This window comes from Myotis daubentonii, chromosome X (genome assembly GCF_963259705.1).
Source record: "Myotis daubentonii chromosome X, mMyoDau2.1, whole genome shotgun sequence".
NCBI lineage: Eukaryota > Metazoa > Chordata > Mammalia > Chiroptera > Vespertilionidae > Myotis > Myotis daubentonii.
In genome coordinates, this window is record NC_081861.1 from 40,445,536 (window position 1) to 40,517,377 (window position 71,842).

A 71,842-nucleotide genomic window follows, 5' to 3' on the forward strand; every position below is an offset into this window, starting at 1 on the left:
CAGGGGCGGAGCCTGCAACCGCGGGGAGCTGGGGGTCCCCTGCCCAGGCCTGACACCTCTGCCGGAGGCCTCAGGCCTGGTCAAGGGGCCGATCCGGTGATTGGTGATCGGAGGGTGATGAGGGTCAACTCCTCTGGCCGAGGCATCAGGCCTGGGCGGGGGCCGAGCCGGGGATTGGGGGGATATGATGGTCCCCTTGCCCAGGCCTGAAGCCTGGGTCAGAGGCGTCAGGCTTGGGCGGGGGGTGGAGCAAGCGATCAGAGGGAGATGGGGGTCCCCTGCCCAGGCATGATTCCTGGGCCAGAGGCCTCAGGCCTGGGTGGGGGCCAGAGCCAGTGGTCGGGGGGAGATGGGGGTCCCCTGTCCAAGCCTGACACCTCTGGCGGAGGCGTCAGGCCTGGGCAAGGGGCCTATCAGGTGATCAGAGGGTGATGGGGGTCTACGCCTCTGGCTGAGGCATCAGGCCTGGGCAAGGGGCAGAGCCAGCAATCAGAGGGGTCTGGGGGTGCCCTGCCCAGGCCTGACGCCTGGGCCAGAGGCATCAGGCCTGGGCTGGGGGCAGAACCAGTGATGGGGGGAAACGAGGGTCCCCTGCCCAGGCCTGACACCTCTGTCAGAGGCGTCAGGCCTGGGCAAGGGGCCGATCCTGCGATTGGAGGGTGATGGGGGTCAACGCCTGAGGGCTCCCAGTATGTGAGAGGGGGCAGGCTGGGATGAGGGACACTCCCCCCCCACACACACACCCAGTGCATGAATTTCGTGCACTGGGCCCCTAGTATATATATATATATATATATATATATATATATATATATATATATATATATATATCCACTGAGCCAAACCAGGTAGGGAGAGTTCCTTTCTTTCTTTCCAACCTTCTCTCTGATTCAGTTTCTATGCTACATGTGATATTTTCTTGAGACTGTTTTAGAAAATCTGTAGGTTAAAGATAAATCCATTACACCAGTATCATGAATGAAATAAAAAAAATTGTCTTCCAATAAAATAATAACAGTCATAATAGCAAAATTGGGTTAAGCAGGTACCTAGCATTATTTTAAGCATTTTACATATATTAACCCCTCTAATCTTCATACTACTCCTTCCAGGTAGATACTGTTGTTATCCATGTGTGCCAGATGGGGAAACTGAGGCCCAAAGCAGTGAAAGCTGGATAGCTGCCAAGTGACAAAGTTTGGTATTTGAAAATGAGACCTCTAGCCTAAAAGATTCTCATGAGTGCAACATGAGTGGAAAGATGGGGAGCAGCGGGAAGATCAGGTGATGAGAAAGTCTCAGACTGGGTCCCACCTCTGCCCTGATGTACAGGGGGGGCTGCATATTCATTCATCTAAAGGAGTACATCGTTATGACACCTCCTAGGGCTGGGAAGGAGCCCATGCCAGGGATGGCTCTGAAGCTAAAGCATCAGTAGCTTCACAGTCCCTCTGCCTCTGTGAGATGTCTCTGCGCGTCACAGAGCAGGGCATTGGAAGCTCATATAGACAGAAGAGTTTTCCTTTTCACTGCCAAACACAAAGCCCTCGGAAGCTGATCTGTCAACAGCAATTTAGCACAAACTTTGCTGTATTGAAAACATTAGAGACGGTGAAACATGTCATGTGATTAGATTCTGCACACTCTTAAGTCTCCACAGTGCTAATTTCCTCCCTGCTTTACGAAAGTTGCCCAAGGAAAGGAAATCCCAGGTTGGATGCTCAGCTTCAAAGTAAGACCTCTCTTCTACTGTCTCCTTCCTTGATAGTATTGAAAAAGGCATGAATTAATAGGCTCCTCTAATTGAACTCAGTTTTGTCTCCGAAGAGAGTCCAGTGAAAACAACTGCCCAACCTGTTACTTGAACATTGTTTATATATGTTGCTAGGATACCAAAGGCTCTTTTAAGCCTTTGGTTAAGAAGAGCAACATGCATCTGAACTTGTTCACCTGCACATAAAGCAAATAATGGCTGAAATGATGGGAAAGCTCCTCCAAACATTTTGAGTGGAACAGAAGGCATTTTTTGTGTGTGTGTCCAGAAATTGCAATGCCCAATATTTGTTGTGCAAATAAATCTCCACCTGCATGCCAAAGTGCACATTACACGTAATAAGATAAATCTTTGACAAGAAAGATGTTAATTATTTTGAGGTAAATCAGATCACCTTTGACCCAAACTCCGAGCTGTAATTTTGTTGCTCAGCTTCATGGTTCCGAAATTAATGTAAATCTTTACATTCGCAATTTTACTTGCAATGCCAACCCACCCACACAGTCTGCAAATGACTGCTCTGAGTCAGAGACTATTCACTTACGACTCTGTTAGATATTTAAAAATGTTCTCTGGAAGGATTAAATCACCTAATCCTAGCCCTTTCACAGATTCTGTTTTCTGTAAAAATGATAGAGCTAGGGAGCATTAAGACTGGAAAGGACTTTAGAGGAGAAACTAAGGCTCTGATGCTAGAAGTGACGGGCTCCACTCAGTGACCAAAGCTACAACCAAAAAGGGAAGGAAAGTACTGGTTTAGGGTTTCAATAAAGGGTCACACTTAGAAATCCTTGCTCAGAGTCGGGAAGCTACCACTTCCCCACCCTCCTGCCTCCTACAGCATCTGTGAGCTCTGGTACCCCACGGCTGACGCTGGTTGAAAAGAATCATGCCATTTTGAATGCAAGCAGTGAGAATATGATTCAGATACAAACAAATCAGCTACAATTACAAGAATATACATTCATTTTTTGACAGATATATGAGAAACTGTTTATAATGGTTACTTTTGAGGAGGGGGACTAGGGCTGGGAAAGGCAGGACAGGGAGATATTTGCTTTTCATTTTATATCTTTTCTTCACTATTTGACTGATTGCCATGTACAGATATTAACTGTGTTAAAAACCTAAAAAACAAAATAAAAACACTATGCTCACAAACTTCACAGGAGAAATGCAATTTACCCCAATAACATTGATACTTGAAAAATCTATTATCCAGTACAGCAGTACTTTTAAAATTTTTTTCTACCAAAGTATCCATAATAACAGAGGAGGCTGAATGGGTCCTCCCAGGGGTCTGGGGGCAGTGCCAGAAATGGTCCTCTGTACATAAGAACTCTCTTTGCAGCTTCTGGTTTAAAAACGCATTCAAATGGTGCAATGGACTCTCTAACATATCCACATGTCTTTTAATATGAAAATAATGGCTTAAATGACTTACCATCCACACGACAACTGCCCCTGTGGGGAGACACCCCTGGCTTCCTTCTCCAGTGGTCCGGAGCACCGGCAGCACGCTGCCTCCAGTGACTGGAGGGGCCTCTGGAATGGGAAGCTCGGCTGTGCGCAAGCTGACCTGTATTCTGGCTCTCTCACCTGGAATCAGGCTTCCCGCATCCTGTTATGCATTGAATAGTAACAAAACAACAGCATAAATTAGGGTGTTGCTAAGATTGTGTACCATCAATGTTCACATGAGCATAATGGACGTAATGAATTCTATAGCACTATCCTGCACAGCTTGGAGAGATTAAAACCATTTTGTCTTTAAATTAAATTTCAAAAATCATTGAACAACAAGAATAGAAAGAACAGAAAAACAACAACCACCACCTCATTTATATCAGTCAACCAATTGTAGGAGGCACTACTTTTTGCTTTCTGATCGTTTATGCCTAGTCCTAGGTTTATTTTAATAGCTGCAGCTCGGTGAGTCTACATCTATTGTAATAACCATAAAGGGGGCTTGGGTTCTCTTGTATTGTGGTTTTCAGCCCTAACTGAAGAGCCTCTTAGCCCCTTTCAGGGTCAAAATCTACAACTGAAAAAGACCTAAGCCAAAGTTTATTTTATAGAAATTCTACACAATATAGTATGTCTGGGCTGTTGCAGGAAAAGTGGGCTTGAATTCATTCTTAAGTAGCGCTCTGCTGGGGCAAATCTTCATTCAACAAAATGGATGCCTAATTATGAAAAACTGCCATTGGTGTGCTTACTAGATGCCAGGTGCCATACTTACTTCTCTACATGCTTTATGTTCCTTAACCCTCATTCAAAACACCAAGAGGAAATATGGCTGGCACTATTATATCCCAATTTTACAGATGAGGAAACTCACACTTGGGGAGCAAGGTAAGCAGCAGAGCCAGGATTCAAATCCAAGTACTTCTTTTTTTTTAATCCTCACGAGAGGATATTCCTCCATTGAGTTTTTAGAGAGAGTTAAAGGGAGGGGGAAAGACACAGAGAGAGAAACATCAATGTGATGGAAACACATCGACCAGCCGCCTCCTGAATACCAGGACCAGGGCAGGGATTGAACCTGCAACCCAGGCACGTGCCCTTGACTGGAATCAAACCCAGGACCCTTCAGCTACGCTTTATCCACTGAGCCAAAACAGCTAGGGCACAGGTACTTCTTCTTCTTCTTTTTTTTTTTTTAATCTATTGATTTTTAGAGAGAGAGAGGAAAGTTGAGAAAGAAACATCAGTCTGTTGTTCCACTTATTTATGCATTCATTGGTTGCTTCTTGTATGTGCCCTGACAAGAGGTCAAACCTGCGCTGCAACTTTGGCATATCGGGACAATGCTCTAACCAATTGAACCACCCAGTCAGGGCCTCAAATCCAGGTACTTCTGATTCTGGAATCCCGAAATCTTAACTGCCTCTTAATAATTATCATAGTTACTATTTATAAAGTACTTATTATGTTCTATGGCAGATGCTCTGCATAAATTATTTAATTCTTGCAACAGCTCTTCAAGGCAGGCAATATTATCCTCAATTTATAAGTGAGGAAAACTGAGGCTTTGAGAAATTAGGTAACTTGCCCAACAGCACAATACCAGAACAAGTTTTGGATTTTTAAAACAACTTTAAGATCTTTTTCTTTTTAATCCTTCTCACCCAAGGATGGATGGAGATAAATATATATATATATATATTTGATTTCAGAAAGAAAGGGAGAGAGGGGGGGGCGGAGAGAGAGATATCAATGATGAGAATCATTGATCGGCTGCCTCCTGCACACCCCACACAGGGGATGGAGCCCGAAACCCAAGCATGTACCTTGACCGAGAATCGAACCGTGACCTCCCAATTCATAGGTTGATAATAACTGAGCCATGCTGGCCAGCTTAAACATTGTATATATTTAAAGTGTGCAACTTTGTTTTGACATATAGTGTGAGTTCTTAACTAAGTTACACTTTTCAAGTGACTGAAACATCTAGGGTCCTCCGGGCATTAATGCATGCCATGCAGATCCCGTGACCAGCACTGAAACTTGCCAGCATGTGTGATACTCCTCAGGAATCACCTATCACTTTCCACTATTAATGCTGTGGCTTGGTAACCATTGTGCCTTATTCAGAAATCTTGTTACTGGCTTCCTGAGGCTCAAGAATACAGAAATTGCAAACATTCTCATGTGGATCCTAAATAAGGGTTTATCCATAAGAAACTTAAATGTCCTTCATTGACTGGGCTTATTAATATTAGCACATTAAACAAAATGCAGATACATTCCCTCTCTGGAAAATGAGTTTTGAGGTCATGGCAGTTGTCTAGATCTCCCTGTAATCTCGAACAGCACTGCAATCTCAGCACCGCTTAACTGTGCCAGCTCTAATCCTTTGCTTTGAATGGGATTAAAATGGCTTGATCCAGGTGAAGATAGATGAGGGAAGGCAACTGGATGAAAATTGCTATTACTGTATATTTTACAACTCTTGGAGAAAGCTCATTCAGCTATGACCTTCCACAGGCCACGTACCAATGGTTTCTGGATACAGTGGGCCTGAATTTCATTTTGCTAATGTACTGGGAATGTTGACGAGTCACACAGCCAAGCTACTTTGGTAAGCGAAGGCTAAAGGTTGGTTTTAAAAAGAAAGCTCTTCATGTCTCAGGAGACACAGCAGTATTTATTAAACATGCAGCATTTACTCAAGTGTAGCACTCACTAAATTAAACAAGTCATTTTTACAGGTAAATAAACCACAAACAAAATTATACTTCAGATATTTTTTATTTCTTCAAATTTGTTGTTTATCAGGAGTGACTGAAATAAAAAATATAATTGAGTCCCATCATCATCATGGAAATGGCTTTAAGAGAAAACTGGTCAGATGAATATTATTGCTTCCCATTTTCAACCAGTAAATAGTTGCCACTGATAAAACAGACGACCAAGTCTGTCAAGAATGCTCAAGATATGTTACATAATACAACATGCCTGTTCACGAGGACTGGGGGAGGGAAGACTAGGAAATAATTTATGTGAACTTCTTGATTTCATCATACAAGACAAGCACAAAAGCACCCCCCATGCCTCTGAGAACATTGGACCATGCACCCTTGAAAAAAGCTTTGCCTCCTTCATCACGAGCAATCTTCCTCCAGCAGTCGAGTGTGCCTGTGTACATGATATCAGCTGCAAAGAAGAAAGACAGAGTTAGTGACAAAAGGCTGATGAAAAGTCCTAGGATTTACTGAACCAAACCAGAGCCCCATCTCTAAGAGCTAACAGTTTTTTAAATCCCAACATTAACAGGTTAGTTAATGAAATATTAACTGAAATGCTGAAATATTAATGCTATGACTAGAGAACAGTCATATGTAGACTATCCATTGGACTTAACCTCTAATACCATTTAAGCAGCCTCATTCATAGGCATCCAAAGGGCCTGGCTCAAAGGCAACTATGTGGTAGATACTACCAACCCCGTCCCCTGATCTGAACAGACTATCAACCCCATGCCCATGTCTTCATCTTTTGCTCAAGGAGAACTTACATCCTTTGCGCCCTGACTGCATCATCATGCGGCGACGAACAGTGTCAAATGGATAGGAAGTCAACCCAGCCACCGCTGTGACAGACTGTGCGATCATCCAGCTGATAAAGATGTGAGTATTCTTGGGATCTGGAAGCATTCCTGAGAATAAGAAAGAGGCACCTTTACTAGAAAGCAGTTTTACAGACTTGTTTTCCATATCCCCCTAACATCTCATCTGGTCACAAGGGTTGTACTGGATGACCTTAGCTACCTTCAGCAATTACAAGAAAAAAAATCTCTGACTCTTGGAAAATTAGGATAGTAACCTTCCACACTGTCTCATAAGAACACAACTTAAAAGCATATAAAAAACTTACCCTTTGCAGTGTCATAGACACCGAAGTAGGCAGCTCGGTAGATGATGATACCCTGTACCGACACATTAAAGCCTTGGTATAGGCCTCTAAGCCCATCAGATTTGTAGATCTTAACCAGGCAGTCACCGAGGCCTTTGAATTCCCTTTCAGCTCCAGCTTTGCCCACATCAGCTGCTAGACGGGTACGGGCAAAATCAAGAGGATACACAAAACACAAGGAGGTGGCCCCAGCAGCACCACCTGATGCCAGATTCCCTGCAAAGTATCGCCAAAACTGGGCTTTGTCCACACCACCCAGGAAGATCTGCTTGTATTTATCTTTGAAGGCAAAGTTGAGAGCCTGGGTAGGGAAGTATCTGATGACATTGGCCAGGTTACCACGCCAGAAGGACAGGACTCCCTGCTCCTTGGGGATACGAACCACGCAGTCTATAATGCCCTTGTATTGCTTATCTGCAGTGATTTGCTTGCTGGCATGCTGCACCTGAGAGACAAGGAGACCAACAGGGAGAGTTATAACCATGAAAGGAAAAGGGAAGAGAATATCTCATCTCAATCAAAGCGATTTAAGATTAGCTCCCCCCCCCCATCTAGTCTTCTGTATCACAGCTGTCACAGGTGGAAGAAGCGATCTGCATCATTAGAGACATTAAGCCTCCACCCCTTTGGGTGGGGAGCGGGCACGCTCACGCGGACCGGTGCCCTTTAGACCTAGGAGAAAGGTCAGGCCCAAGTTCAGAGGCATTAAGGTGAGTCCCAGGTGGGGTGCGGTCACCTTGGTGACCAGGGCCTACGCCTCAGTTCTCCAGAGCTGCTTCCCTCCCGCTCTGTTCAGACCCTACTTGTCTTCTAGAGGTGACCTGCGGGCCACCAGGCCACTTCGCCCGTCCGAGTGCGCCATCTAGAGCCGGAACGTGTGAGCGCGCGGCGCAGGCGGCCGCGGGGAAACGCCGGCGGCTGCGCGGAGGCGGACGCAGCAGGCACACGCGCTTCCCGGCACAGGCTTCCGGCCAGGTTGGAGCGCGGCCGCTCTATCGGCCGCGTGGCTTCCTCAAGGCTGTGATCTCCTTACCGCGACCTTGAGGTCTCCTGTAAGGCCAGGTGTTCGCCGGCTTTCAGGCTTTGCCCTTGACCCGAAGGCCCAGGGAGACAGCTAGGCACTGCCGGAACCGCACCCCCCCACCCCTGCCGGCCCGAGTTCGCGGCCTCTACGATGCCGAGGCCCGGGCCTTCGTCACCTCCCTCCACCCCCGACCCTTTCCTAAATCTGGAACTTAGGGTCACTAAAAAAAAAGCACCTCCCTCAAGCCTGCCTTTTGGTCCGCCTCTGCAGCCACCCTGGCCCCCAGGCTGCCACTTCCCGGGACCTATCTAAAGAGTTCATTCCCCTCCATTCCTTGGGCCCCACTTTCTGCGCGACCCTCTTCCCGTCCCCTCCCCTCCCCCACTTCCTGTTCGGGCTCTCTGATCCCACGAGGTACCTGCAGCAGCAGCTTGACCCGCTCGATGGGTGCTACGGCTGTCTTGGAGATGGCTGCGGCCACTCCACCTGCCAGGAAGTCCTTGGCAAAGGACACAGCGGCATCTGTCATGTTGAAAAGAAGAAGCGGGCGACTGCTGGGCTGGGACCGTAACCGGCTGAACTCCGGGGCTCTAGGGCGGAGCGAAGCAAATGGCTGGTATATATATGCGGAGCCGGCGCCCTGGAGGCCGGCCTTGGAGGCGTGGCTGGTAGGCTGGCGGCGCGCTGAGCCAGGGGACTGCTGAGTGGCTTGGCGCGGCGGAGGAGGAGCCACGGAATTGGGCCGGGCCGCCCTCCTCCCGGCTGGTCCACTAAAGCTGACCTAGCTTGAGGGAGGGGTGGCTCTAGGGAATACCCGGGATTCGGACCCTGGACCCTGGGAGGGGCTTGGGACCAGGAAGGGACGCTGACGTCACCAGGTTCTTGGACAAAAACCTCTGGAGCAGGGCCCGGACAAGGATGAGGCTCAGGATTTAAGGGAACCGCAAAACAAAACACAACAAAACAAAAAGCACACAACTCGGCAATCAAGATAATATTTAATGCAACATTTAAACTTTTTCATACAGGCAAACTGCGGCTTGCTGGCCGGTCGCCTGTTTTAGTAAATAAAGTTTAATTGGAACCCCCAGGCCTGAGATAAGGGTGAAACAAGTTAGGCAGGATCATACAAGTGTGGAGGCGTGGGTATCCTGTCTTTATTTAAAATTTGGATAATTTGTTCATTATGACTTTTTTTCATTACTTTTGAGTTCTTAAAATAGTGCATCAAAAATCATTTATTGCCGAAACCGGTTTGGCTCAGTGGATAGAGCGTCGGCCTGCGGACTGAAGGGTCCCAGGTTCGATTCCGGTCAAGGGCATGTGCCTGGGTTGCGGGCACATCCCCAGTGGGAGATGTGCAGGAGGCAGCTGATCGATGTTTCTCTCTCATCGATGTTTCTAACTTTCTATCTCTCTCCCTTCCTCTCTGTGAAAAATCAATAAAATATATTTTTTAAAAAATCATTTATTTTGCTTACTAAGTTATTTGGAGTCCCCTTAAATTTTGTGCCAAGGCAAGTACTCTAGGCCTGGCACTGTCCTGAAGTTATGTCTGTGAAGCCAGAGGAAATTGGGGGAACAGCACACATGCTGCCAACATGCTCCAGACCCAGGTTTGCAAATACAGCCTAACAAAGATCTTTCTGGGAACTTGCAGAGGAGAGTCCAAAGGACTCAGCAAGGGGTGGGGAAATTGTAGCCAGAAGCCAAATATAGAGGTTGTACAGGGAAGGTTAAGAGGCTGTATGAACTAGGTTGGCATTTGGCCTCCCCGACTGCAGGTAAAGTGCTCTTGGATTGAGTTGATACCTGAACTCCAAAAAAGAGGAATCAATAGAATTAGATAGCCATTGTTCAATGGAAAAGTGCTTACTGAGTCCCTTAATCCCTACACTGGGTAAGCATTTGCCACACAAATTCTTGTTAGTTTGAATGCATTCTCAGGTTCAGAACAGGAACCAATAGTATAATCACAAGTCCTATGTTCAAGTAATCACAAGAATGTTTATAAAAATAAGGATAACACCCGAGAACTGCAATTGCAGCTAAACCCTAGGGTCCCAGCATACTGAAGACAAAGGGGCATATTCCTCACTTTCTTCTTCTCCCCTCTCCCACCTTCTCCAGATCTGCCCATCAAAAGATCCTATTCGAGGGTTCCTCCGAGATTGTAAGATCCTTTAAGTATACTTTGTAATTTGTTAGCCCTCCCAAGAATCCCAGCAACACATCACGTGCTCAAAGAAGAGCAAGTTTGAATTCAGCTTTGTTGATCTTAGGGAGTATCTTTGACTTGTGTTCATGAGAGGTTGCTACTTTTCTAAATAGCTGATTGTAATTAGTAATGCAAATGGTACAAAGATAACCTTGTTGTACAGTTTCAGAGAATGACAGGATATGTTCCTTGAAAGTAACAATCACTCCTCTACTTCTACTAGGGAGAGAATTAACAGGTAAAGCAAATCTCTGCAGAGCATTTTACTTAGAGGGAGGTGGTTTTTAGAACACGTTTCAAAATAAAATTTAAAACCTTTCTAGTTTGAACCCTTGACATTTTGATTAATGCGTTTTATTCAAATGTTAATTACTCTTTGAAATGCAGGGCTATCACTTATCTACCCCCTTTCTATCTCTCCAGGCCACATCTGCTACTCCCTTGGAGCATGTATTCTATTCCAGATTCCTTTCACAGTTTCAAGCACTTCCGCATTTATTGCTCTGTCCCATTTCTTTCTCTCCACACAAAAAGAAGATCAAATAATTACATAGAATTTTCCCCTTCTCAGTCTTTGGGTAACGAAATGTAGTTTTACTGAAGATGAAATACAAGATGGGTCATTTAAAAGCAACTTCATGCCATAGCTTGGTATTTTTCCAAATCCACTGTGAGCTGGAGCTCTCCTAGTTTGCCTATGAGCAGGTACACTTAAAGGAGTCAAATGTTCTCAAAAGTGTCAAGGTCTTGGAAAACAGAAAAACTGAGTACTGTCACAGATTTAAAGAAACTAAGGAGAATGATAGTTTAATGCAATGTGTGATCCTTGATTGGATCCTGAAGCAGAAAATGGACACTGGTGGGACTATTGGTGAAATTTGAAGATCTGTGGATTCCTTCATAGTTTTCTACCAATACTATTATTTTGTTAATCCTCACTTGAGGATATTTTTCCACTGATTTTGAGAGAGAGAGAGAGAGAGAGAGAGAGAGAGAGAGAGAGAGAGAGGTGAGAGAGACACTTCGATTGGTTGCCTTCCACACGCCCTCACCGGAGTTGAACCCAAGAGAGACCCTTCAGTCTAAGGACCTGTGCTCTATCCACTGAGCCAAACCGGGGCTACCAATACTATTCTTAGTTACAGTGGTTATGTAAGATGCTAACATTTGGAGAAGCTGAGTAAAGGATATATGGAAATTCTTTATACTGTTTTTTGGGATAGGCTGGGGAGGGTTGGGGGAGCAGGAGGGAGGGGGGTAAGAGATCAACCGAAGGACTTGTATGCATGCATATAAGCATAACCAATGGACATAAGACACTGGGGGATAGGGGAGGCTAGGGGACTGTCAAGGGCGGGGGGGAAAAAAGGACACATATGTAATACCCTTTGTAATACTTTAAGCAATAAAAAAAAGAAGAAAATAGAAACCAGTAGCAAGAGCCCAGGAAAATAGAGATGAATGTTAATGATAATGATATATGGCTGGTAAATTAATTAAAAATGGATTCCTACAGTGAGGCATAGTGGGGGTTCTGTGTTTCTGGAAACTATGTAGACTACAAGCGTATTTAAGAAAGAAGAACTAAAGATAAGGCAGTGCCTAGTAATTCTCAAGAAAAAAAAGGAAGAGGGTCAGAAATGATACATAAGGTCTCCGTTATCTATGTACCAACACCAAGAATATGGGAATAAAGTGAATGTAAAATGTTAATACAGGCATAAAAACAATTTTATAGGTATTGTTCAAACTTGGTAAAATGGAACTTCCGACTGGCATCTGAAAAAGGATAAACCTGTTCAGGAAGACACCATATAAAAGGAGAGCAGAGCAGTATTTTATTAGAGGGAGAGCCAAAAGCGTTCAGTGAAAATGAAAGGGAGAAATGAAAGTGATTGTAGTTGTGCAAGTATACAAGAGACTGCCTAGATAGTTCTGAATAGTATTTCATAAAACCATCACATAATGAAGAAATGGTGATCAGAGACATAAGCCATCTGATATATTCTTGACTCTCTTGCTGATAATTATAGTTCTCAGAAGACTGAAGAAGCATAGAGAGGAAATTGCTGAACTGGGCTTAATCCTCACAAAAAAAGGAAGATCTGGTTAGCAAAGTAAAAATGACAAGAATCTTGGGGAAACTGACCGTGCCATCTGAACCTATTAGGCAAAAGAATGGTAGGCATGGTCAGGTGGGTTAACTGAAGTTTGTGTGCGTGTGTGTGTGTGAGAGAGAGAGAGAGAGAGAGAGAGAGAGATCAAAAGGATCAGAGAAAAGATAAATACGATAATATGATCTCCTGGCCAAATATCTAAAGAGAAAGATAGCTCAAGAGGGTGAGAGATTCCAAAGATTCAGACCTGTACAATTTAGAAAAAGTCCAAAGAGAAATTAAAAAGGGAGAAAGATCTAATAAACTAAAGTGTCCTTACAGATTATTCTCTGAGGAGCTCAGATTTTGAAAGTACATATATAGATGACAGAAGGAGGGCTAGGCTTTTAAGGATGAAAACCAAAATGTATTACAGACCTCTAGGAACTGAGTCAGAAGAGCCTAAGGTCAGAATAAATCCAGGCTTATAAAAGCATGAAGGGCCACGCAAAGAGTTCTAATGCTTTATTTAATGCAGGACATTTAAGGATGTAGCATTGTGAAAACTGAAGGTCTTAGTTGACTGTGAGGTGACAATGCAAAAAAAAATGCTAATGAGAATTGAGTTGGGCCAAGAGGATGGTGGTGAACTGATCAGGTCCCACTTGGGCCTCACTAGCTGGCCCATAGAACTTACTCCTGGATTCCATGTTTAAGAGGACATTAACGAACTGGAACATTCAAAGAAGGCAGTCAGGAAAGGGAAGTGCCTATAAATCACATCATATGAGAAATGGCTGCATGAATGAGAGATATTTAATGGGGAAAGAGCTTTGGATGAGGGAGGGACATCCTGTTTCATAATTGAAGGACTTTCAGGTAAAGGAGAATTAGACATTCTATATGGAATCAACAGCAGCTGGTAGAAGTTTCATGAAAGTAGACTTCAGCTGAAGAAGAAATAACTTTCCAAAATATCAGCTACTTAAAAGTGGGCGGCTTGCTTTATGATGTGGGGAACTTCTTGTCACTGGAAATGTTAAGAGTGGAATTGGCCACTTGTTAAGGACACTGCAGAGGAAATTGTTGTGTTGGCTGAAAAGAGAGTTCTACACCCTCCCAAAATTCAATGGCTATATGTTTTTGTATCCATAAGATTGAATTGGACTTGAGCATCTGAGTTTGGGAATCTGTGACAAAATAAGAGAAATAATTTAACCCAGTGTCAACAGGGTGGGTTCTGGAGTCAGACTGCATTCAAATACTGTCTCTGCCACTTGCTGTCAGGCCTTGGGTAAATTACTTAATCTCGCTAAACTTCAGTATCTTCAGGTGTAAAATGGGAATGAGAATAATACTGTAGGGACAATTCAATGAGGTAATATATGTATAAACAAAGTCTGGTACATAGTAAGCATTCAATATATGCTAAATTTCATTACTACCTAAGAAAACCAAGTCACTCCACCCCTGCTTAAGAAGGGTGATAAGCCAGTTCTCTACCCCTGGTGTGGGCCCTATCTGTAATCTGGTAACCATATCAGAGCCCATATAAGCAGGATTTGAGTCTCTAAGAAGTACCCAGATCAAGCATTCTCAGTTTTCAGACCTAGCTTGCATTTGCAATATGGAAGATCCTAGCATCACACTCGTGTTGACAGTGTAATTACTGAGGGGGAAATAATACTCATCATTTGTGGGCCAATCTTGCTATCTCCAGTCTCTCACTTCAGTTTCCAGAACAATCTTGCTCACATCCAGTTTTTATCACATCACTTATATTGCTCAAGAAACCAGTTACTCCTCTTTGCTTAGTAGGTCAAACCTAAGCTCACCTGCCTAGCATTTGAAGCCCTTTTCTCTCTCCCTCCCCCAAGGATTTAATTTCTCGCCCCTCTAGGCAGGCTTACAAATTTTAGCCCTGGGGTAACTGCTTAAAACAAAAACAGTATTATTGAGGTATCACACAATAAAACTGTACATATTTAAAGTGTACCATTGCTAAGTTTTTTACATATGTGTACACCTATGAAACCATCACAGTTAAGATAGTGAAAATATCCATCACCACCAACAACCTATATTTTCTTTCGCCCCTTTGTAATTCCTCCTTCTCTCCCCAAACAACCGCAGATCTGCTTTCTGTTACTATAAATGAGTTTATCTTTCCTAGAACTTCATATAAATGGAATCATAAAGTATGTGCCCTTTGAGGGGGTGTCTGTCTTCCTTCCATATACTAGTATGTAGAGTTTCACCCATGCTTTTTGTGTATCAGTAGTCAATTCCTTTCAATTGCTAAGTAGTTATATAGCACATATTGTTTCTCCAATCATCAGTTGATAGACATTTGGGTCATTTCCACTTTTTGCCTATTATGAATGATGCTGATATAAACAAATATTTTGTTTGGTTGGTTTTGTTAATCCTCACCTGGGAGTATTTTTTCCATTGATTTTTAGAGAGAATGGAAGGGAGAGAGGGAGAGGGAGAGGGAGAGGGAGAGGGAGAGGGAGAGGGAGAGGGAGAGGGAGAGGGAGAGGGAGAGGGAGAGGGAGAGGGAGAGGAAGGCTGGGGATTGAACCTGCAACCCAGGTACACGCCCTTGACTGGGAATGGGTCCTGTGACCCTTTGGTGCTTGGGGCTGATGCTCTAATCACTGAACATACTGGCAAGGGCACATGTACAAGTGGAATTTCTGGGCCATATGATAACTCCATGTTGAACCACTTGAGGAATTGCCAGACTGTAAAATGACTGTAGTATTTTACATCCCCAACAGCAGGATACAAGAGTTCCAGTTCCTCCACATCTTGCTTGAGGCCTTTCTTTAGCCACCATCTCCTCAATGTCATTTTTTGTTGCTTCCCTCTCCCCCAGGAGTTTCTTCCCATCTACTCCTCTGGCGGTCTCATTCAGTCTCTTGGCTTTAAATGCCATCTATCTGCTGATGACATCCAAATTTCTGTCTGCAGTCACCACTCTCCCCTGAATTCCAGACTTATCCAGTTTGCCCAGGACAGTTCTGGTTTATGCTTATTATTGTGACATTAGACATTATTATTAATAGTGTTCTCTTAATTTTCTATTGGTGCTAAAACAAATTACTGCAAACTCAGTTCCTTAAACAAGACAAATTTATTATCTTACAGTTAGGGAGATCAGAAGTCTGATGTGGGTCTCGCTGGGCTAAAATCAAGGCATCTAGCTGGAATGTGTCTCTTTTTGATGTCTGTCAGGGAAAGTCTGTTTCCTGGCTCATTCAGGTTATTGGCTGCATTCAGTTCCTTGTGGTTGTAAAACTGAAGTTCCCATCTCCTCGCTGGCAGTCAGCTGAGGGTTATTCTCAGCTTCTAGAGGCCACCCCCATTCCTTAGGTCCTGGGCTTCTTTGTCTACAAAGTCAGCAAAAGTGAGTCAAGTTCCTCACTTGCCCAGTTTCTACTGCTTCTTGTTCTGTCCCACTCTTCCACCTTCCTCTTCCAATTTTAAGAACTTGTGATTAGATTGGGCCCACCCAGATAAACCATGATACTCTCGCCATCTCAATATCCTTAACCTCAATCACATATACAAAGTCTCGTTTGCCATGTAAGGTAAATGTTCACAGGTTCTAGGGATTAGGGTGTGGACAACCTTGTGTGTGTGTGGGGGGGCGGTGTCATTATTCTGTCTACCACAACTGTATTGGACAATTACACAGTCTATGTTCCAGACAACTGTCTACTTGGATGTCTCATGGAGCATTTCGAATTTAACATATCCAAAAGTGACCTTTTAATTTATTGTATACCAGCAGTTCTCAACCTGTGGGTCATGACCCCTTTGGCGGTCGAACGACCCTTTCAAAGGGGTCGCCTAAGTCCTGTATATCAGATATTTACATTATGATTCATAACAGTAGCAAAATTACAGTTATGAAGTAGCAACAAAAATAATTTTATGGTTGGGTCACAACATGAGGAACTGTATTTAAAGGGCCAGAAGGTGGAGAACCACTGTTCTACACCAAAACACTGGCCCTCACCAAGTCTTCCCCACATTAGTAAATGGCAACATTATCTACCTTGTCAGTCAAGTCTAAAGCCAAAAACTGCCCTGGCCCATTTAGCTCAGTGGTTAGGAGGTCTCAGGTTCAATTCCCAGTCCTGGTCAGGGCGCACACAGGAGGCAACCAATTGGCATGTCTCTCTCACAATGATGTTTGACTCTCTGTCTCTCTCCCTCCCTTCCACTTTCTCTGAAAATCAATGGAAAAAAATCCTTGGGGGATGATTAACAAAGAAACAAACACCAAACAAAAAAGCCAAAGACCTAGGTGCCATTTTGAGGCCTTCTTTTTATTCCCTATATTCAATCGCTCAGCAAACCCTGCTGAATCCAACTCCAAAATATGTCTTGAATCTATTCACTTCTCTTTATCTTAAAAAAATATATATTTTTTTTATTGATTTCAGAGAGAGAGTTAGAAACATCAATGATGAGAGAGAATCATTAATCAGCTTCCTTCTGCACTCCCCCTACTGGGGATTGAGCTTGCAACCTGGGCATGACTGTGACCTCCTGGTTCATAGGTCGACATTCAGCAAGTGAGCCACACCGGCCAGGCAACTCCTCTCCATCTTTATTGCTACTATTCTAGCCTAAGCCATTGTGTCTTACTTGGACTTTGTAGCATAGTCTCTTATCTGTTCTTCCCACTCACAGCCTTGCTTCCCTCCAATCTATTATCCACACAGCAGCCAGAAAGAAATTTTTACAATGAAAATCAAATTGTATCTTCTCTACATAAAAACCTTCAATGACTCCCCACTGCATTTAGAGTAAAGTCTAATTTCTTCCTATGGCCCAAATGGCCACATATGATCCGGCCCTCTATCCGATGTCATCTCATACACTCTCTCCCTCACTCACACACTGGCTATACTCACCCATTTTCTGTTCACTAAGTCCTCCCAACTACCAGCACCACTTTGGCATCTTCTGCTTTCTCAGGCAGGAATGTTCTTCCTAGTTCTTTGCATGGTTGGCTCATTCTCACCCTCCAGGTCTCATCTCAAATATCACATCTCAGAGCGGCCTTCCCTGGCTTCCTGATTTAAAATATTTGCCTCACTCCCACATTATTTCTATACTAAAGTGCCCTGTTTATTTTCCTCATAACATTACAATATGTTGATTTGTTTATTTCTTTATTGATAGCTGCTTTCACTAGAATGCAAGCCCTCCAGGAGGGCAAGAATGTTATCTGACTTATGTACGACTGTGTCCATAGTGCCCAGCAGCTGAATAAATACATGAAGCCAGTGTTCTTCCACTCTCCCAACACCTTTTGCTTGTTTCCATCTCTGTGACACTGCGCATGACCTGCCTTCAACCTGCAATATCCTCCAACTTATTCTTTTTTGTGTGTTGTTGTTAATCCTCACCTGAGGATATTTTTCCATTGATTTTTAGAGAGAGTGGAAGGAAGGGGAAGAGACACACAGAGAGAAAAACCTCAGTATTAGAAAGATACATCAATTGGTTGGCTACTGCAAGTGCCTGACCAGGATGGGGGATTGAGCTTACAACTGAGGTACATGCCTTTGACCGGAATCAAACCCGGGACCCTTCAGTCGATGCTCTATCCACTAGCCAGGGCTCCAACTTATTCTTGACCAATTAATATCCTCTCACTTTCTTCAAATTTAGTTCAAGCCCTAGCTGGTTTTTCTGTGTATAGAGTGTCGGCCTGCCCACTGAAGAGTCCCGGGTTTGATTCCAGTCAGGGGTACATGCCCGGGTTGTGGGCTTGATCCCCAGTGTGTGGTGTGTGAAGGCAGCCGATCAATGATTCTCTCTCATCATTGATGTTTCTATCGCTCTCTCCCTCTCTTTTCCTCTCTGAAATCAATAAAAATATATAAAAAAACCACTTAGTTTAAGACTCATTACCTCCCAAACGCCCTGTTCATTACTGGCCCTTCTCACCTGATGGTCCCGTTAATCATTGATTCAGTAAGTATACACAGAACTCCTTAGCAATTTTGCAAACAGCCGTTACCACATTATCATGCCTTTGCTTGTATTTGCTTTGTAATCATAGTCATTTCATGTATGTAGTTAAGTTTTGTTCCCAAAGACTGTAAGTTACTCCTGGGTCAATATTGCATCACACTTTATATAATTCAACTAAAGCACTTAGTCCAGTTTGGTGCACACTGCCAGCCATAAAGCAGAACACTCCTTTTATAGCCCAGAGAAAATGCAAATAGCTGGAAGTTCATTTTAGGAACAGAACTAGTCTTTTAAAGAGTTGTTTTGAAATTAGAAAAAGGAGGCATATGCTTTTCCCTCTTTACTTTATTTAAAAATATCAAAACAACAGCTCCAAAAACATTCCTGTGTGTGGCAGTAGCAAGAATTAAGCTATCTATTTCATCATACCTATGGAAGAATGCACAGAAGATATGAGGTAAGTAAACTGAGGTTAAGATTTTAGATTTAGCCCTGGCTGGCTTGGCTCAGTGGATAGAGCGTCAGCCTGCGGATTGAAGGGTCCCAGGTTTGATTCCGGCCAAGGGCACATGCCTGGGTTGCGGGCTTGATCCCCAGTGGGGGGCGTGCAGGAGGCAGCCAGTCAATGATTCTCTCTCATCATTGATGTTTCTATCTCTCTCTCCTTCTCCCTTCCTCTCTAAAAACAATAAAGAAATATATTTTAAAAAAAAAGATTTTAGATTTAGTTATTTTTTTTGCAGCTTTCAGAATGTCAAAAAGTAGTTCACCTCAAGGGAAATAGAGAATAACAAACATGAACTAGTCACTCCAGGTAAAGAGTTTCCACCCTCCAAACTCTAAAGGATTGGGCTACCAGTGAGATTTTCATGTGTGTATTAACTGCTATTCCCCATGAAACACAATTTGTCATGGCAATTGGAAAAATGAGTTATTTTGGTATATTTCAATAGGACAAGGTTCTGAGAGTTTAAAGATTTTGGCCAGTATATATTTTACCATAGTTTTATAACTCAGATTAGTAATAATAAGTGACCAACACATAATTTTTATTTGGAAATAAAAAGGTTTAATAGGGAAAATACTTTTAACATACTTGCGTATGTATAAATTAGTATCATAATATTAGATATTTTTAATGCAAAGACAGGCACTATTTGAAAGTACAGTTCTATAAACTTGACATAGAATCTCCAAGGTGGAACAATCCAAAATTTGATTTTTTAAAAATCTGGTAGACATGAAGTGTTTGCTCAGTTATTTATGTTTTTTTGGTATGTGTGTCAAATGCTCTATTTGATCCTTTCTAGGCAACTGGGACATCTTCTGAGAATAACTTAAGTTGACTAAATAATTTATTTTCAGGGTAGGCTTGCAAAGCAAGTAAAAAAGGCAGAGAATTCAGGCCACTTACACTGTACATGACTGCAATTCAAAGAAGGCCTTTTGGAGCATAATTAGGCAGTCATGATAAAAACTGCCTTCCTGAAACAAGATTTAAGCCTGGGATGCTTCAAATTTAGCTGAAGGATGGTTCTACTATGACACTCATAACTTTTAAACGTTGAATATTTTCAGTTAGCTTCTGAGAAGGCATAATTTACACTGTGGTGTGTGCACTCAGAAGTCAGCAAAGCTTATGAGTTCCAGAGCGATTATATTAGGAATCCTCAGGTCAAATTGAGCAAAACTAAGCTGATGTGGGTTAGTACAAGCTGTGACGCTGTGACTGAGAGCATGACGTGGTCTCTGCTCAGCCGCTTCAACTACATGTTGCTTTGAGGTGTCATAGGAATGCCCTTTCTTTGGTATTGTGTAAATAGCACATATCATTACTGCTAGCTTTTGTTATAAAATCTGGTGGAATGCCATCAGGAGACGGTCATGTTGGGAAACCTTCCTGAGCTGCAGGTGTTCCCAGGGACATCAATTTGGAGCTCAGAGGTGGCGTATTGCTGAGTCTTCTCATTTTCCAGAGCAGCAGACAGGAGTATCCTCTCCTCACTCCACAGTTGTGCAATTTTGAAGCTAAATTTATCCGTGATTGCAAAACGCCTTCGATCAGTGCACTTCTAGTTCCATTCAGTTTTAAAGAGTTGGTTTTCTAGAATTTAGTTTTCCAGTTTTGAAGAACTTCTTTATTTCCCGTAATTCCTGGGGTTTCAAACTCTGATCCACCCCTGGGGTCAATTTATAGCTCAGAGGAGACACAATGTAACCATTGTGGTAAAGACAAATTCTCTTGCAGAACTCAAAGGTACCAAACATAACTCCAAAATATGGAACAACCTGTTTAAAAATAAAATGAAAATCATGTTAAAAATCTAAAAAAGTGTCAATGTGTCTGCAATCAGTTTGAGTCAGGGTAAACTGAGGTAAAGGCTGTGGATAAGACAACATAGTAATTCTTTTTGGGAATCAGAGAGGATGGGGTGGGGGTGAGGAATAGAGGAGCAGTTGAAGGGCCCTGGAGAACCCAAGTCTGGATTAATATGCAGGTAGACAATCTGACACTTCTTGTCAACATATGCTTGTCTTGACTGAAACCATTTATGTGTCAATTAATACAAGGTTTAGTCCAGAGTTCTTTTTTTCCCTCATAGAATGTAATATGTGATTTTTTTTTCCTTTTTCAATCCTCTCCTGAGCATATGTTTAGAGAGTGGAAGGGAGAGATAGAGAGAAACATCGATCAACTGCCTCCCGCATGCACTCCGACTAGGGATGAAACCTGCAACCTAGGTAATTGAACCCACTGGGTTCAATTGACTGGGAATTGAACCCACAACCTTTTGGTGTACAGGATGATGCTCCAACCAGCTGAGCCACCCGGCCAAGGCAGTCTAGAGTTCTTAACCATTTTTTTGGTCATGGAGTTGTTTTTTTTTGGAATACAATGAAAGCTATGGATCATTTCCCCAGAGAGATGCACATATGCACACACATCTGCATTTTCGCATACAATTTTAGGATGGAGGGTTAGGTTCCCTTTGGGAGTCCATGAACCCCCATGGTAGGAACCTGTACACTAAATGGTCAGCTCCTTTGGGATGGGTTAGCAGATGCCCCAACACTGCACAGGGTCCTCTCTCTTCAGGGCTGACAGCTAGGTTGCACTTGAGGGCCTTGGGCTACCATCAATGCTAGGGGGGACATTTCCATGCAAACTGTCCTAGGAGTGGCAAAGGAACAGGCTAGAACTAGCAGAGGCAGAGAAACAGTAGAGACTGACCACTCTTCTCACCTTCAGTAAGTTGGCTGCCAATCCATTCCAGAGTCCCAGTACCCCATGGGCCTTCACTATCTGCCGGAAGCAGTCCGTGGCTCCTGAGAAATGGACATCTACTCCTCCACAGCGGGGAAGGAAGGGGCTCTGAGCCTGACGGAAATAGAAGTTGGGATGAGGTGATGTAGTCACCAGGAAATAAATGTTCTAGTCAAATTAGCTAAGGTCTCAAGTGTGGATTCTGGATGCCATGCTCCTGTCTAAGAGATGGCAAAGAGAAAGACTGCCATGGGGCTCCTCTTGTTCCATGGGCTTAGAATGAATATGAACATGCAGTAAAGTCATGGCACGTTGCTCACAAATTTGTGGCTTATTTTGCTTGGAAGGAAGCAGCCATTTGGGACAGACTCAACTTTACACTTAACGTTCCTTCCCAACTTATGCCTTCTAGATATGTTCAACACACACTCCCATGTAGTTAACCTTTTTGAAGTGCTCCCGTTTACTTTTCTTAACTGATTCATCCCCTTGTTTATTGTTTACCTTTTAAAATAGTAACAAACTCACAGATACAAAGACATCAATTTTTATTATTTTTTAAGTTGATTGATTGATTGAGAGAGAGAGAGAGAGAGAGAGAGAGATTTGTTGTTCCACTTATTTATGCATTCATTGGTTGATTCTTGTATTGCCCTGACTGGGGATGAAATCTGTAACCTTGACATATCAGGATGATGCTCTAACCAATTGACCTACCCAACCCGGGTCTCATCCTCACCCCAGGCCCTGCTCCCCGCCCCCCCCCCCCCCGACTGAACAATGAAGATGAAAAATAAATAAATAAATAAATAAAACCATCCACGATTGGAATCACTCCTAGAGACTGCGATTTAACTGACCCAGGTTGAGACCTGGACATCAGCATTTTGGCAAGCTCCTCAAGCGGTTCTGATGTGCAGCCAGAGTTGTGTAGGCCCTCCAAAGCACAAGGCTGCTCAGGGCTCAGACCTGAATCTCCTAGCTTGCTGCTGATACTGAGAGTGCTTGGGAAAAGTACATGGGCCCTAAAGCCCGACTGTTTGGACTGAGTCCCTGCTTTACTACTCATTAGTTCTGTGGCCTTGAACAAATGCCTGACCTTTCTGAGCTTCAATTTCCTCATCTATCCAATGGGTAATAATAATACCTACCTTATAGGATTGTTGTCAAGATTAAATGAAATACATATAAAATGCTTAGAACAGCCTTTGACATATAGCAAGCACTAAAAAGTAACCACCATTATTAATATCATTATTATTTATTATCTAAACTTGGAGAAGAGACAAGTATGCTGAAAACTAGACTGGAATGTTAGACTTCCATTTACCCAAACGGTATCTTACTAGCACAGAAAAACAAACGTGTCAGGCTGCTAGTCACAGGACCTGAACTTAAACACTCCCCCATGATCCCAGGCAATTATCCCACAGACGTCTAGTTTAGTTCTATAGATCCCAGGATGGGCATGCTGCTTTTTTTCCCCTTTGAAGTTTGTTACTATTTTTCTTAGAAGACTAAAAGTGAAGGTAACAGTAGGATTAAAAATTAGTAAAATATTTCTAAAACATAACAAACCAATGGATAAAATTATATTAAATAATTTGTAAAACAATCAATAAATAGTATAAAAGTAGGAAAGAGGAAAGTACACTATAAAATATTTTTAAACTAAAATGATAAAATGCGGTCAATTGCAACTCATACTCAATATGTGCTAACTTTTGATAGCATTGTAAACTTTCTTTTTTAGTTTTCCAGCATATTTTTCTGTTTATTTCTTTTAAAAAATCTTCGTTGAAAGTATTAGATGTCCCCCCTTTCTTCTCCCTTGTTCCCCATACCCTCTGTTCCAACCCCACCCCACGCCTTCACCACCTATTGTCTGTGTCCATGGGTAGTACATACTAGTATATGCATATAAATTATTTGGTTAATGTCTTCTGCCCTCCCCCCTACTCCCATCCTGAGATTTTCCGGTTTGTTCCATGTTTCCAGGGCATGCTGCTTTTGCAGCATAGCACCATCTGAAAAGAAATCAGAGACACAGGTCCTACTCCTGGCTGTGCCACTATCTATATAACCTTGACCAAGTCGTTTAGTTCTTTGAATCTAAGTTTGTTCACATGTCAAGTGAGGAAATTGGAATTAAATGACCTTGAAGGCCCTGTCTTGATCCTATAATCCATGCTGTTGGCCCTACTGTACGTTCCTGACAATAAGCCTTCAAACCTGTCGTTTCCTCTGCCTAGCTGAGTCTCTCTTACTGATCAGAATACATATCACTTCTTCCAGGAAGTCTTCTCAGATCCCCAAAGTCAGGAGTCTAGTAAACACATTTGGTCACCCTGTACTTCTCCTTTATGGCATGTGACACACTCTGTAATGATTTGGTGTATAATTATTTCTTTCATGTGTACTGCCCCCGACAACCCCGGCCTCCTGAGCTGTAAATACCATGAGGGCAGTGACCATGTCTGTCTTGTTTGTGGTTTTATTCTCAAAGCCTACCAACATGCCTGGCATGTAGCATGTGCTTAATACATATTGGGGGAAAGAAGAAGAAAACTTGCAGTAGATCACAATAAAAGACAAATACTTCAAAGAAAGCCAAGCATTTGACAGTTTCTGTGATAAACTTCACAGAGGCCTTCCAGCAGAGGTAACATTTCAGGTTGTTCATTCTTTCCATGAGTACTGAAATAAACAATATTTTATAAATGTATAAAACTCATACCCTTTGACCAAAGCAATCCTACTTCTAGGAATTTATTCTACAGATATATTTGTCCATGTGAGAACTGACGTTTTTGTTTTGTTTTGTTTGTTTGTTTATTTATTTATTTATTTTATTGTCTAATGTTTTACATATGTCTCCTTTTCCCCCATTTGACACCCCCCCCCAATGCCTGTGTCCATTGGTTATGCTAATATGCATGCGTACAAGTCCTTTGGTTGCTCTCTAACCCCCCCTCCCCACACACACCCCTGCCATTTGTCTCTGGATCTATTCTTGTTCATCAATTTATGTTGATCATTATATCCCACATATGAGTGAGATCATGTGATATTTATCTTTCTCGACTGGCTTATTTCACTTAGCATAACGCTCTCCAGGAGAACTGATATATTTTATAAGGATTTTTGTTGCAGCATTATTAGTAACTGCAGAAAATTGGAAATAATTTAAATGTCCACTAATACGGGGCTAGTTAAAGAAACAGTACATCTGTTATGCTAAGTGAAAGAAGTCAGACAGAGAAAGACAAATACTGTATGATTTCATGTAAAAAAAAACAACCAGAAACAAATTCATAGATACAGAGAACATTTTGATGGTTGCCAGATGGTAGGGGGATTGGGGAGATGGGTGTAAAGGGGAAATGGCTAATATCCATAACACTGACACCATCAAAATGCTGGCGAGTGTGTAGAGCAACAGGAACTCTTGCTGGTGGGAATGCAGAAAACCGTATAGCCACTTTGGAAGACAGTTTGGCAGTTTCTTACAAAATGAAACATTATGCTAGATCTTGGTATTTACACCAATAAGTTGAAAAGTTATGTCCATACAAAAACCTGCACATGGATGTTTATAGCAGCTTTATTCATAATTGTCAAAGCTTGGAAACAACCATGATGTCCTTCGTTGTCCTTAGGTGAATGGATAAATAAACTGTGGTACATTCAAACAATGGAATATCATTCAGTATGAAAAAGAAATGAGCTATCAAGCCATGAAAAGACATGGGGAGAACTAAAATGCATATTACTATGAAAAAAGCCAATCTGGGTGCAGCCACTGTGGAAAGCAGTATGGAATTACCTCAAAAAATTAAAAATGAACTACCATATGACTTAATGATTCCACTTCTGGGAATATATCCGAAGAAACCTGAAATACCAATTTGAAAGAATATATGCACCTCTATATTCATTGCAGCATTATTTACAGTAGCCAAGATTGGGAAGCAGCCCAAGTGTCCATCAGTTGATGAGTGGATAAAAAGCTGTGGTACACCCTAGCTGGTTTTGCTCAGTGGATAGAGCATTGGCTTTCAGACTGAAGGGTCCCAGGTTTGATTCTGGTCAAGGACACATGCCTGGGTTGCGGCTCAATCCCCAGTAGGGGGCATGCAGGAGGCAGCTTCTATCTCTGTTTCCCTGTCCCTTCCTCTCTGAAGTCAATAAAAATATATTTTTTAAAAAGCTGACGTACATTTACACAATGAAATATACTCGGCCATAAAAAATAAGGAAATCTTACCCTTTGCAACTGCATGGATGGACCTGGAGAGTGTTATGCTAAGTGAAATAAGCCAGTCAGAGAAAGAAGAGTACCAGATGATTTCACTTATATGTGGAATCTAATGAACAAAGTAAACTAACAAACAAAATAGAAACAGACTCAGATACAGAGAACAGAATGGCAGCTATCAGAGGGGAGGGGAGTTGGGAGGTCGGGTGAAAGAGGTGAAGGGATTAAGCAAAAATCACACATAATTCATAGACACAACAGTATGGTCATTATCAGAGGAAAGTGGGCTAGGGGGTGGTAGAAGAGGGTAAAGGGGGGATAAATGGTGATGGAAGGAGACTTGACTTTGAGTGGTGAACACACAATACAACATACAGATGACATATCATAGAATTGTACACCTGAAACATATAATTCTATTAACCAATGTCACCCCAATAAATTCAATAAAAAAGAAATGACTTAAAAAAGAAAGTAAAAAGCCAATCTGAGAAGGCTACATACTATATGATTCCAACTATATGACATCTTGGAAAACTATGGAGACAGTAAAAAGATCAGTGGTTGCCATGGTTTGAGGGAGAAGGGAAGGGTGAGTTAGGCAGAGCAGAGCATTTTTAGGGCAGTGGAAATACTCTGTATGATACTATAATGAAGGATACAGGTCATTGTTAGACATGAGCAGAGCAAGGACAATGGGCCAGGTACAGAAACTCACCTGGGAAGAAAGCTCTGGTGCCTAGCAAGGGGCAAAACTGGGAAAACAAGAACCTTGCCCCCAGGGTAACCTTTTCTCAGTCAGCATATCACTGGTCATGCGGCTTGGGTCCCTGATCTTTCATATCACTGATCAGGCACTTTAGACCCTCTGACCTTTTCCTCTCTACAGATAACTTCTAGGCCTCGGTTGTATTTCAGCTCCAGGCCCAGAAAAGCAGTAAAACCAGACAAGTGACCCTGTGACTGCCTCAGGACCAGCTGCATTGACTAATAACTCCCTTCCCTGGCACCAACCAATCAGTAGAGACCATGACCCTGAGAGAGCACACCTGGAAAGCTGATATTCTATTGAGACCCTCCCCTGAGGACTCCCCTAAGATTTCCACCTGCAAAAGAGAGATAAATACGCTCAGGATGGAGGACCCAGTGCAAGCTCTCCCTCCAAGAAGCATGCCTGTGCCAGTCCCCCACAGGCACATGTCCCCTAACCTCTATGGGACCCCATAAGACTTGCAACGAGGGGAGCAATGGGCAGCGGCAGCTCATCCCAGGCTAACCCCCTGAACCTGGCTCCAAGGACCTCTTTTCTCTGACTTCCCAGTGAGCCAAAGCAGCCCAGCCTCGGCTCTCCTGTTGCTTCTTCTATGCCATTCCTTGTTTCATTGTTCTAGGTATATTTTTTGCTGCCATCATGGACCCAGTGCCCTTTGGCTCAGTGCTGTGTAGCCCTTCTGTTTGGATATCCCCATCTCCCAGGCCTTTTCCTTAAATAAATTCAATTTTTTTTTAATTTTTTTAATTTTTAAAAAAATATATATTTTATTGATTTTTTACAGAGAGGAAGGGAGAGAGAGATAGAGAGTTAGAAACATCGATGAGAGAGAAACATCGATCAGCTGCCTCCTGCACATCTCCCACTGGGAATGTGCCCACAACCCAGGTACATGCCCTTGACCGGAATCAAACCTGGGACCTTTCAGTCCGCAGGCCAACGCTCTATCCACTGAGCCAAACCGGTTTGGGCTAAATTCAATTTTTTAAATCACTGTCTGAGATGGCTATTTAGCTTGCCCACACACCACTGATTTAACTTTTCAATCATTATACATTTGTTCAAAGCCATAGAATGTATGCCACCAAGAGTGAGCCCTACAGTTAACTATGGACTTTGGGTGATTGTGATGTGTCTATGTAGGTTCCTCAATTGTAACATGTAGCCACTCTGGTGGGGGATGTTGGTAATGAATTGTACGGGCAGTGAGTATGTGGGAAATCTATATAGCATCTTTTCCATTAAAAAATGTTTTAAATTAAAGTAAGTTGGAATACAATATTGTATTCATTTCAGGTGTACAACATAGTGATTTGAAATTTACATACCCTATGATGTGATCACCATATGTCTATTAACCATCAATCACTGTGCAAAGTTATTACAATATTACTGACTATATTCCCTGTGCTGTACATTATATTCCCATGGCTTATTTGTTTTACAACTGGAAGTTTGTCCTTCTTTTTCACCTTCACCTTTTTACCCATCCTCCACCCCTTCCTGTCAATTTTGAGGTCAACCTAAAACTGTTTTTAAAAAATAAGTTGAGCCGAAACCGGTTTGGCTTAGTGGATAGAGCGTCGGCTTGTGGACTGAAGGGTCCCGGGTTCGATTCCGGTCAAGGGCATGTACCTGGGTTGCGGGCACATCCCCAGTGGGAGATGTGCAGGAGGCAGCTGATCGGTGTTTCTCTCTCATCGATGTTTCTAACTCTCTATCTCTCTCCCTTCCTCTCTGTAAAAAATCAATAAAATATATTAAAAAAAAATAAGTTGAAAAAGGCATTTAAAAGGAAAGATGAAAGAAAAGAAACAAAAGAAAAAGAGTCTGCTAGTTGGAGCAAACAGGAGCTCAGAACCCTTGCTTGTTATTTGGAAATGACATTATCTTCTGTGGACATATAGGACACGAGCCGGAGACGAAGCCGTCCAATTCCCAAACCATCTGAGGGCACACCTGCCTGGAAGACAGTTGTGGTGGGAGGCTTTTGTCATTTGGTAAATCCCCAATAATCAAACGATCATATTGAAGTAAAAGAACCTTTTTGTACTGTGAACCACACGGCCCAAGTTTCTTTTGGCAGAGCCAGGTGCCCAGAGCTGGGACGCACTAAGGCTCTGCAGTGGGGATGTCCATAAAAGTGGGTGTAGGCAGCCGCCCCCAGCATGGCCTGCCTCGAAGATACCCTCCATCCTGGCGGAAGTTGGAGCCTCGTGGTTCAGCAGCAGGCTATGACTGACCAGCTGCTCAGAAAGCCCGGGATAAGGAGGGGGGAGTGGGCAAATGGACAGCAGGTTAGTATTCTGCTTGGAAAGAGAAGACAGTCTGTTCCTGTGTGATGGTGGGGGGTGGGGTGGAGAAACAAATAGTGCAGCTGGGCCAGGCTAGAGAAAGCAATTGAGATGCAAGTGAGAGGAGCTGCTGGAGCTGCCCAGGAGGAGGCCAGGGGAGCTCAGGCAACAGTGGCTGGAAGAGCTAACTTTTAGCATCACCTTGATTGGAGTGTGATCCAGCAGGAAGGGTGAGGGAACAGATTTGGAAGATGAAAGTTTTCAGGAGGCTGAGAATGTACAGATAGATGCATTACTTGCATATGGTGGTCTCTAGGTAAATGCCTGTTAAAGGAACCCAACAAATAAATAACTAACTCTCCTACTGTCCCTGCTCATCATTATCTATAGAGTTGAGGGTCTTTTGAGGTTTTGTGATGCTAACTCAATTGTGTATTCATAGAAATCATAGGGAACATAGAAACACATCTGGGCCAGCTTTTATCGTTTTAATCAGGCCTTTAATGCCATGCATAGATTCTGAAGAGATGCTTCAAGAACAATAGAAATAGTACCTCGGCTTTATTGAATATTTATCATGTGCCTGGCTCTGGATCTGCATTAACCCAATTCAATGTCCTTTCTCGGTATATGAGCTAGGCACTCTGCTTCTTCCTCAGGTGAGGAAGATGAGGCTCAGAGAGGGTTCATGGCTTACCCACATCCATGCAGGAGTAAGGGCAGAGTTGGCATCCAAAGTCCACACTCCTAACCATGGAGCTACTCTACTGATTAAACCTTTAAGACAACACAGCCATAACCAAAGAACTTATATGCATAGCACAGACAATATACATATGCATGGACACAGACAGTAGAGTAGTGAAGGCCTGGAGTGGGGCAGGGGCTGGGTGGAGGGGGGGCAAAAGGAGGGAAAATAGGGGACATCTGTAATACTGTCAACAATAAAAAATAAAGTACAAATAGGCAGTTAAAGGATGTCCAGAAAAGTAGGTATAGGCAGCTTCATCAGCATGGCCTGCCGACAAGGTACCCTGCATCCCATTTCTAAAAGTGGCTTGAGGCCAGCGGGGGAAGGGGTCAGCAAGCTAGGCATCTTCTGACAGCAGTTGCAGATGACTGCTCACAGCTGCGGGTCTTTCTTGGCTGACAAGCAAGCCTTTTCTGGGACCTTTGTTTCCTTTTCCCCTACCTCTCTCTTCACCCTCACTTTGGAGGTGGGCTGGGAGTGGAGAGAGGGGTAAGCTCCCATCTTAGCTGCTATTACTGTTTAGCTGGAGCTGAAAGAAGTCTGCTTAGGACATTTTGATTCCCAGACTTTATCTCTTCAAAGGAGTAGGCCAGCTCAGGTCAGGAGAAAAGGGCAGAGTGATTTGACAAAGAGTGAAATGAAGGTTCCTCCCTACATTCTCCTGGCTTGCCTTCTAGGGGCAGTCTTGTTTCCAGGGTCAACAACTGCCATCCCTACTATATTTAGGGCATTCTATACCTTTTGAAAAAAAAAAAAAACAAAGGGGAGCGTTTTCTTTTCCCCATATTTTAACAATGATGCTCAAACAAAGCCACCCAGCCTAAGGAATATCCAGACATCTACCTGGAGCTGAAACGAGACCTTTTTTTTTTTTTTTCTCAGACTGCCAAGGCAATGCTACTGACTTAGGCAGAAGTCAGTCTCCAAAGGGGCCAGATCCCAAAGTAAGATGACAGCAAGGAGCTGAAAATGCAACAAACTAAAGATTCTGGTATATCCTTACCCACTACCCAATCAACTTAAAGCCCAGCAGTGTTTGCACTTCAAGTCAGGTAAGCTGGTCTGTTCCTGCTGAGAATATATGCTGTGTCAACCAAGAAATGTTGAACCTGGCAGAAAACCCGGAACTGTTAGCACTTCCTAGCAGGTATGCTGACCACGATTTCCTTTCTCCTCGAGTCTGCTCTCCCAGGGGCTCAGAGAGTGAGTAGGGCTTTCTTCCCAGTCCCTCTGAGCAGCGTGGCCAGGTGTGGCTGGCCAAAGGTCCGTGCTGCTGAACGATATATGCTCTTCATTATGTCTGCCGGTTTCAAGCCTTCCATTGTCAGGCTGCCTGACAGCCTACTTTCCCAAAGAATTTTTTCTCCCCTCTAACTTGAGTTAACCATTCCCGGACCAAAGCTGGGCTCTTGCCTGTTTTTGAGATTACACACTTTTTTTTTTCTTCAACTGCTCTTGCAACTGTGAGGGGAAGCAGAGTTTGTCACCCCAAAATATGCTTCTTGGGATATTGATTATTTTAAGCTGGTTATTAACAAAGGACTCAGAAAGTACCGTTGGCCCTCCCCCTTACCTGCCTAAAGGAATTCAGATAGAAAAGCCTGCTTAAAAGAAGGGAGCATTACCTTAGCATCATAATAGGAACTAAATGTGGCAGATAAGGTCTGTTAGACTCCCATATGTGTGTCTTATTGTTTCTGGGTGGCGAAGCAAGAAATTCTTCTCCACGTTTGCTCCTTCTTATTTCCTTATGAATTGCTTATTTTCCTTTTGAAGTCCCAGACCCCTGTCTCCCTCTCCTTAGCCCAGAATGGCACATAAGCCTCAACTACCCAATTGTCCTCAGGTCTCATATTCTTAGGGAACCCCTGTACGTACATATGTAATACATTTTCTCCTGTGAATCTGTCTCATGTTGATTTGATTATTAGTCCAGCCAGAAGAACTTAGAAGGGTAGAAGTAAAATTATTTTTCTGCCCCACCCTGTGAGCTCCCAACTCTCAAGGTTAGGTTTTCTTTTCCCTCTTCCACTACTCCCAAGCCTCAGGCAAAATAACTGGAAAAAAAAATGAACTGATTACTTAGGATCTAGGAACAAGCCCCTCTCTGTGCCTCATTTCCTCATCTAGAAAATAGGAATCATAACGATACTTACTTATTTTATAGGGTCTATAAAGAGGGTGGAATGGGGTAATAATCTGCCTTGTCCATATTAAATGACCAATAAATGGTAGATATGTTATTATAATTTTTGAATCCCAGGGAACACTCTCCTTTCATTACCTCCTCCTGACATAATTTGTCCCTATCCTCACCCATGACAAAAGCACCCCACCAAGGAGAGCACAGATTTAGACACATTTATTTACATCAGGTCACATTTACTGAAATCAAGAAACTAACAAATAGAAATTCTATGATGTTAGGATTTGTCAAGAACTTCTAGGCACCATACAAAGTGGTGGGAGGTTGCATTGAAGAGGGGGTGCATATCCAAATGGTTTCATGATGTTTTTTGCTCTATCCTTTGAGCATTTTGCCTATCTTGAAATGGTAATAGCTGTTTGGGCCGAGATAAACAGAACATGACTGCTAAGGTAGGAGATAGAAGACAGTGCATTATCAGAGCGAGGATTATAGGCAAGGGACAAGCAGAGGCTTCCTTAGAGCAGGCTGTTATTAACTTCCTCATGAGTAGAGACAAGCACACAGACTTGGAGCTCACTCAGCAGCAGCTAAGGTTCGATTCTGTACTCACAGTGAGATCCCATAAGCTGGCCCTGAGCTTCATTCATTTTTAAACAAGTATCAAGTGCCTGCTACGAGAGGCAATGTACTGTGAGGATATACAAATGTGTAAGACATGCGTCCCAAAGGCAAAGAGCTGTAGAGGGAATAGTGACATAGAAGATCATAACACAACGAAACATGTTACATGGGCCTGAGAGAGCGACAGTGAGAGTATGCTATGGGCATTCAGAAGGAGGAGACTCCAGCTGCAGGAGGTGAGAGAAGACTTCAGAGTGTGGCTCTGACAGGGTGGAGAGACAGAGGAATGATGTAGAAATGGGAGCAGTGGGGGCATGTATAGAAGTGCTTTGAAAATTCAATTGGTTGGGTCAAAGGGCACACAGGCTAATAGCATCATTTAAAAGGGGCTATTCACCCACAAAACTCCCACAATATAACAGTGCCCTTGGGGGTGGGGTGGGGGTTACAGTGAAAACATAGCATCTTCAATTGTATTGCTAGAGCACATTGTTAGTTAACTGGCTTTTCCTGCTTCACAATCCCCTCTGCAGTGGTCTGGAACACCCCCATTGTGACTCTGCAAAGGCAAAATACCTGCCTTTATCCATCAGGATGGGGTAGCTGTGGGGGATGAGGAGCCAACTCATTTGTCAAACAAAAGCAATACATATGTGCTATTTTAGGTCAGAAGAGACAGCGACCACTGAGGCAAACTTTAGTTGAGCCTTTAAGGAGATGGAGATAGCTCCTCCAGGCAGAGGTGCCTGAAATGGGAAATACACTTATTCTTTAGGGAGATGGGGGAGGTGGACTGAGATCATTGTGATTGAACTGGAGGTTTGAATAGAGCAGAGGTTATTAAAAGGGGTATTTTGTTTAGCCCAGGCAGAATTTTCCTAATTTTATTTGCCAACATTAGACAATTGGGAGATTTTACATAAAAATATGGATTTCGGGCTCCCTTGAGAAACTGGGCCCACATTTCTAAATGGCATCCATGCTTTGGAGAAGGGGAGCTTGCCCACAGCCACCACTAGCTCACTCTATTCCTTCCTGCTATTCACATTTAGATGCTAATCACATTTTGTGAGCACAGCGCCTTTAGCTCTCCACAATGCTTTTGAAAGCCAAAAGCCTGATGGCTCAGAACACTTTCGATAGCTTATTCTTTAGGGGGCAAGTGTATGCTATTTGGGTTTCCCTATTTTCTCTTTTTTTCATGTTACTTCCAAGTTCCTGCTAGCGTTTGATTTTGCAACTTCTCATATAGAGGGTCTCTGTGCCATGAGGGTGGCAAACTTGGTAAGGGCAGCATGCCAGGCCCAGGAACTCAGCCTTTGTTCTCTAGGGGCGAAAAGAAGGCCAAAACACAGGCAGATCTTAAGAAAGTTAGTCTGGAAGAAGCTACGAACCGGGCTGCAGGGACTGAAATTAGTATCGGCCCTGGAAGCACACTATCTGGTCTTAAATTTCAGCTCAGTTACTGGGTGGGTGAGCTCCGGCAGGCTGCAGAAGCTTTCACTGCTTTGATTTTCTCATCTGTAAAATGGGCTTGAGAGGAACAGTACCCACCGCATAGGGTTGTTGTAAGAATTAAATAAGATACCAAACATAAAGCACTTACCACAATGCCTGGTACATTACTGTTCCAGGATCATTTTTAGAATTAATCCTGGAGGCCAATTAGAGGATTACTGCAATAGCCTGGTATGAGCTAGTAAGCCCCAGATTAGGACAGGGACAGTGACAAAAAGAAAGACCAGTGTGGGAACATTGGGAATGTTGGGAATGAAGAACCAACTGACCTCAAGGTTGATTGGGGATTGGGGAAGAGGAAGTTCAAAAGATAACTTGTGAATTTCCAGCCTGGGTAATGGGGAATGATGGCATTGAAATGGAAAACTCTGGGAAGACATTTTCAGAGGAAGGGAAGTTAATCTGATATATATTCAGTTAGAGGTGCCAGTGGAGAGGTGAGAGCCAAGTGGTAATGCCCAGCGATGTGGGAGCAGGGATGGAGATGTGGATTTAAGCATGAAAAACGTGTGAGGAAGGGGCACTCTGGGAGGGCCTGGCGAAGCTATAGTGTTCAGTTGACCAAAGACAGCCCGAGACATTAAGCATCTGGGTCAGGCTCAGCATCTCTGTTTGAACAGGCAGGAGCCTCACTTCACTCAGGTACGGTGTGTATTCTGCTCGGTCAGCTGTGCCACTCAGAGACTACCTTTGTCCTTCATCTTATGTGCTTTCAGTTCAAATGCTGACCTGGCCCAATCCTGCTTACCTTGTGAGCTTGATGGGGTCAAAGTCCCCTGGGGTGTAAAGCAACAGGCTGACACTCAGTTTTATATTTGATGAAATGGAGTCACCTAATACAGGCAACAGGGGAGGGTGGCAGGCAGACTTGTGGGGGGACCAAGCTCGTGCCTGGTGCCTCCCTCCTGATCCTCTCAGGAGATCCCATGTTCTCAGCTGCTCCCTCGATTTTCAGGGCAGTCTGTCTCCCTCTCTCCTCATGTGCCTGTCCAGAGAACCATTTTCTCAGGAATTCCAGGTCAGATAAATTAATCCCCATCAATATTTTACCCTTTCTACTCTCTCAATACACTAGGTGTTGCCAGCCTCTTTAGGCCCAGGCTCTGAGCCAGGTGTGGGAGTTTGAAGATGAAAAGGCCAGGCCATACCTGGAAGAGCTGGAACTACAACGCACTGAAGTGTGGCCATGGTGATTTCAGGCAGGGTGCTTTTAGGGCAGTGGTTCTCAACCTTGGCTGCACATTAGAATCATTTGGGAATCTTTTTAAAATCCTGATTTCTGGGCCTCATCCTCCGGAAATTCTGTTTCTTTGTTACTAATGTTGTGGCCTCACCCCATAACAAAGAAACAGAATTTCCGAAGGATGAGGCCCAGAAATTAGGATTTTAAAAAGATTCCCAGGTGATTCTACTGTGCAGCCAAGGTTGAGAACCACTGTTTTAGGGTCTGTGAAAGCGCACCAGGTGGGGGGCACCTCATTCCATTTGCACAGAGGGCTGACCGATCCCCCTTCCCACCAGAAACCATGCCATCAAAACATGCACATGCACAATTTATTTACCTCTCCATTCTCTAGCATGTCAGCCAGGAGCCAGGGCAAGAAAAAGAAAAAGGAATAAAATGAATGTAAGCACAGTGAAGGAAGGGCTCAGCTGATTAAACAAGACTTCTGACTATGGTCATTAATGTTCAAGAAAATTCCAACTTGACATGGCATCAAACAGGCTGTGTATGTAAAAGTATATTAGGAGACATTCAAAGTGGCCAGTCAGTGTCAGGGTCGACAAAATTCCCTGGCCAACAGGTTATCTAACAGACACCTGACATGGATTTGCTTCCTACAGGCAATGCAGCAAGGAAAGCCAATGGAATGCAAATGTTCTCACTAAACCTGCTCAGGTAAGAGCAGCCTGGCTGCCCTGCAAAGCTCCCTCCTTAGAAATTCTGCTGGCAAACCTTGTCTACTCCCCTGGGAGGAGACTAAAGTTCTCTCTTCTTGGGGAATTTGGATTGTATGCTTTGCAGGAAAAAAAAACAACAACTCCAGAAGAATTTTAGAGTTCGACTGTTGTTTCTAGAGGTCTTATCTTCCAAACTGAAGATGTATTTCGAGCAGGGATTAAGAGGTTGTTAAGTGGACAGAGAGATCACTAGCTCCATGGCTCTAATACCCTCAGATAGTGCTCAGATACCCTCCGTTGACTGCAGCGACATCTATTGGCCAGAGAAAGCAATGCATGTTTACATTTAAAAAAGCGCTGGTTCTATCTTGGGGATTAGTTTTTTTTGTGTGTGTGTTTTTTTTAAGTAGAGTGGACAAGATATTATTATGTTTATTAACCCCTGTTAAATAACACTTTGACCACAACCCTAAGAATTCCTTTTCTATATCTTTGTGGTTTTTTCTTCTTTTAATCCTCACTCGAAGATATTTTTCCATTGATTTTTAGAGAGAGTGGAAGAGAGAGGGAAAGATAGAGAAATATCAGTGTGAGAGAATCACATCGATTGGTTGCCTCCTGCATGAGCCCTGACCAGCGCCTGGGCCGGGGAGGTGCCTGCAACCAAGGCATGTGCCCTTGACCGGAATCGAACCTGGGACCCTTTGGTCCGAAGGCTGACGCTTTATCCACTGAGCCAAACCGGCTAGGGCCCTTTTCTATATCTTTGGATGACATTTATGATGTTATTCATAACTGGATACTGACCATACTTTTTGAAAACTGAGCAACTGCCTCTTTGGATTAAAAAAAATACATTTTTATTGACCAGCTGGCGTGGTTCAGTGGTTAAGCATCGACCTATGAACCAGGGGGTCACAGCTCAATTCTCGGTCAGGGCACATGCCTGGGTTTCGGGCTCAATCTCCAGTGTGGGGCATGCAGGAGGCAGCCAATCAATGATTCTTTCTCATGATTGTATCTCCTATATTTTTATTGATTTAAGAGAGGAAAGGAGAGGGCGAGAGAGGCAGAAACATCAATGATGAGAGAGAATCATTGATCAGCTGCCTCCTGCAGACCCCACACTGGGGATTGGCCCACAACTCTGGCATGTGCCCTGACCGGGAATTGAACTGTGATCTCCTAGTTCATAGGTTGACACCCAACCACTGAGCAACACTGGCCAGGCCTCTGGATTTTTTTAAAACAATCATTATGACTTTGCATTTATTTTAAAGCTTCTTATTGATGCTCTGTATATGCATTATCTAGAATGTTTCTATATAAGGGGAAAGATTAACAAGTTTACCTAAAAAAACCCACTTCCAGTGTATCTTACCTGGGTTTATAGTACATTGTTGTATATAAGTAAATATTCTAGAGTAGAATATAGTGGTGGCTAGATTCCCCCAGAAGATGTCATTGTTCTAGTTTTCAGGTGGAGAAAGGAAAGCTGAAAGTTTTTGGGGAAGACTGAAACCCGACTACCACATTTAGATGTCATTGAATTTTATCCAAAAAACCTCTGTGATATTGTGATTTATAATAAGAAATATACATTTGGTCTTCATTTCCTTTGCTGGCACAGAGCTCCTAAACCCTTGAAATTTCCTAAGTGATGGAAGTGATAAAGATGTCTTCATATCTGTAACAACCCCCTTTCAACCACACCTAAGTTTATGTGAATGAGGTGACTTTTGGAATACACCTAGAGTGGGGGCTGGTTGCCAGAGGAACCAACCATGTGATCAAAGGGTTCAACTTTCAGTCCCACCTCCCTGACCTGAGAGGGATGAGGGGCTGGAGGTTGAATCAATGGCCAATGTCCAGTGATTTAGTCAATCATGCCTATGTAATGAAGCCTCCATAAAAACCCCCGAGCACAGGGCTCAGAGAGCTTCCAGCTTGGCGAAGCAGAACGCATCCATGTGCCACAGTGCTGGGTCCCAAATTCCATGGGGACAGAAGCTCCTTTGTTTGGGTCCAAGCCCTATATATCTCTTCACCTGGCTGTTGATTCATATCCTTTAATACCCTTTGCAATAATCTGGTAATCTAGTGAGTAAACTGGTTTCCTGAGTTCTGTTAGCTGCTCTAGTGAATGAAGCAAACCTAAGGATGGGGTCCTGGGAACCTCTTATTTATAGCCAGTTGGTCAGAAGCATAGTTAACAACCTGGACTTGTGATTGGCATCTGAAGTGGGGGTGGCTGTCTTGTGGGACTGAGCCCTTAACCTGTGGCGTCTGATGCTGTCTCCAGGTAGATAGTGCCAGAACTGAGTTGAATTGTAGGACACCCAGCTGGTGTTGGAGAATTGCTTAGTATGGGGAAGGGGGGACCCCTCACATTAGAATTGGTCCCATAATCTAACCCTTTTTCATTGATCACCCCTACCCCTAGGCTCGAGGCCTTGTACTATGCATGAGGAACACTAAATTATAAGAGGTGGCAGAAAGTGCTGATGAGATGCCTCTGGCTCTATCTACTATTTCAAAAAAGTGATCTTCAAAGCATGGAAACCATTGCTATAAGTGATCAACCAGCAAGAGCCGATTCTCACTCCTGACAGTAAGAGAAATTCCTAGGGTTAGGATTTAAAAAGAAAATAAAAAGCTTCTAGATTTTTATGATCATAACTCTTTCCCAGTAAACCTCTCCCTGGTGTGTGTGTGTGTGTTTTAAAAGAAACTATGTTTTTTAGAAAAAGCATAATTACCATATGAAGAAATCAACTTTTCTGAGGGTTGAACCATATGAAATTACTGTTTGAGTATGTCAAAAAAGGTAGAATATTGGCAATTTCATATGGTTCAATCTAAAGAAAAAAGACTGAAACTAAAAGAGATATATGACATTCCTAAGTAAAAGACGGAATCTCTGACATGAATTATTCAAGCTTATAGGTTTAACATATTCCATTCATAATCACAAGGTAATTCTGAAGTTCATCAGGGGAAACAAATGACTGAGAATAAGCAAGGAAATTTTGAAATGAAGAGCAATGAGGAGGGAGATGCCATGCCACATAGTAAAAGTCATTATAGAGCTAGAGGAATTGCAATAGGGCACAAGAACAGTGCCGGAAGCCGGTCCATCCTTGCTGCTTGAAGAAACATCTGGACAGCATATGTTTCAAGGGACCTGGCGTATATGGCATACTGTTAATATGTTTGCTCACCTTCTTGGCGCTATGTGTTTTAACCAAGGTCACCTCTCCGAGAAAAGTTAAAACATTGTGTGGTTTTTTTAAAATTAAAAATATGTGTTTTTGTTGTTTTTCAGTTGTTTTTTTTTAACAATTTTATAGAGCGAAAGGAACAGGGAGAAAGAAGAGAAAAACATTGACTGGTGGCCTCCTGCACTAGCCCCAACCAGGAATTGAACCTGCAACCTGGATATGTGCCCTGACTAGGAATTGAACCTTCGACCTTTTGGTGCACAGGACGATGCTCAACCAACTGAGCAACACCAGCCAGGGCTAAAAACATTGTTTAGAATTATGTTATCTGCACCAATACAAATGCCTTCCTTCTATTGATGTAATTGTTCCCCTTTCCTTTCTCACAAATATCCACTGCCTTTGCCTCTCAATCAGAACACTATTCAGGCTTCTACCTGAATCAGTGCTTCCCAAATAGTTATTCTTTGACCTCAAATAAGTTGTTCTTGTCTCTCACTGTGAAAGGCCTTTTTATCTTTAGGTTGACATATCCTTAAACAATTGGTAAACTATCTTTGTAAAAGTCAAATGATTACTGCACATATATCCCAGGTAAATCCAAAATATATTAGTATTAAGTGCAAAAATTATAACAAGATTATTTAAAGAACTATATATAAATGAATAGTCATATGATTATGGGATGGGGTAGGTCTTTTGCACAGAAAAGTAAAGCTAGAAACAAAAACCAGTAATAGATATAATTGCATAAAAATCTAAAAATATGTACAACAACAGTTCATAAACAGCATCAGAAGCCAAATGTTGAACTGGGAAAAATATGTGTAATGTATGGCAAAGGGTTGATATCTTTAACATATAAAGACTTCTTACCAATCAGCAGAAAAAGCTGGCTATCCTAGAAAAATAGGTGAAGGACATAAACAGAAAATTTACAAAAGAAATACAAAGGGTCAATTGATATCTGAAAAATGTGCAATTTGCTTATGATCGATGAAATTCAAATTAAAACAATGATAGAATTTGTTAGCTATTAGGTTCACAAGGAATTAGAAAGTGACAATAATTCCTGTTAATAATGAGAGTTGAGATGAACCACTCTTACTGCTGATGCAAGTATAAACTTATAACCTTTCTAGGGCACAAACTCCATTAAGAACCTTAGAATTATTTTTATCTTGTAACCTGTAAGTTGATTTCTAGGAATATAGCTGAAGGGTGCCATCACAAATGTGAAAAAATACAATGGTTTTCACTGCAATGTTATCATATTGGAGAATCAGAAAGAGCCTAAATATTAAAAAACCGAGAAATTGTGTTTTTTTGTTAATCCTCACCCGAGGATATTTTTTCCACTGATCTTTAGAGAGAAAGGGAGGGAGGGAGGGAGGGAGGGAGGGAGAGAGAGAGAGAGAGAGAGAGAGAGAGAGAGAGAGAGAGAGATGTGAGAGAGGCACATCAATTGGTTTTTTCCAGCACAGGGCCGGGGATTGAATCTTCAACCCAGGTAGGTGTCCTTAACCGGGAATCGAACCCAAGACCCTTTGGTGCAGGGGCCAACACTCTTAACCACTTAACCACACTGGCCAGGGCGAGAAATTGTTATTTATGGCATGATGGAGGCAGAGATTGAAGTTATGTTGCCACAAACCAAGGAATTGTCAGGATTATCAGAAGCTGGAAGACAGGAAGGATTCTCCCCTAGAGCACTCAAAAGGGGCATGGCCCTGACAACACCTTGATATTAAACTTCCAGCCTCCAGGACTTTGAGAATTCATCTTTGTTGTTTTAAAAAATGTTTATTACCCGGCTGGTGTTGCTCAGTGGTTGAGTGTCGACCTGTGAACCAGGAGGTTATGGTTCGATTCCTGGTCAGGGCACAAGCCTGGGTTTCGGGCTTGGTCCCTAGTGAGGGGTGTGCGGGAGGCAGCTTATCAATGATTTTCTCTCATCATTGTTGTTTCAATCTCTCTCCCTCTCCCTTCTTTTCTTAAATCAATAAAAATATATTAAAACATTTATGACACATCCATATGGTGGAATATTGAGATAATTTAAAAAGATATTCTCAATATTTGATGACCTGGGGCAGTACCCATTATATAATAAGTGGAAAAAGCAGGATACTAATTTTTATATACACTAGGAACATAATTTTATAAAAAAACGTTCCATATACATGTATTATATATATTTATGCACACACATATATACACGTGCACACACACAGAAATACACATAAAAGAAAAACTATTAATCATTACACTGCATAGGTATTGGGCTTATAAGTAATTATTGTTTTGTTTCTTATACTTTTCTATAATCTGTGCAAAGCAGATAACATAAAATTGACCATTTAAACCCCTTTTAAGTGTATATGCATTCCTTTTAAAATTAGGAATAATGGTTTACAAATAAGCACACAGTGAGCAGGCTCTAAACTTGCACCTACACTACCATTACAATAATGTGACAATTATTTCTTTGTTTTGACAAAAGACAGGAAAGGATCACAACCCAGAGAGATGAAAGGTTTGATGGACAGGAGCAGCAGAATTGGGTGTCATCATGATGTGTATTATTCTGAAGGCATCTTTTCTTTATAGGTTGAGATAAGTACCTTTAGGCTTTTTAGTGCTGAGGTAAGTGGAGACCGGCTCAGCCAAGAAAGCTATGGAGGGAAGCCGGGGGCCACTGAGACTTCGGAGGGACAAGTTACAGACAGGTGGAAAAACAAACTCAGCTGGGACTGATATTTAAAACTGGATTCAACTGAACCCAATTTAATATGCAAGCAGCTCCTCAGGAACATATATCAATTGTATAAATCAAGATTTGTGCCCTAGCCAGTTTGCTCAGTGGATAGAGCATCAGCCTGCAGACCAAAGGGTCCCGGGTTCAATTCCAGTCAAGGGCACGTACCTCTGTTGCAGGCTCCTCCCGGGCCCAGGCCCTAGTCAGGACTTGTGAAGGAGGTAACCAATCAATGTGTTTCTCTCACATCGATGTTTCTCTCTGTCTTTCCCTTTCCCTTCCACTCTCTCTAAAAATCAATGGAAAAATATCCTCGGGTGAGGATTAACAACAACAAAAAAGAAACAAAAAGAAATCAGGGATGGAAGAGGAGCCTTCCTACCTCTTGGAACCCTATTCTCTGTGGGAACTGAGGCCTTAAAAAAAAAAAAAAGATTTGCCCAAAAGAGGTCAGGAAGGCAGGCAAACCTGTGGACTGGAGTTGAGTTAAAGGCAGATACAAAACCTCAGAGTTGTTAATTCTGAGCCCGCCCTCAGACTTGCTTGTAACCTTACTTGGCCCGCTGATTTTTTTAAAATCAAAATTGACTGATTCTAGGCTAAGCCAGTTACTCACTTTGGGACCTTGGATACCACCATGCTTTTGCCTCTGTAGCTAATAGAGAAAATGTGAGTTTCCCAGGCAACAATTAGGAAAACGCAGGGTGACTCCCGCTAAGACACTGACCCATTTCAAATGTAGTTACTTCCTTAGCAAGGGAGTAAGGGACTATTGGAGCTTGGCTATCAAACAACTCCTGGCTTATTTTGGTTCTTTCCAGTTTGTTTCACAGAGGTAAGGGGTGGCTACGAAAGTAAGAGTGCCCTCCTCTCACTGTGGAGGCCCAGGGACAGGGAGCTAGGAGGCTGCTTTGATCTCAACTATGCTTTGGTGGCAACTATGCGAAAGAGAGGAAAGAAAAGTGGGCCTCATCTGGAAGGGCTAAAAAGTCCTAAAAGAGCAGAGTATGTGAAAGAAATAGCAGCTTGGGCTGGAGCCAATAGCCCTGAGGAAGCAGCAGAAATGCCCGGAGTGGGGGTTTGCATAGTATTTGTGTGAATAGTCATGATCCCCTTGGAATCCTGGCATTGCTCAGGGTCGGTGTTCTCTGCTGTTGTTACCAACCCACCAACACTCCAAGGAATCTCCCCACTGCCCCGCTCCAACATCACTCCTCACCTGCATCTTCCTCTTCACTGTATCAAAGGGAAAGGAGAGGGTCTGGGTCACCGCAGCAGCCAGGCAGATGTTGGCAAAGTTCTGGAGGAGAGAGAAGCGATCTCGGGGTCCATTCCAGATTTTCTCCAGATTCATGTAAACTAGAAGAGAGCCAGCAGAGAAAGGGAGAGCACCTGCAAAACAAGGCCAGGAAGAGGCTGCTGAGGTCTAGGCAAACACCAGCTTGGGAACATAAATGCCTGTGGGGCATCCATGGCAAGTAAACAGGACCCTCTCTGGGCTTGTTAAGACCATTCCAACCGAAGCACCAGGAAGGAACTTTCTTGGGTGATGATAATGTGCTCTATTTTCATAGGGGTTGTGTCATTTGTCAAAATGCATCACATGGTTCGCAAAAGGTTTGCGCACTTTACTGTATGTAAATTTTACTTTAAAAAGTAATAAACAGCCCAGATGGTGGTGCTCAGTTGGTTGAGCATCAACCTATGAACCAAGAGGTCACCGGTTCAATTCGTGGTCAGGACACATGCCTGGGTTGTGGGCTTGATTCCCAGGGGAGGGCATGCAGGGGGCAGCCAATGGATGTCTGTATCCCTCTCCCTTCCCCTCTCTCTAAAAATCAGTAAAAACATATTTTAAAAAACATTTACAAATATTGAAGTCTAATCTAGTTTATGATACAGGTATCAAAGGGTTGAGGGGTGAAGTGCATCTGATGTTTGCAACTTACATGCAAATTATCAAAAATATATAAGATGAACTGATGAATGGCTAGAACAGCCATGGGCAAACTACGGCCCGCGGGCCAGATCTGGCCCATTTGAAATGAATAAAACTAAAAAAAAAAAAGACCGTACCCTTTTATGTAATGATGTTTACTTTGAATTTATATTAGTTCACACAAACACTCCATCCATGCTTTTGTTCCGATCCTCCGGTCCAGTTTAAGAACCCGTTGTGGCCCTCGAGTCAAAAAGTTTGCCCACCCCTGGGCTAGAAGGATGGATAGATGGACAGATATGTAATAAAGAAAAATGTTAATTATAGCACCTAGAATAGATGGTGGGTATATGTGCATTTCTAATTCTTTTAACATTTCTGAGTGTTTGAAATTGTAAAAAATAAAATGTTGGAAGAAAATCACTCTCATAAGAAAAAGTTAGTGCCTGTTCTTAATCAACTTTTGGAGGGTAGGAGGGAGTGGTCTCCAGCTGAGAAGGAAACATTCTGTGAAAACCGGAAAGAGGGAGGTTACTTGACCTTGCCTTTGGAAATGATGTGGCCATGTCAGGGTTCAGTGGGCACCCTGCACTGTATGGCATTCTCACCTTCCTAGGAAAATATGGTGAGCAAGGAGTACAGTAGATGGCAATTTCACAAACTTCCAGAAACTTTGGGAACCATCTTAATTTTACAGAGTGACTAAATTTCTCCCTCAAAAAGGGATTTAAAAGAGGGGATAGCCCGGCCGGCGTGGCTCCGTGGTTGAGCGTCAACCTATGAACTAGGAGGTCATGGTTCGATTCCTGGTCAGGGCACCTGCCCAGGGCGGGGGCTGGATCCCCAGTGGGGGGCGTGCAGGAGGCAGCCTATCCATGATTCTCTCTCATCAATGTTTCTGTTTCTCTCTCTCTCTAAAATCAATAAAAACATATTTTTTTTTTAAAAAAAGAGGGGATAACACAGTGGGGTTGCTTGTCCTTAAAAAAATATAATACTTATATTTAATAAACACATTAAAATGGTGAACCCGCCTTGGCTGGGTAGCTCAGTTGGCTGGAGCATCATCCATACACCAAAGATCACTGGTTTGAATCCCGTGGGTTGTGGGTTCAATCCCCAGTCAGGGCATGTACTGGAGGCAACCGATTGATGTTTCTCTCTCATATTAATCTCTCTCTCTCTCTCTCTCTCTCTCTCTCTCTCTCTCTCCCCCCCTCTCTAAAAATCAATAAACATATCCTTGAGTGAGGATTTAAAAAAATTTCAAAAAGATGTACCAACCCCCCATTTACCTTCATTCAGAAAACATGTGTGAAATGGGTGTGCTGGGACCTGGGCCAGGTGCAGGAATACAAAGAAGAGTAAGTAGGCTAATTCCTTGAGAAGCTCACCATCTAGTGGTGAGACAGCTCATAGGTGCCATAAGGGCAGGGCTGGAGCTGGGAGGGCTATACAAAGTGCATTAGGTACACAAGGAAAGGGGTTAATTTTGCCTGGGGGAATCAAGAAGGATTTCACAGAAGAGAGAACTTCTCAACTGGGTCTTGAGGAATGAATAGGAGTTCATCAGACATAGAGTAGACAGGGATTCTAGGCAGAGGGAACAGCATGTACAAAGGGAGAAATGTTTCCAGGAAATGCAAGTATTTCTGTATGGCTGGAGCATCAGTGCAAGTGGAGGTGTGACAGGAGAGGAGGTTAGACAAGCTGTTCTGAAGGATCTGGTAGGCTATAAAGAATTGGGGTTTTCCTCTGTAGTTCAGGAGGCAGTGAAGACTTTTGAGGAGGGCAGTGGAGTGAGGGTGGTGAAATGATCATTTTGCATTTAGAGAGATCACCACACCCTGGCTGCAGTGCGCAGGGCAAACTGGGGTGGGAGAGAACCAAGACTGGGAGCAGATAAGAGGTGCTTCTTGTGTCTATGGGAAATATGGTGATGAGAGTGCAACCTAGGGCAGAGGAGATGGAGATGGAGAAGGGATAGATCTGAGAGTTCAAAGAGGTCATTTCAAAAGTACTTGGTGACTAAAGCAAGAGTGGAGTGAGAGGTAGAGTTGAAGTGAGTCTAGGTTTCTTCTGTCTCAGGCCACTGGGTGAAAGAAAGGTCTTATTAGGGGACACAGGAGGAAAGCAGGTGTGAGGCTAACGAGTTTGATGTGCCAAGGGAGCATCAGGTGAGGGTGTCTAACAGCAGGTATTCATACTGCCACTGGGAATTGGTAGCAGCCAGTGGTTAAGAGAGCGGGCTCTGGGTTATATTGCTAAATTCCTTCACTTTCTATCCATGTGACCATGGCAGGTAACTTAGCTTCCCTAAGCATCTATTTCCTCATCTGTAAAATGAGGCTTAAATGAGAATCTGTATGTAAAGCATTTAACTCACTGCCTGGCACATAGTAAGCACCAATAAATGTTACTATAGAGATTATATCAGGGGTCATTAGAGTATAATGATACTGTTCAAGCTACTAGCTTAGATGAGGCCACCTAGGGAGGGTATGGAGGGTGAAGGAAATGCTAAGGAAGGAGCTGGGGGAATAGCGATATGTAGGGGGCTAGCAGTGTCAGATGAGCCAGATGAGTCAGACAAGAAAGCTGCCAGAGACATAAGAAAGACATCCAGGAAACAGTGGGGTCCTAGAAGCCAAGTTTCCAGAAGAAGGTGTAATCAATCTCATCAAATGTTGCAAGAAAGGTCAGACAAAGAGCAAAAGTCTGCTGTATTGGCCACTGGGGGTCCCGGTGACCTGTGTGTGTGTAGTTCTGGCACAGGCTCCAAAGACCACAGAAGCTACAACTGCTACCCTGGTTGTGCTCATATTTGCATGTATGCACACTGAGACTCCTTCCCATAGTTGAATGAGGAGTGTGTGGGATTGTCTTCCTATCAGTTGCACCTCCATGCACTCTCATCCACCCCTCTCTGGGATGCAAAAGGTCAAAGTTAGGAGTGGGGTATACAGCTGTGGAATAGAATGAAGTTAAGTGGTCCTATATGGACTTATCCATATGACCTTGACCTCAATAAAATGTATTAACTGGTTACAAAGGCATACAATTATTCATATATGTCAAAGAATGCAGCCTTTCCTTGGACAAGGAAAAATTTTCCATCTTACCTAAAACTGTAAGGGAAACTCCTCGATAAAGGGCCAGGAATCCTTCCTGTTGATAAACAGTAGAAAAAGCATGGAGGATCCCCCTATAAGATGGTTCCAGCATATTCTGCACAATCAAGCGCGTTTTGATGAGGTCTGTAGGATACGTTACAATGGTGGAAACCATGCCTGCGAGACTTCCAGCCATGATGGCACTCCACTGGGATATATGGCCCAGGTCATCCATGAAGAGTACGACAAACCTGGGAGGAAACAGAGGATGAAGGACAAGGGAATCAGCTATAGATTGTGCTAGAGTGTTCTACATTACTCTCACATCTTCCAGCATTTGGAAATGCTTTACAAAGTGAAAACTACCATACTAATGAATTAGGATTAATGACTAACACATTCAACTCTACTATATTTATACTAGAGGCCTGGTGCATGAAATTTGTGCACTCGGGGGGGGGGTGGTCCCTCAGCCTTGTCCTGAGCCCTCTCGCAGTCTGGGAGCCCTCGGGGGATTTCCGACTGACAGGGAGCAGGTCTAAGCCAGCAGTTGGACATCCTTAGCGCTGCTGCAGAGGCAGGAGAGGCTCCCGCCACCACCATTGTGTTCGGTTCTGGCTGGGAAGCACTTCCCCTGTGGGAGCGCACAGACCACCAGGGGGCAGCTCCTGTGTTGAGTGTCTTCCCCCTGGTGGTCAGTGCATGTCATAGCAACCAGTCGTTCTGCCATTGGGCCGAAACCGGCTCTCTGACATCCCCGAGGGGTCCCAGATTGCAAGAGGGAGCAGGCCAGGCCAAGGGACTCCACCAGTGCACGATCAGGCTGGGGAGGTACATGGGAGGTTGGCAAGCTGGGAAGGCTCCAGGGCATGTCTGGCCTGTCTTGCTCAGTCCTGATCGGCTGGACCCCAGCAGCAAGCTAACCTACTGGTTGGAATGTCTGCCCCCTGGTGGTCAGTGCATGCCATAGCAAGCAGTTGAGCGGCTTTAGCATATCATTAGCATATTACGCTTTGATTGGGTGAATGGTCAACTGGACGACTGGACACTTACATTAGGCTTTTATTATATAGGATAATTCTAGTTAGCTATAGGGAAAAGATGCCAAACTCTCTTATTTATAGCTAACTTAAGTCCTTCCCATTTCACTTTAAGCATTTCCTTTGTTTATCCACATAACTGTCAACTCTGGCTTGCCTGTGGGGTGTAAATTTGCAGAAGTACTTGGTAAATATCAAACTGTAATGTATTATTTTGCTTCTGTTGAAACTTAAAAGAAATGAAATTGCTTAAAATGATGACTTTGAACATCCCCAGAAATTAAGTTTAAAAAACATATTGGCTTAATTATAAGAGAAGCAGCACCCCACTAATTGTCAGGGAAATAAAAACAATAACAAGATACAATTTCTCACCTAGCAGATTGGTAAGGATTAAAAAGTCTTATAATATTAAGTGATGGTGAGAATGAGTGGAAACAGGACCTCTCACCCACTGCTTGTGGAAGTGCAAATTGGTACGGCCACTTAGTAGTATCTAGTAAAAAAAAAGCTGCCTACTTTCACTCCAGCAATTCCATATCTAGGTGCATATCTTAGAGAAATTCTTGTACATGTACATATGAACACACATATATCATTGTTAGTAAGTGTGAAAAAGTCAAACCACTATAAAATGGACACTATAGTTTAAATGAATGAGCTTAGAACTATGTAATAACATAAACACATCATAAAATTGAGTGAAAAAAGCAAGTTGCAGAATGACTTATAATCTATAACAATGATCTATTTTATTTTATTTTTTCTTAAATATATTTTTATTGATTTCAGAGAGGAAGGGAGAGGGATAGAGAGATAGAAACATCAATGATGAGAGAATCATTGACCAGCTGCCTCCTGCACACCCGCTACTGGGGAGGGAAGCCGAAAACCAGGCATGTGCCCTTGACTGGAATCGAACCTGGGACCCTTCAGTCCACAGGGTGACGCTCTATCCACTGAGCAAAACCAGCTAGGGTAGTGGTCGGCAAACTGCGGCTCACGAGCCACATGTGGCTCTTTGGCCCCTTGAGTGTGGCTCTTACACAAAATACCACGTGTGGGCGCACACGTACAGTGCTATTGAAACTTCGTGGCCCACGCGCAAAAGTCGGTATTTTGTGGAAGAGCCATACTCAAGGGGCCAAAGAGCCGCATGTGGCTTGCGAGCCGCAGTTTGCTGACCACTGAGCTAGGGCGACAATGATCCACTTAAATTAAGAAACACATCCACAAAATCATACCTTATATTATTCATGGAGAGATATAGATACATATAAAAACTATAAAATAGACCTTTGGGAAGGTGGAAGAGGGGATGAACTGGGAAAGAGAGTGAAGAGGACTGTAGCTTGATCTATAACATTTTATTTTCTATATTAAAAAAAAAATTGAGGTATCTTTTATACTACCATGATGCCAATTCTGGATGTGGGTGTTTGCTAGATTATGTTTTGTGTTTCTCTGCAGTTTTACAATGCAGTAAAAAATGGCTTTGGGTGGGCTTTTCCAAATGCAAAATAGAAAGCCATTTTGTTACAGTTCCTCTTTTTGGAAGGAGCACATCCGTAGGCATGAGGGCCTATTCAGCAGAAGTTGTTATAAGGGGACTTTTATATGACACATGTTTCTTGGTCAAGAACAAAGGAATTTCACTCCATCTTGCTGATCAGGATAAAATAATAAAGGTCTTGAAAACTAGGGGGGGGGGGAGATTTCTGCCACAGTGGGGAGGGAGAGAGGGAGAGAGATAGTAAGGGTTTAAATAAAAGAAAAGTGAACAGAGCTAGGATAAAATAAATGTATTGTAGAACATCCCTAGTGCTTTGGCTTTCAAACTTCCAATGAAGTGGTGCCTTTCCTCCTCCTCCAATTTGGCAGAAAACCAGGGCCCTAAATAAGATGAGTGGGTGTTTAGGTGCAGTTATTTAAGGGGTTCTAAGATGGCTCCTTGCTCCCAAGTAAACACTCATTGATAAAACAAACAAACATCTCCTTCAAGCTGTAGGAAAATCTTGACTTCATTTTATTAATGTACTTTAACTGCACCACCTGAAACAGTCAGCTGAGTTAACCAGCTACCTTTTAAAGATGCAGGTAACTAAATCTGGCAATCACCAATGGACCATTTACCTCAGTTTCACTCCCTGCACACTTCCTTGTTTCTTCTGTTTAAATGGTTTTATTTATTTTAGAGAGAGAGAGGAAGGGAAAGGGAGAGATAGATAGAAACATTGATGAGAGAGACATCAATAGGCTGCCTCCTGCACACACCCGACTGAGGATGAAGCCCACAACCTGGGCATGTGCCCTGACCAGGAATCAAGCCAGCGACCTTTTGGTGCTTGGGACAATGCTCAACCACTGAGCCATACCAGCTGGGCCACACTTCCTTGTTTCTTACTCCTCTCTCCTCTGGCCAGTCCAGTTGGGGGGGGGGGAGAGAGGACCTTAGAAGGGGAATGGGAGATTGAGGAAACGAAAATGCTTGACTGGAGGAGTGGGCCGCAGCAAATTGGAACAATCTGAAGATGGAGTTCGAAATGCCAAAGGAAACATCATTCATTCTCATTGCCTTGTCCTTATTCCCTATCCCACTTGGCCATTTCCATGGCATTAATTAATCCATTACCCATTTATTTAATATCTACGTGACAGACACTGTGCTAACACTCAGCATAGATTACAAGAAAGTTCAACAGCCCTGCTGAAAAACAACTGATAAGGGTAACAGGAGAGGAAATAAGCTTTTGGTTGACTGAATGACTTGATGAACTAGGAAGAAGAACCCTGTCTTATATCAGATTGCCTTATAAAGTCATGTCTTACTATTAAATACACAAAATGAAAAGAAAAAAAACCCAGCCTGGCTGGCGTGGCTCAGTGGTTGAGCATTGACCTATGAACCAGGAGTTCACGGTTCGATTCCCAGTCAGGCAAATGCCTGGCTTGTAGGCTTGATCCCCAGTAGGGGGCATGCTGGAGGCAGCCGATCCATGATTCTCATCATTGATGTTTCTCTCTCTCTCTCTCTCTCCCTTCCTTTCTGAAATCAATAAAAAATATTTTAAAAAGTAAAAACCAAAGGAAGTCCCTTCTTCTCAAACTTTGACCACCTGACATGGAGACAATGACCACTAACAGTTTCCCTTAGAATCACAGAGTCAAGGCAGGCAACCCTAAAAGGTCATCGATAATGTCATTCTGGTTCCCACATCTTAAGATCTTGTCTGATTGGCCAGGGCACCAGTGTTCCCCTTTATGTTCTTCTCTCCCCGACCTCCACAAGCTGGTGAACAGCAGTAACCCCTTCTTTTCAGCTACACAAATATTACACACACCCTGGATATATGTAGTTAGAACTGCTAACACTTTGACCTAATACAGGTTAGCAGCCAAACACAAGCTCATGAAGTCATTACACAATAAGGAGTTGGTGTTGGTTATGAACAATTTCAGAGCTGTAGGGATCCAAACCAATGCTTATACAGCTAGACAAGCGGTTGTGGTGTAAAGTTGGATGAGGGTCTACCATTTGATGTATTTGAAAGCCATCTTTTGTGTTAGGTTTTATTTATTTATTACAAGTACCTAGCTCCTAATAGACACTCCTGAGTGGACTCTTTTGATCATTAACCTAAGCAAGTAGACATTTCAGCATCACAATGGTGGTCAGAGTCCTGGACTGTGAAGCCAGAAGACCTGGTTTCAAGCTCCAGGTCTGTCATTAATTGTGTTTGTGAACAAATTATTTAATCACTCCATTCTCTGAACATTTGGGATGTTTGTTTTGCTGAAATCCATGATCATAAGCTTTACCCCCAGCCAACTATTTTACCAATTCATGTCAGGATAGAGTAGAGATGAATCAGTATAATGATGGAGCAAAAGTATCTTCTTTATGTAGGAAGGATGGCACCATGATTAATCAACCATTTTGCTTTCTACCTATGCCTAGTCATTCGCTGAAATACTACCTTCTAGTTTCAAGAAAGAAAGTCATATTTTCTTTGCCCCCCACCCCCTGCCCCATTGTCCTCTCATCGGCCAAGAAAATCTTGCAAGGGAAAAAAATATTAGCAAACCTAGCTCGATAACTATCTCTTCTTCCTCTCCCACGCATCAAATCTTCTTTACTCCCACTGTCACAGTCTATTTCAGGTGTCCTCAACTGTCACAAGGAATAGTGCAATAGGTTCCTAACTTGTCCTGCCACCCCTCTCCAGTCTTCCTCCTCTCTAGTCATCCTACCCTGCTTCCAGGTGACAATTATTCCTGCTGAATTGCTTTAATCAGAGCACTTTCCCCTCAAAAAACTCCCACAGCTACTCTTGCATACCAAGTAAAGTCCATACTCCTTAACCCGACCCTCGAACATCTGGTTCTAACCTGCTTTTCTGGTTGTATTTCCCATTACTGTAGACACACCTTATGCTCCAGTCATGCTACATGCCTTCCCACCCCTGCACTTTTGCTCATGACATTACCTGCAATATCTTTCTCCCCATCTTTGCCCAGCAAACTCCTACTCATTCTCGTAAGACCAAACTCAGATGGTTTTTCTCCTCTGTGAAGTCTTCACATCTATTCCTCCTCATCCCTCATTGGAAGTCTTTCTTTCTGTAGCACTTCAACCATGGCAATCACACGCTATGGACACACTACTCTTATTCTTCTATTATTTTTCAGTTCTGGGGCACAGGGACCATGCCCCTTTCATCCTTGCCTCATTCCCAGTATTAATGCACACGATGAGTAGTTAATGAAGACTTGCTAAATTAATGTGAAATAAAGACAGAGAGAAAGGCAGCATGATGCAGTAGAATATGAGATTTGAAGTCAGAAAGCCCAGCAGTCATTGACGAATGGTATGGCCAGTCTGAGTACAATTCTGCATCTGTAAAATGGGCATATTTCTCATGTTATGGACCTTACAGGGAAGGAGGCAGGAATTTAAAAAAAATCAATAATGTACACATGCATGTACACACACACAGATAAAATAACTCTATAGAGGTGATATATGTTAATTAGCATGACCGAGGTAATAATTTCACAGTGTATATAAAATATCAAGTTGTACACTTTAAATATAAACAATTTTTGTGTCAATGACATCTCAATAAAACTTTTAAAAATCAAATGATGTATATATACTAGGTCAGTGGTCGGCAAACTCATTAGTCAACAGAGCCAAATATCAACAGTACAACGATTAAAATTTCTTTTGAGAGCCAAATTTTTTAAACTTAAACTATATAGGTAGGTACATTGTTATTAACTTAATTAGGGTACTCCTAAGGCTTAGGGAGAGCCACATTCAAGGGGCCAAAGAGCCGCATGTGGCTCGCAAGCCGCAGGTTGCCGACCACTGTACTAGCTGGTTAGCAGAAAAGCCACAATACTTAAACCAGCCTTTTAAGGTCTGCCTTTCTCCCCTGGGTATGCTTTGTGGAGAAGAAAGTGAAGTGGGGACTGCCAGAGAAACCAAGATGGTGGCATAGGTTAACTCCGGAGATTGCTGCCTCGAACAACCACTTCAGAGATATAACTAAAGGACAGAACAGACATCATCCAGAACCACAGGAAGGCTGGCTGAGTGGAAATTCTACAACTAGGAGGAAAGAGAATATCATACCTAGACTCAGAGGAGGCGAAGTGCTGAAGTGAAATACTCAGGTGCGGAGTGCGCACGGAGCGGGCTGGCAGCGGAGGGCAAGGTTGTTGTTTTCAATCGGGAGGGAGTTTCAGACTCTGAGCTCCAGATCCGGGCGAGTCTCTAGGGACCCAGACTCAAACGGGAGAAGCGGGACTGTCTGGCTTCGGTTGGAACTCGAAGGCAGCTTTCTCTCCGAGATTTGCAGCCATTGCTGGGACTCTGAGAGGCAGAGCCCCTAGGGACGGAACTGAGAGCAGCCATAACTGCTCGCTCCGGCCCGCCCTGTAGATCCCCGGGGACCCGCCCCGCCCAAGCCCTGCGCAGCGCCATTTGCCGGATAGCCTCAGGCAAAGGCTAGATTAGCACCACCCTAGAGATCCAGCACAGAAGCTATCCCACTGCAGACACAGCTGACTCTCATAGCCAGTTAGCCTGGTGGTCAAATCACCCCTGGTATTACTGACAACAATCAAGGCTTAACTACAAGACTGTGCACAAAGACCACTAGGGGGTGCACCAAGAAAAGATAAAAAAAATGCGGAGACAAAGAAACAGGACGCAAATGTCAGAAATGGAAGATATAGAGCTCAAAACCACACTTTTAAGGTCTCTCAAGAACTGTCTAGAAGCTGCCGATAAACTTAGTAAGGCCCTCGAAAAGACTGGTGAGACCGCCGATAAATGTAGTGAGATCCTCAAGAAATCTAATGAGACCCTCGATGTTGTGATAAAGAACCAACTAGAAATTAAACATACACTGACTGAAATAAAGAATATTATACAGACACCCAACAGCAGACCAGAGGAGCGCAAGAATCAAGTCAAAGATTCAAAACACGAAGAAGCAAAAAACACCCAACTGGAAAAGCAAAATGAAAAAAGAATCCAAAAATACGAAGATAGTGTAAGGAGCCTCTGGGACAGCTTCAAGCGTACCAACATCAGAATTATAAGGGTGCCAGAAGATGAGAGAGAGCAAGATATTGAAAACCTATTTGAAGAAATAATGACAGAAAACTTTCCCCACCTGGTGAAAGAAATAGACTTACAGGTCCAGGAAGCGCAGAGAACCCCAAACAAAAGGAATCCAAAGAGGACCACACCAAGACACATCATAATTAAAATGCCAAGAGCAAAAGACAAAGAGAGAATCTTAAAAGCAGCAAGAGAAAGAAACTCAGTTACCTACAAGGGAATACCCATACGACTGTCAGCTGATTTCTCAACAGAAACTTTGCAGGCCAGAAGGGAGTGGCAAGAAATATTCAAAGTGATGAATACCAAGAATCTACAACCAAGATTACTTTATCCAGAAAAGCTATCATTCAGAACTGAAGGTCAGATAAAGAGCTTCACAGATAAGGAAAAGCTAAAGGAGTTCATCACCACCAAACCAGTATTATATGAAATGCTGAAAGGTATCCTTTAAGAAGAGGAAGAAGAAGAAAAAGGTAAAGATACAAATTATGAACAACAAACATGCATCTATCAACAAGTGAATCTAAGAATCAAGTGAATAAATAATCTGGTGATCATAATAGAATCAGGGACATAGAAAGGGAATGGACTGACTATTCTTGGGGGGGAAAGGGGTGTGGGAGATGTGGGAAGAGACTGGACAAAAATCGTGCACCTATGGAAGAGGACAGTGGGTGGGGAGTGAGGGCGGAGGGTGGGGCGGGAACTGGGAGGAGGGGAGTTATGGGGGGAAAAAAGAGGAACAAATGTAATAATCTGAACAATAAAGATTTAATTAAAAAAAAAAAAAAGAAAGTGAAGTGGGGAGATGAGCCATTAAAACTCAGCTGTTTACAGACTTTAGGCCAGAAGTTGCTGAGGGCAATGGAGTGCTGGGGAGGAAAGAGAGCCTTGACAGAAATGCCTGGTGTTCTCACTACCTTCCCTTCCCAGAGGAAGACAAGGTAACTCTACTCCCAGGCATCAGTGAAATGAGCCCTGGCCTGGAGGACTCCGTGATAAGGCTGATTAAGGTAATAATTTCACAGTGTATACTAGTATTACATCTTGCTTGTCAGCTGCCAGGTGAGCCTTCCAGCTCTGGAAGGGGAACAAGGTGGCATGCCTGCGCCTCTTCCCTTACAGCACTGTGTTCCCCTCCCAGAGTCAAAGGCAAAATTCTTTGACTATTAGCCTCCAAGGCTGAACAATGTGGTCAAGACTGTGGGCTGTTTGTCTAATTCAGATCCCAGGTCAGTCTTCAGAGCTGGCACTGTATTCTCCTTCCTAATATAGGAATATCCCCTCTTCTTGAAATTCCATCACTTACCATTTCATTATTTTAGGCTTTGTTTCCAGCTTAAAGGAAAACATCTTTGAGCTCTGAGGAAGCTTTAAGACTCATCTGGCCTCATCCTTTCCTAAAAAGCAGCTGTTCAGGTAAGCCTGAAGCCTTAGCAGAGAATGAGGCCAGTGAGCCTGAGGAGAAGCTCTGGTCTCTGCTGGACCCTAAAGGCAGGCTTCATTTATGTGCATGTGTGTAGAAATCTGTGGCCTTTTTGTGGCAATGGATTGAGCCCTCTGCCCCTCTCAAACACTTTCTTCTGTGGGCTTTGGTCACACACAGTTGCATACACAGGCCTTCCAAGGGGTCTCTCCTAGGCTAGCCAAAGCAGTTTCCAAGTTGGTGGACGGTGGGAATGGTTAGGAGCCATCTGTGGAGATCTCTTCACTCCGTCCTCCAAATCTCCTTTTGTCCCATTCCACCTCCTCACCCGTCCAACCCGTTGAGCCTCTCTGGGCCAGTGCTGCCCCCACAAAACCGCACCTGGAGAGGCAGGAATCCCAAGAGCACGTGACAAACGTGGGGATTGCGCTTTGGGCCCTAGTTGTTACCTTTTCGCCAAACTGCTCCGAGGGGCTCCCACGCGATCAGGAAAAGGGCTGGTGCCCACGGCAGGGGCCTGACCCCGGGAACCCCAGCGATCCCTCCTCCTGGCCCCGCCCGCCCGCTCGCCCGGCCCTTACTTGCGGTAGGCAGTGAGTTGCACGGCGCTGTAAGGGAAGAGGCGCAGGCACGCCACCGCGTTCCCTTTCCATAGAGCTCGGGGCCCCTCGGCTCGCCACACGCCAAGCCCCGCGGCCCAGGGCCCCCGGCCGTGACCCCGCACCACGCCGACCTGGGCTAGCACGGTGGCGAGCTCCAGCGGCGCGGTGAGGCTCAAGCTGAGCACGCCCGCCAGCCCCGCGCACAGCAGCCGCTGGCTTCCAGTCAACCGGACGTCACGTCGCCATGTCGCCATCGCGCCCCACCAGCCGAGCCCGGGCCCGGGACTCCCGGACACCAAGTGTCTCGGGCCTGGGGTTCCCGGGTTCCCGGGCTCTCCGCGGAGGGGGCGGGCATGGCCCGCCCGAAGGGGGAAGGACGCGCGGCCGGGCGGGGAAGCCGGGCCCGCCCTGGCGGCCTCGGGGGTGGGGTGGATGGGGTGGGTGGGGCGGAGGAGGCCTCCGGAGTCGGAAGCCTCTCGGATTTGCCATCTGCTCTGCAGTTGGCAAGTTTCTGTTTGCTGTTGAGAAAGAGTCACCGTGTTCCCTCCAGGCCCAGCCAGTTAGACTCTTGTTTCCTAAGTATTCAGGATTGCCTCTCCTCTTGTTTACCCTGTAAGGATTCAGAACCAGTCACCCTAAGATGTGCCTCTGTGGTATGCAGACTATTTTGAGCTAAAGGGAACAACAGAGACCCTGCAGGTTCATGATAAACCTTTACCTCTCCTTTAAAGAATTTAAATTAGGGCCCTTGCACATAAAAAGACTTATCAGAAATGACTTTTTATGATCTATCTATAAGGCAGGGCAAACTTCTAATTACCGAATACCTGCTCCTCTTATCAGCCTGGAAATGACCTTTCTCTCCACTAAAGCCCCAAGGCACTTTACTCATCCTTAGCTTGGAATGCCATATTTACCTCATTTTTCCTTTCTGTCTCTGAACCTCTCATGTATGTGAGGTCCCATACATACATATGTAATTAAATTTATTTTCTCTTGTTAGTTTGTCTCATGTCTATTTAATATTAGACCAGCTGAAGGAACTAGAAAGGTAGAGGAAAGTTTCTTCCTACCCCACAACCCCACTACTCCTCTTCCATATTCTACCTCACCCCTATCTCCCCTGGCTTCTGTTCTTTTTCCTCCAACCTCTTTTATTTTTCTATCCCAAGACAAAGCCATGCAGATTTCTAAGTGCAGAAGGAAAAATCTATAACACACACACTGCTACCTATCAGACACTTGTCATATATTGGGCTTTACATACATTATGTCATTAATCCTCATAACAGCCCTTAGTAAGTACAGTCTCATTTATTGCCCTCATTGGGAGAGGCTGTACGTGTGGTGGTTAGAGCCTGGACTCTGGAAACCGCATTACAATTTTGGCTCTTCAGGTTACCAGCTGTGTGCCCTTGGGGAAGTCAATTTTCCTCTTTGTGCCTCAGTTGCTTGCAGGGGTGGGGAACATCTGGCTCATGAAATCATTTAGTCTGGCCCTGCCAAGGCATTAGGGGTGAGTTAATTAAATGTTTGGCCAAATTATAGCAGGTTAACTTTTTAAATTTATCTTTATTTTCGAAAGTATTACAGATGTTCCCTTTGTTTTTTTCCCCCCATTGACCCACTCCATCCCACACGCTATCCTCCCAAGCTTTCACCACAGTATTGTCTGTCTGTGGGCTATACATATTTCAATATATGTTCCCAGTTAATCTCTCCCCACCCCATCCCCACCTCCGCCTTCCATCTGAAATTGGTCAGCCTGTTTCATGCTTCTCTGTCTTTGGATCTATTTTGTTCACCAGTTTATTTTGTTACTTAGATTCCACATATGAATGAGATTATGTGATACTTATCTTTCGCTGACTGGCTTATTTCACTTAGCATAATACTCTGCAGGTCCATCCATGCTGTTGCAAATGGTAAGGGTTCCTTCATTTTTACCGCTGCATAGTATTCCATGGTGTAAATGTCCCACAATTTTTTAATCCACTCATCTGCTGATGAGCACTTGGGCTGTTTCCAAATCTTAGCTATTATAAATTGCACTGCTATTAACATAGGAATGCATATATTCTTTCTGATTGGTGTTTCAGGTTTCTTAGGATATATTCCTAGAAGTGGGATCACTGGGTCAAATGGCAATTACATTTTTAATTTTTTGAGGAAACTCCATACTATTTTCCATAGTGGCTGCACCAGTCTGCATTCCCACCAGCAGTGCAGAAGGGCTCCTTTTTCTCCACATCCTCTCCAGCACTTGTCGTTTGTTGATTTATTGATGATAGTCATTCTGGCAGGTGTGAGGTGATACCTCATTGTTGTTTTAATTTGCATCTCTTGGATTGCAGGAAGCCACCCTTTGTCTTCAACCAGCAGAGAAGTGCAAACAAGGATCCGGGAACGCTGGTGAACCTTGAACCCATGGCAAGGGCTAGAGTTATGCACTGATTGTCTAGTCCAGACAGTGGGGGCTCAAGCTATTTCCTGATCAAATAGTCTCAGAGTAAATCCTTCTAATATTTACTGACCTTTAAGATTGTCTGTTACCGCAATTACCTGCCTGACTATGAGCTCGATGTGTATCCAAAGGTGAATAAAAGGCTGCGGAGGCCTGAGCACCAGTGGAAGTCCTTTCTCTTGCATTGGGCTTGTCTGCCTGGCCCCCAATATTTCCAAATTATTATTTCTTGTCTCGTCTCTTTCATTTGCGTGAGGCTCCTCCTCCAGATCCTGAACCCTGAATCACTCAGGACATGGGGAACACTCACACGAATGATTAGTGACTTTGAGAATTTTTAATATATCTTGTGGCCTTCTGTATGTCCACTTTGGAGAAGTGTCTATTTAGGTCCTTTAGCAGGCTAATTTTTAAAAAAATCTTTATTGTTGAAACTATTACATATGTTCCCTTTTTTCCTCCATTGACCCCTCTCCAGCCTGCCCCCACCCTCTGCCGCAGGCTTTCACTAGCCTATTGTCTAGCAGGCTAATTTTTCTATTTTTATTTTTGTAATATATTTTTTATTGATTTTAGAGAGCAAGGAAGAGGGAGAGAGAGATAGAAACATCAATAATGAGAGAGAATCATTGAACGGCTGCCTCCTGCATGCCCTACACTGGGGAGTGAGGCCACACTTGAGCATGTGCCCTTGACCAGAATCCAACCCGGGACCCTTCAGTCCACAGGCCGATGCTCTAACCACTGCGAAAAACTGGCTAGAGCTAGGAAGTTAAATTTTAAGTTGATAATTTTGTATGGATCCCCAATGATGTTATAAATATCCAAATGACCCTTGGCAGAGAAAAGGTTCCCCAATCCTGGCAGTTTCTTCCTCTAGGGCAGTGGTTCTCAGCCTGTGGGTCACGACCCCTTTGGGGGTCGAATGACCCTTTCACAGGGGTCGCCTAAGACCATCGGAAAACACATATATAATTACATATTGTTTTGTGATTAATCACTATGCTTTAATTATGTTCAATTTGTAACAATGAAATTGGGGGTCACCACAACATGAGGAACTGTATTAAAGGGTCGCGGCATTAGGAAGGTTGAGAACCACTGCTCTAGGGGGTGTTACAAGAATTATATGTATGGTAAGCACTATATATGTGTTAACTATGATTAGCTATTTTTTAGAGAGGCGGAAACTAAGAGAATGACTTGCTCAAGGTCACACAGCTACTACTAGGCAGTTAGGATTCACATCTAGGTCAGTTTTGTGGCAACATCCACTATCAGCTACACTACACATCCACCTGACTGTAGAGTGTAACTTGAATAAAAACATTTTCAATGGTTCTCTTAGCTAAGAGGACAATAGAGGGAAATAAAGGCTAAGAATAAATTGGCAAGAATCCAAGACAGATTTTGATAAATTTTTAAAAATTGAGAATTTTCCCTGTCTCTTTAGCTTTCCTTTTTGGAAGAAATTAATCCAGAAATTTAATATTGGTTTATTGGTGATTTAATAACAGGATATGAATATATTTCTAAAAAGGTGTTTATATATAAATTAAAAATAAGTCATGTTTGCCCTAGCCAGTTTGGCTCAGTGGATAGAGCATCAACCTTCAAACTGAAGAGTCCCAGGTTCAATTCTGGTCATGGTCACATGCCCAGGTTGCGGGCTCAATCCCAGTAGGGGGTGTGCAGGAAGCATCTGATCAATGATTCTCTCTCAGCATTGATGTTTCTACGTCTCCATTTCTCTTCCTCTCTGAAATCAATAAAAATATAAAAAAACAAGTCATGTTTCATAAGAGTATATAGCAAATTAATGGGTTTGGAAATGTGTTTTATATGAATCGGGATCTTGTAAGGTTGGCTTGGTAGGATATGGTATACTTAGCATTACCAAGAGTGTGACATCAAGTTGAATTTAGAATTGGTCACTTGCCCAGTGTCTTTGTTATATATCACATAACCCAAGGCCAAATTATTTTTAGCCACTTATGGATGTATGGGGGGTAGTATTGCTCCATGGTGATGTGAGGAGTAGTGGTTGATGCTCTGAACTGTGGTTTTTATGGCATAAACCAGGGCAGAGAGATCAGAACCAATATCAATAACAAGACTAGAAAGGAAAGGGGCAGACAGCAGTCTGTTAATATAAGACATCCCAGGTACACAATTGCTTTTAGGCTTGTATGGTTATGCTCTACATTTATTTAATGATACACATGATAAAGGAACCTTTTCTAAAAGGTATTGCAAGGTTTAGGTTGACAGGACTTGCTCTAATTACAGAAACGTTGCTCTGCTCTCAACAATTGGAGTGTCGACGTGAGAAACATCTAAACCTGTAGAAAATTTTTATGAGTTTATCTGAGCCAAAAAGAAGATACTACCTGGAAGCAAAATCTCAACAGACTGAGATAAATGCTTTAGAGAATAACAGTAAATTCATAATTTTAGTAGCTTTATCCATTTCTTCCAATTTAAATAATTGATCGGCCAGAGTTGCTAGTTTATTGGCCTGTGTTGCTGCCCAGTTTAATTGATGTTATTTAATCAGAATTACAAGCTCCTCATCTAATCCTTCCAGAAATGCTGAATTGAGCATTACATCATTTTGATTATTCTTAAAACTGTCTGGAGACAATCTTGAATATTGTTTGAAAAAAATTTCAAAATGCTCAAAGAAAGCTAGTATGGTTTCATCAGGTTTTTGTCTGCATTGCTAGATTTTTATCCAGTTTATTTTCCAGGGGAAAATCTCAGGGATGTCTTGGTGAAGCTGGTGGGCTAATTCCCTGCATTTTTCTTGGTCTATTTCTCTTTGTTTTAAAAGTTCCTCTATAGGAGTTTCCCAGCAGAACTTACCTAGCCATTCTGCTGCTTTGCTCTCAGAAATCAATAGGTGTATTAGCTGGAATAGGTCAGAATAGCCAAAATCATGTATTCTAACAATTAAATAAAATGTCTTTACCAACTGAACAGGGTCTTGGAGAGGATTGGTAAAATATTTAGTTAGATCCCTTAATTCTGCTTTAGTTCAAGGAGAGTAAATTATTGCTTGTTCCCCCTGTGCTGGGACTGGCGCATCTCAAAAGGTAGCTGCCAGAATTTCTGGTTTTTCTAGCCTATCCTGGTCTGGCTTTCAATTCTTAGTTTCCCCTAAGTGTATAGGGTGCTGGTGAAGAGGAAAAAAGAGGAGAAAGGGAGGGCAAGTTAAAAAAAGGGAGCTCAGAAAGTAGTGGGGTGTTTGGAGAAAGGGGGGAGTGGGGTGTGGCATTGAGCAGTTTTGGAAGCTTTCTTTAATTCAGAGACAGTCTCTAAAAGTTTCTTATTAACTTCCTGAAGATAAGAGATTTTTATTTGAGGGCTCAAAGACAGTCTTTAAAATTTTATTAACTTTCTCAAAGGAAGAAAGTTTATCTGTGTTTCTTTAAACTTATTTTTTTTAAAATATATTTTATTGATTTTTTACAGAGCGGAAGGGAGAGAGATAGAGAGTTAGAAACATCGATGAGAGAGAAACATCGATCAGCTGCCTCCTGCACACCCCCCACTGGGGATGTGCCCACAACCCAGGTACATGCCCTTGACCTGAATCGAACCTGGGACCCCCCAGTCCGCAAGCTGACGCTCTATCCACTGAGCCAAACCGGTTTCGGCTAAACTTATTTTTAAAAAACATGTTTTTAATGATTTTCAGAGAGAGGAAGGGAGAGGAAGAGATAGAAACATCAATTATGAGCACCACTGATGGGCTACCTCCTGCATGCCCCCTACTGAGGATTGAGCTGGGAACTGGGCATGTGCCCTGACCAGAATAGAACTGAGATCTCCTGGTTCATAGGTCGATGCTCAGTCACTGAGCCACACCAGCCAGGCTATCGGTGTTCCTTTTAGAGGCTTCTATTTTCCAATCAAGGTAAACATCCCATTTACTCAGTTCAGTTTTAGAGCCTGCTTTTTCCAACTGAGCAAACCAAAAAAATTAATTTTGAGGTGTCAAAAGAGCACCCCATTTTGGCCATCGTCAGCTGATATCAATTTTAGTTAAACTTCCCCATTTCTGTAGGTACTAGCAAGCTGAGGCTCTGTATGTATTGTACATAAAACTCTCCAGAGTACTAAAGAGAGGCTGACTGTTATGGGGTTTGTTTGCCTTGGCAGCAGGATTTCCCACCTTAATTTTAATTTTTCTTTTGAGCCAATTTAAAAAAGCTGAAATTAAAACCAGTTACATAAGAACATCTCAAGGTCAGGAACCACTACCTAAAGCTACCTTCAGGATTCCAAGAAAAGACTCATTCAAATTCACCTGATGTGAAGTGAGGAGCCGGTGGTGCACAATGAGCCCTTGCTGGTACCTGGCACCTGGTCTAGGCCTGAGGGATGGTCCTGGGTGGGCTTCTTCAGAATCCTGCTGTACTACACCAAGTGAATGTCCCTGTAAGACATGCCCAAACCTGTATATAAGAGTCTATTTAAACTAAACTGAGAACATATGCTGGGGAGCAAGATCTCAAATGCTCCAAAGAATTATAGTTTCCAGTTTCTTTTTCATTCATTCTTTTTTTTTTACTCTTTATTGATTAAAATATTACATGTGTCTCCTTTCCCGTGCCCCCCCCCCCATTGACCTCTTCCCAGCCACTCACACCCTCCAGCATCCAGTTTCTTTTCTGCATTTGAAATTAAGGAGGGACCATAAGGAAGATTACATGAAGGTAGGAGAAAGCAAGGTAGGAATTGGATTACAGGAAGTTAAGATTATGTGCTCTCTTGAGGGTGGTCACATTTTAATTTTCTTTCTTTTTTTTTAGAGAGAGAGAGACAAAGGGAGCGGGAGAGATAGAGAGAAACATCGATGTGAGAAACATCGATCTGTTGCCTCAACATGCATCTTCGTGATCCAATCCACAATCTGGGTATGTGCCCTGACTGGGAATCAAACCAGTGACCCTTTTGTGCAAGGAACAATGCCAGCCAAGTGAGGCACACCAGTCAGGGCAAGGGTGGTCATATTTTAGAAGGAGGATTCTGCCAGGAGGTCACAGTTCCATTCCCAGTCAGGGGACATGCTCAGGTTGCAAGCTCGATCCCAGCAGGGGGAGTGCAGGAGGCAGCTGATCAATGGTTCTCTCTCATCACTGATGTTTCTATTCCTCTCTCCCTCTCCCTCCCTCTCTCTGTAATCAAGTAACAAAAAACATTTAGAAGGAGGATTCTGAAAGGAGGCATTTCAAAGGTGTGTTAACGTATGTGCACAGAAACAGTGACCAAAGCTTGCTTAAGGCAAAGTTAAGCTTTTTTTTTTTTTTTTTTTTTTTTTTTTTTTTTTTGTAATCCTCACCCCAGGGTCTTATTCCACTGATTTTTAGGAAGAGTGGAAGGGAAAGGTAGAGACAGAGAGACAAGCATCGATGTGAGAGAGACACATTGATTAGTTGCCTCCCGCATGCGCACCAACCAGGGCCAGGGATCAAGCTTGCAACCAAGGTATGTGCCCTTGACCAGAATTGAGCTCTTGACTGGAATCACACCCAGAACCCTTCAGTCCGCAGGCCAATACTCTCTCTATCCATTGAGCCAAACCAGCTAGAGCAAGGTAGGCTTTTTACTAAAGAAGTTATATGCCTGGGGTGTGGGCTGTGTGAGCCTTTTCATTCATTCATTCATTCATTCATTCCACAAATATTTATTGAATACTTACTCTATATCAGGAACTATGCTAGAGATACATATACCACTTAATGGAATTTAATTTGCTCCCATTATCAGGCTATGATAGTACCAATTTCAATGGCTTTTCATGGGAGTCACATGATATTTTTAGTTTCTTTGCCACTGATATTTTTACATTAAGAGATGGTTCAGATGATGGAATGATAAATTTCTGATACCACCCAGCCAGCATGGCTCAGAGGTTGAGCATCAGCCTATGAACCAGGATGTCATGGTTCAATTCCAGGTCAGGGCACTTGCCTGGATTGCAGGCTCGGTTCCCAGTGGGGGGCGTGCAAGAGGTGGCCGATCAATAGTTCTCTCATCATTAATGTTTCTGTTTCTCTCTCTCCCTTCCTCTTTGAAACCAATAAAAATATATTTAAAAAATTTTCTGATGTCTATCTGAAGACCTAAGACTAAACTTCATGTTTTAATCACTTCACCTCTATGCTTTTGGCAATTTATGTCTGGTATAATTACCTTGTAATCTAGGAGTTTTAACACTAGATCTGTGTGACTATTACCACCACAATCAGAATACAAAACTGCTTCGTCAGCCCTCAGAATTCTCATGTGCTGCCCCTTTGTAGTCAAGGCCTTCCCCCACCCCCAGCCCTTGGCAACCACTGATCTGTTCTCTGTCCCTATAGTTTTGCTTTTTGAGAATGTCATATACATGTATTGATGTACAGGGACCTTCAAGATACAAGGCCCCATACTGTTTTTCTGGGTTGTGAAGTGCTTTGCAAGATGGCAGGGATCATTGGCAATGCACAGATGGAGGAAACAAGAGGCCTGGGTGCTGGGTGGTTGGCTATGTGAATGTTGAAATCACTGAGGATGGGAGAAGTTGGGACAAAAAGGCAGATAGTGAGTCAAGAGCTAAAGCCTTCATGAAGGAGGGCAGTGACCAGGAAGGTGACCGAGGACTACCACCAGGATGGGGAGAGGGTGAAATATTGTGATGGTGTGAGACAAGGACGAGCCGGATGTTTCTCAAAAGTGGGAAGGAGCAAAGGTCAGAAAGTAGCTTTGGGGAGCAAGGAAGCTCCAGCTCTGCCTCTTGGCATTCAAAGTCATTTAGCTGTAGGGAGATGAGAGAAAATAAACAGCCTGCATTTTAGAAGGGCCAGCAGAAAGCCAAGGTGTCATTTACCAGCAAGATGTAGAGGGAATGAGGAGAGGTTCAAGGCTATTGGGACTTAGCTCATGACAGACTGGGAGTTCTAATCTTAAACCAACTCTAACCTTAACTTATTCCTCATCCTCACCCTAACCTGTTAGTAAGTTCCAGGTGTAAAGGTATAAAGTGTTCCTTTACTTCTATGTCAGCTGGTGTTGGCAGCAGTAGTGAAGGTAGCAGCAGCTGGCTGCATTAAGCCATGGAGCCCTATGCTATTGGGGCCCTGGGAATGGTGTTCAGTGTGCCTTTTGGGTGTTCTCCAAGACAGGGCCTGAGGGCCTGGTTGGATTTATAGGGCTGAGATCCTCCTGCAAGTGTGACATGTATGGTTCTGGTATTTAACATCCCCATTCAGAGACTAGCCACATCTACCACAATATGGCCATGCTGTTTCTATTTTGCATATAATCTGCATGAGGTTTGTTGCATTTAAAAGATATCAAAAGGAAGACTGACTGACTACTTAGCCAGACTTCACAGGACCGCAGTACATTGGTGGGAGCCCCTGCTATCTATTTCTTAGTTTTATGGATCCAGGAATTCAGCTTTATCAGTGTATCCTGTAGTGAGCTAGTTCAGTGGACTGACTTTTGGTCAGTCCTCAGTCTCAATGGCAACTTTTCCCTCATATCTACAACCTCTAAGTATTGGAATGTTCCAGGCTCAGTCCTTGAGTCTCTTCTCTATTTAAACTGATATCCATGGCGATCTCATCTAGTCGTGTGTCTTGAAATACCATCTATGTCCTGATTATTTTCAAATATGTATCTCCAGCCTGGAATTTTGCTCTGAACTTCCAGATCCTCATACCTAGATGCTTCATTAATAGCTCCACTTGACCCTATCTGGTTTGGCTCAGTGGATAGAGCGTCGGCCTGCAGACTGAGAGTCCCTGGTTTGATTCCAGTCAAGGGCACTTGCCCAGGTTGCGGGCTCGATCCTCAGTGTGGGGAATGCAGGAGGCAGCCAATAAATAATTCTCTCTCATCATTGATGTTTCTATCTCTCCTGCTCCCTTCCTCTCTGAAATCAATAAAAATGTATTAAAAATAGATTCATTGGACATTTAATGAGCATCTCAAGCCTAATGTATCCCAAACCAAACCCCTGGTCTTTCCTACTAAAGCTGCCCCTCCCTCAGTCTTTCCCATATCAGTAAATCCCACAACTTGGTTCTTATGGTAACTCAGGCCCAAATCTTGTAGGCATGCTTGACACCTTTCACTTACATTGTTGGACTTTTCTCCCAACAGGTCTTTCTTTCTGCTTCCACCATTGTCCATTTCCCCGCTTTCTTTTTCTTTATAGAATTTATCACTATCTGGCATATTATTGATGGGGGATGGAGAAACTTTTCCCTTCCCCTCTTAGTTCTTCTGGCTGGTGAAATAACTCAAACGACATACAATAGTGTAACAGAAAAAAAATCAAGTTTTAATACTTGTGCACCTGGAATTCACATAAGCATGAAAATTACAAAGATAGTGAGGCGAGATGAGGTATATTCTGGACTAATGAGAGAGAAGTAGGGGTCTGGGATTTCAAAGGGAAAACAGGCAATTCACAGATAGATGGAAAAGAGCAAACATTTGGTAAACCAATTCTTGCCTGGACACTCAAAAAACAATGGGATACAGATGAGAATTAAAAAGAGAGAGAGAGAGAGAGAGAGAGAGAGAGAGAGAGAGAGAGAGAGAGAGACCAAAAACAAACAAACAAAAAAAGCAAGCCCTGGTCGGTTTTGCTCAACATCAGCTTCGAACCGGAGGGTCTCAGGTTCCATTCCCAGTCAAGGCACGTACCTTGGTTTCAGGTTCCCTAACTCCAGTAGGGGCTCATGCGGGAGGCCATCCATTGATGTTTCTCTCTCACACTGATGTTCTCTCTCTCTCTCTCTCTCTCTCTCTCTCTCTCTCTCTCTCTCTCTCCCTCTCTCTCTCTCTTTCTCTCTCTCCCCTCTATCCCTTACACTCTCTCTAGAAATCAATAGGAAAAAATCCTTGGGTAAGGATTAAAAAAACAAAAAATAAGAAAAGGCTTGCCTGGATCCTCCGTGTCTGCCACACTTAGTTCATATTATGCTAAGGTGGATATACTAAGATTTCCTTCCTGAAGCAAGTGTTTCTATTTTAATTTCTTTAGGCAAGTAGAGGGGGAGGTAAAAAACAAAAACAAAACCTTTCTTGAGTTTGTTGATCTTTATTTGCCTTCAGCTGGAAATAATCTGCATACCAGGGTGGTACATTCCAGGGAGACTCTTTTGAACCCCTACCCTATGTATTTTCCTTTAAAAAACTGACTCTTTTTAGCCCACTAGAATATAAGCTTGATGGCAGAGGTTTTGTCTGTTTTTTTATACTTACATATTTCTGGCATGTGGAACAGTATCATGGCACATAGTAGGCTAGTCTGCACTCAATAAATATTTGTTGACTGTATGAATGATCTAACACATACTATATATGAATCATAATGTCTGTTTATCAATTGACCAAGATAAATATGACAGCTAGGAAGACCTGAATACTCACATTGGATATTCAGGGTACCTTCTTCCTTTTAGGAGAGTCTTAATAGGGTATGATAAGTACATATACAATGAGAAGTTAGTGAAATATATTAGGCTACTCTTTACAGGTAATGCTATCAAACCATCTTCATTTGTAGGAATATACCTTCCTATTGGATGGTAATATTCATGGAAGTTGCTCTGGAATCATGACTGCATTGGGTTCTTTGGCTCTCTTATCTTTTTCCTTGTTTCCATGTAGAGGAAATAAGGATAACTTCCAAGTTTTGGATTTGAGTAAACGATTGGATGGTGATGCAATTAACTAAGATAGGGAAGGACTTTAAGCTTATTGATGACTTCATGAGAATAATTCAGAGTGAAAGTGATGTACAAGGATAAAGTAGGAAAGATATTAAAGATATGGTAAATCCAACTGGAGAGCTTGTTTCATGTATTCTAGCTGTACACCAAAAGCAGAGTCTGTTATGGCCAAGACTGTACAGCAATATCAATGTGCTCTTCTTTATTTTTCAGCTTTCCTTTTAACCAGGTGAGTCCATGTGGTTTTGTTCTGGCCAATGAAATTTGGGTGAAATTGATAACTGTCACTTCCAGGCCTACCCCGTATAATTGTCCTCATACTTTTTCAGGTGGAATCTCTCTGCTGTTGGACTCTGAAATAACAGAGCACAATGCAAGGAACCTGGACCCCTGAGTTCACCACTTAGAGGAAACCTATTTGGGAAAGTTGTTAAGACAGGAACCATCTCATGGGACTTTGCGTGAGTGAGAAATAACCCTTTGTCTTAAGCCACTGAAATTTCAGGGTCTATTTGCTATCAGAGTCTAATCTACCCCAACTAAAGCAGCCATCCATTGTTGTCCACAGCAAAGTCCTCTCCACCTGAGCTACACATGAAGATTTAAGGGAAGCACTTAATGCTTGTCAGTTATGTTAAGAATTTTTTCTCAGCTTTATGAAGAGGTGGGAAATGACTATAAAGAAGTACTTTTGTCCAAGAAAGCCACTGACTTCATAAGGAAAAGTTACCACTTGACTATTTAAGTTTCAAGAAAAATCTGGATCTTTCTGGAAAAATCCTTCACTCTGAATGATCATAAGCATGACTAAAATTAGCTTGAAACAACTCAAATTTATGCTTTTATGACAACCTTTATCAGCATCCTACCATGCAAGGAAAACTGAACACAGTGATTGCAAAAACTGTAGTTGCAGCATGTACATCTTGATGGAGATTTTGAGTTTGGGATATTAAATGGTCTTATTGTCTGAATTATCTAGTTGTGAATTCAACTGATGAACTTGCTGAAAACATTGTCATCATAATGAAGAGACTCTTGAAATGCTTGATTAAGTGTCTTCTGTAAAATTTCTCCAAAATGGAAGGCAGCAGTGAGCGGCTAATTGTACCTATTTGGTTCCTCCAGGTAGCAGATGCTAATATGGATTTAGGAATACAAGATGTTGATTGGGGATAATAGCTATGAAAGCTAAAAGTGCAGAGAGCAAGATTTGGCAAGGAAATCTCCTACCAGTGGTCAGCAAACTCATTAGTCAACCAGAGCCAAATATCAACAATACAACGATTGAAATTTCTTTTGAGAGCCAATTTTTTTAAACTTAAATTATATAGGTAGGTACATTGTTATTAACTTAATCAGGGTACTCCTAAGGCTTAGGAAGAGCCACACTCAAGGGGCTAAAGAGCCGCGTGTGGCTCGTGAGCCGCAGTTTGCCCACCACGGTAGACCATAATGCAGATCTGATACATTTGAAAGGATGTTGGGGAGGAAGGGGAATTGGGGAAGAATTGCTTTGGACTGTGAGGCACCCGTGATAAAGTCTTGGTCAACCCAATGGGGGAGTTCTGGAGAAATGACTGCCTGTCACAAGAGTCCCATGTTAGGCAGGAATGGCCAGGTCCTAGTATTGCCATTATGCTCAGCCATTGGCTGGAGTCTTCCAAGGGAAAGCATAGCCTTGTCAAGAACTCTGTGGCTGATCATGGAAGGTGCTGCAGCTGGAGGCTGTCAGCTAATTACACTCCTCACAGATATATGGCAAATTCTTTCTCGAAGGGAGATCTAAGCCATACACTTCCATGCCTGTCATAGTCCTCCCTTTGTGCTGCATGGACTCACTTCCCCAAACTTGTTTAAAGTTCCTGTGGGCCTCTCTTCCTGAGGCAAAATGTGGAAGAGGGAATTAGAGGGAAAAACTGTAGCCCACCTTGCTGCAGTTGTTCTCAGAGCTTCCACTTGTTCTCATCTTATCCTTTTCTACATTTGTACTGATTTTCTGCCTGTTTGATCTATTACTTACAAAAAGGCGTTAAAGTCTCCAGTTATAATAGGAGGTGTATTTATTTCTCCTTAAAGTTCTATTAGTTTTGCCTCACTTATTTTTTTTAATATATTTTATTGATTTTTTTACAGAGAGGAAGGGAGAGGGATAGAGAGTTAGAAACATCGATGAGAGAGAAACATTGATCAGCTGCCTCCTGCACATCTCCCACTGGGGATGTGCCCGTAACCCAGGTACATGCCCTTGACCGGAATCGAACCTGGGACCCTTCAGTCCGCAGGCTGATGCTCTATCCACTGAGCCAAACCAGTTAGGGCAAGCCTCACTTATTTTGATGTATGTTGTTAGGTGTATATACATTTAGGATTGACTCCTTTATCCTATATAATAAAAGCCTAATATGCAAATCGACCGAATGGTGGAACAACCGGTGAAATGTCCAGTCACTATGATGTGCACTGACCACCAGGGGCAGATGCTCAATGCAGGAGCTTCTCCCAGACCACAGGCCCCAGGCCAGCCAAGGTGGGTGCCAGCAGGGTCCCTCCTCCCGATTGCCCAGAGGGAGGTGAGTGGTGGTGGAGGTGGGGGGCAGGGTCAGCCAGCTGGTGAGCGGGCTGGTGCTGTCCCCACATTGCCCAGGGGAGGCAGCAGGGGGCAGGGCCAGCAAGCAGGTAGTGCCAGGCTGGCCAAGGCAGGTGCTAGCAGGGGCTCCCTGATTGCCCCACGGGTCACCCCGCAGATCAGCCCTGATCACTGGCCAGGCCTAGGGACCCTACCTGTGCACGAATTTCATGCATTGGGCCTCTAGTCATTATATAATGATCCTTTTATTCTCTC

At 43.2% G+C, this 71,842-nt stretch overlaps 2 protein-coding genes across 3 annotated transcripts; both read right to left on the reverse strand.

Moving 5' to 3' along the window:
- Nucleotides 1–6,009: 6,009 nt before the first annotated feature.
- SLC25A5 (solute carrier family 25 member 5) lies at nucleotides 6,010–8,827 on the reverse strand. Its single transcript, XM_059680313.1, has 4 exons — nucleotides 8,635–8,827; nucleotides 7,154–7,637; nucleotides 6,795–6,935; nucleotides 6,010–6,433 (listed from the first exon to the last, which is right to left on the reverse strand). The coding sequence occupies exons 1-4, from the start codon at nucleotides 8,743–8,745 to the stop codon at nucleotides 6,276–6,278; spliced, it is 894 nt and encodes a 297-aa protein (XP_059536296.1). The 5' UTR covers nucleotides 8,746–8,827; the 3' UTR covers nucleotides 6,010–6,275.
- Nucleotides 8,828–19,576: 10,749 nt separating this feature from the next.
- SLC25A43 (solute carrier family 25 member 43) lies at nucleotides 19,577–57,206 on the reverse strand. 2 transcript variants are annotated; one of them, XM_059680496.1, is made up of 5 exons: nucleotides 56,776–57,203; nucleotides 47,101–47,342; nucleotides 43,259–43,431; nucleotides 21,775–21,909; nucleotides 19,577–20,819 (listed from the first exon to the last, which is right to left on the reverse strand). In XM_059680496.1, exons 1-5 carry the CDS (start codon nucleotides 57,048–57,050, stop codon nucleotides 20,619–20,621), a joined length of 1,026 nt encoding a protein of 341 aa, XP_059536479.1. In that variant the 5' UTR covers nucleotides 57,051–57,203; the 3' UTR covers nucleotides 19,577–20,618. The 2 variants fall into 2 exon arrangements, with proteins under 2 accessions (XP_059536479.1, XP_059536480.1); XM_059680497.1 differs by lacking the exon at nucleotides 21,775–21,909 and having other exon boundaries at nucleotides 56,776–57,206.
- Between the last annotated feature and the right edge of the window lie 14,636 nt (nucleotides 57,207–71,842).

What these genes read in the sequence shown, in the direction of transcription:
- SLC25A5 (XM_059680313.1), bottom strand. Translation starts at nt 8,745, where the DNA reads ATGACAGATGCCGCTGTGTCCTTTGCCAAGGACTTCCTGGCAGGTGGA. An exon ending in GGGTCAAGCTGCTGCTGCAG is followed by an intron (nt 7,638 to 8,634) that starts GTACCTCGTGGG and finishes CTTGTCTCTCAG; the next exon opens with GTGCAGCATGCCAGCAAGCA. An exon ending in GCAGTCAGGGCGCAAAGGAT is followed by an intron (nt 6,434 to 6,794) that starts GTAAGTTCTCCT and finishes TCTTCTTTGCAG; the next exon opens with CTGATATCATGTACACAGGC.
- SLC25A43 (XM_059680496.1), bottom strand. Translation starts at nt 57,050, where the DNA reads ATGGCGACATGGCGACGTGACGTCCGGTTGACTGGAAGCCAGCGGCTG. An exon ending in CAACTCACTGCCTACCGCAA is followed by an intron (nt 47,343 to 56,775) that starts GTAAGGGCCGGG and finishes GTTTCCTCCCAG; the next exon opens with GTTTGTCGTACTCTTCATGG. An exon ending in AGTTTCCCTTACAGTTTTAG is followed by an intron (nt 43,432 to 47,100) that starts GTAAGATGGAAA and finishes CTTGTTTTGCAG; the next exon opens with GTGCTCTCCCTTTCTCTGCT.